The sequence below is a fragment of the Bombina bombina genome, chromosome 4, assembly GCF_027579735.1.
Source record: "Bombina bombina isolate aBomBom1 chromosome 4, aBomBom1.pri, whole genome shotgun sequence".
Classification (NCBI taxonomy): domain Eukaryota; kingdom Metazoa; phylum Chordata; class Amphibia; order Anura; family Bombinatoridae; genus Bombina; species Bombina bombina.
The window spans coordinates 436,897,304-436,969,392 of NC_069502.1; positions in this window are offsets into that span (position 1 = coordinate 436,897,304).

A 72,089-nucleotide genomic window follows, 5' to 3' on the forward strand; every position below is an offset into this window, starting at 1 on the left:
TTAAGGGGGGTTTGGGTGGGTTAGAGTAGGGGTATGTGGGTGGTGGGTTGTAATGTTGGGGGGGTATTGTATTTTATTTTCAGGTAAAAGAGCTGATTACTTTGGGGCAAGGCCCCGCAAAAAGCCCTTTTAAGGGCTGGTAAAAGAGCTGATTACTTTTGTTTTTTAGAATAGGGTAGGGAATTTTTTATTTTGGTGGGCTTTTTTATTTTATTAGGGGCTTAGATTAGGTGTAATTAGTTTAAACTGCTTGTAATTCTTTTTTATTTTTTGTAATTTAGTGTTTTTATTTTTTTGTATTATAGAATAGTTTATTTTATTGTATTTTATTTTAGGTAATTGTAGGTAATTTATTTAATTAATTTAATGATAGTGTAGTGTTAGGTGTATTTGTAACTTAGGTTAGGATTTATTTTACAGGTAATTTTGTATTTATTTTAACTAGGTAGCTATTAAATAGTTATTAACTATTTAATAGCTATTGTACCTAGTTAAAATAAATACAAAGTTGCCTGTAAAATAAATATAAATCCTAAAATAGCTACAATGTAATTATTATTTATATTGTAGCTATATTAGGGTTTATTTTATAGGTAAGTATTTATTTTTAAATAGGATTAATTTATTTAATTTTAGGAATATTATTTCGTTTAATTTAAATTATATTTATGTTAGGGGGGTGTTAGGGTTAGGATTAGAGTTAGGTTTAGGGGTTAATAACTTTATTATAGTAGTGGCGACGGTGCGGGCGGGAGATTAGGGGTTAATAATTGTAGGTAGGTGGCAGCGGCAATGTTAGGGAGGGCAGATTAGGGGTTAATACTATTTATTATAGTGTTTGCGAGGCGGGAGTGCGGCGGTTTAGGGGTTAATACATTTATTATAGTGGCGGCGAGGTCCGGTCGGCAGATTAGGGGTTAATAAGTGTAGTTAGGTAGTGGTGACGTTGGGGGGGCAGATTAGGGGTTAATAAATATAATATAGGGGTTGGCGATGTTAGGGGCAGCAGATTAGGGGTTTATAGGTATAATGTAGGTTGCGGCGGTGTCTGGTCGGCAGATTAGGGGTTAAAATTTTTTATTAGAGTGGCGGCGATGTGGGGGGGGCCTCGGTTTAGGGGTACATAGGTAGTTTATGGGTGTTAGTGTACTTTGGAGCACAGTAGTTAAGAACTTTATATTCCGGCGTTAGCCCATAAAGCTCTTAACTACTGACTTTTTTTGGCGTTAGGAGTCTTGTTGGTAGAGGGTCTACCGCTCACTTCTCCCAAGACTCCAAATACCAGCGTTAGGCAGATCCCATTGAAAAGATAGGATACGCAATTAGCGTAAGGGGATCTGCGGTAGCCTGGAATCGCGGTAGGGAAGTGAGTGGTAGACCCTTTCCTGCCTGACTCTAAATACCAGCGGGCGGCCAAAAGCAGCGTTAGGACCCCTTAACGCTGCTTTTGACGGCTAATGCCAAACTCTAAATCTAGCCGTTTGTGTCTTATGTTTTGGTTTATATTTTTAATTTTCACCATTAGCTCTTATAATAGTTTGCTGTTAATCCAATTGTGATATTAATCTAATTGTTGTGATGTCAATAATACATCAAATTAAATGCATGTTTGGTTCGCCTTTATTTACTTATTTTTATAAATATTTATAATATACGTGGAAGAAGTATTAAACTATACTGGGGGAACCATTTATTAATATTGTGGCATGTATCAATTTATTAAGCTAATTTACATACGGCTAGATTTAGAGTTTGGCGTTAGCCGTGAAAACCAGCGTTAGAGGCTCCTAACGCTGGTTTTAGGCTACCGCCGGTATTTGGAGTCGTGTAGGTAAGGGTCTAACGCTCACTTTTCAGCCGCGACTTTTCCATACCGCAGATCCCCTTACGTCAATTGCGTATCCTATCTTTTCAATGGGATCTTCCTAACTCCGGTATTTAGAGTCGTTTCTGAAGTGAGCGTTAGAGCTCTAACGACAAAACTCCAGCCGCAGAAAAAAAGCAGGAGTTAAGAGCTTTCTGGGCTAACGCCGGTTCATAAAGCTCTTAACTACTGTACCCTAAAGTACACTAACACCCATAAACTACCTATGTACCCCTAAACCGAGGTCCCCCCACATCGCCGCCACTCGATTACAATTTTTTAACCCCTAATCTGCCGACCGCCACCTACGTTATACTTATGTACCCCTAATCTGCTGCCCCTAACCCCGCCGACCCCTGTATTATATTTATTAACCCCTAATCTGCCCCCCACAACGTCGCCGCCAGCTACTTACAATAATTAACCCCTAATCTGCCGACCGCAAAGCGCCGCCACCTACGTTATCCTTATGTACCCCTAATCTGCTGCCCCTAACACCGCCGACCCCTATATTATATTTATTAACCCCTAATCTGCCCCCCTCAACGTCGCCGACACCTGCCTACACTTATTAACCCCTAATCTGCCGAGCGGACCTGAGCGCTACTATAATAAAGTTATTAACCCCTAATCCGCCTCACTAACCCTATCATAAATAGTATTAACCCCTAATCTGCCCTCCCTAACATCGCCGACACCTACCTTCAATTATTAACCCCTAATCTGACGACCGGAGCTCACCGCTACTATAATAAATGGATTAACCCCTAAAGCTAAGTCTAACCCTAACACTAACACCCCCCTAACTTAAATATAATTTAAATCTAACGAAATTAATTAACTCTTATTAAATAAATTATTCCTATTTAAAGCTAAATACTTACCTGTAAAATACATCCTAATATAGCTACAATATAAATTATAATTATATTGTAGCTATTTTAGGATTAATATTTATTTTACAGGCAACTTTGTAATTATTTTAACCAGGTACAATAGCTATTAAATAGTTAAGAACTATTTAATAGTTACCTAGTTAAAATAATAACAAATTTACCTGTAAAATAAATCCTAACCTAAGTTATAATTAAACCTAACACTACCCTATCAATACATTAATTAAATAAACTACCTACAATTACCTACAATTAACCTAACACTACACTATCAATAAATAAATTTAATACAATTGCTACAAATAACTACAATTACATAAACTAACTAAAGTACAAAAAATAAAAAAGAACTAAGTTACAAAAAATAAAAAAATATTTACAAACATAAGAAAAATATTACAACAATTTTAAACTAATTACACCTACTCTAAGCCCCCTAATAAAATAACAAAGACCCCCAAAATAAAAAATTCCCTACCCTATTCTAAATTAATAAATGTAAAAGCTCTTTTACCTTACCAGCCCTGAACAGGGCCCTTTGCGGGGCATGCCCCAAGAAAATCAGCTCTTTTGCCTGTAAAAAAAAACATACAATACCCCCCCCCAACATTACAACCCACCACCCACATACCCCTAATCTAACCCAAACCCCCCTTAAATAAACCTAACACTAAGCCCCTGAAGATCTTCCTACCTTGTCTTCACCATCCAGGTATCACCGATCCGTCCTGGCATCCGGTGCTGAAGAGGTCCAGAAGAGGCTCCAAAGTCTTCCTCCTATCCGGCAAGAAGAGGACATCCGGACCGGCAAACATCTTCTCCAAGCGGCATCTTCGATCTTCTTCCATCCGGTGCGGAGCGGGTCCATCTTGAAGCAGCCGACGCGGATCCATCCTCTTCTTCCGTTGTCTCCCGACGAATGACGGTTCCTTTAAGGGACGTCATCCAAGATGGCGTCCCTCGAATTCCGATTGGCTGATAGGATTCTATCAGCCAATCGGAATTAAGGTAGGAATATTCTGATTGGCTGATGGAATCAGCCAATCAGAATCAAGTTCAATCCTATTGGCTGATCCAATCAGCCAATCAGATTGACCTCGCATTCTATTGGCTGTTCCGATCAGCCAATAGAATGCGAGCTCAATCTGATTGGCTGATTGGATCAGCCAATCGGATTGAACTTGATTCTGATTGGCTGATTCCATCAGCCAATCAGAATATTCCTACCTTAATTCCGATTGGCTGATAGAATCCTATCAGCCAATCGGAATTCGAGGGACGCCATCTTGGATGACGTCCCTTAAAGGAACCGTCATTCGTCGGGAGACAACGGAAGAAGAGGATGGATCCGCATCGGCTGCTTCAAGATGGACCCGCTCCGCACCGGATGGAAGAAGATCGAAGATGCCGCTTGGAGAAGATGTTTGCCGGTCCGGATGTCCTCTTCTTGCCGGATAGGAGGAAGACTTTGGAGCCTCTTCTGGACCTCTTCAGCACCGGATGCCAGGACGGATCGGTGATACCTGGATGGTGAAGACAAGGTAGGAAGATCTTCAGGGGCTTAGTGTTAGGTTTATTTAAGGGGGGTTTGGGTTAGATTAGGGGTATGTGGGTGGTGGGTTGTAATGTTGGGGGGGGGGTATTGTATGTTTTTTTTTACAGGCAAAAGAGCTGATTTTCTTGGGGCATGCCCCGCAAAGGGCCCTGTTCAGGGCTGGTAAGGTAAAAGAGCTTTTACATTTATTAATTTAGAATAGGGTAGGGAATTTTTCATTTTGGGGGTCTTTGTTATTTTATTAGGGGGCTTAGAGTAGGTGTAATTAGTTTAAAATTGTTGTAATATTTTTCTTATGTTTGTAAATATTTTTTTATTTTTTGTAACTTAGTTCTTTTTTATTTTTTGTACTTTAGTTAGTTTATGTAATTGTAGTTATTTGTAGCAATTGTATTTAATTTATTTATTGATAGTGTAGTGTTAGGTTAATTGTAGGTAATTGTAGGTAGTTTATTTAATTAATGTATTGATAGGGTAGTGTTAGGTTTAATTATAACTTAGGTTAGGATTTATTTTACAGGTAAATTTGTTATTATTTTAACTAGGTAACTATTAAATAGTTCTTAACTATTTAATATCTATTGTACCTGGTTAAAATAATTACAAAGTTGCCTGTAAAATAAATCTAAATCCTAAAATAGCTACAATGTAATTATAATTTATATTGTAGCTATATTAGGATTTATTTTACAGGTAAGTATTTAGCTTTAAATAGGAATAAGTTATTTAATAAGAGTTAATTAATTTCGTTAGATTTAAATTATATTTAATTTAGGGGGGTGTTAGTGTTAGTGTTAGACTTAGCTTTAGGGGTTAATACATTTATTAGAATAGCGGTGAGGTCCGGTCGGCAGATTAGGGGTTAATAATTGAAGTTAGGTGTCGGCGATGTTAGGGAGGGCAGATTAGGGGTTAATACTATTTATGATAGGGTTAGTGAGGCGGATTAGGGGTTAATAACTTTATTATAGTAGCGCTCAGGTCCGCTCGGCAGATTAGGGGTTAATAAGTGTAGGCAGGTGTCGGCGACGTTGAGGGGGGCAGATTAGGGGTTAATAAATATAATACAGGGGTCGGCGGTGTTAGGGGCAGCAGATTAGGGGTACATAGGGATAACGTAGGTTGCGGCGGTGTACGGAGCGGCAGATTAGGGGTTAATAATAATATGCAGGGGTCAGCGATAGCGGGGGCGACAGATTAGGGGTTAATAAGTGTAAGGTTAGGGGTGTTTAGACTCGGGGTACATGTTAGGGTGTTAGGTGCAGACGTAGGAAGTGTTTCCCCATAGGAAACAATGGGGCTGCGTTAGGAGCTGAACGCTGCTTTTTTGCAGGTGTTAGGTTTTTTTTCAGCTCAAACAGCCCCATTGTTTCCTATGGGAGAATCGTGCACGAGCACGTTTTTGAGGCTGGCCGCGTCCGTAAGCAACTCTGGTATCGAGAGTTGCATTTGCGGTAAAAATGCTCTACGCTCCTTTTTTGGAGCCTAACGCAGCATTTTTTTGAACTCTCGATACCAGAGTTAATTTTATGGTGCGGCCAGAAAAAAGCTTGCGGAGCGTTAACAGCCCTTCTACCGCCAAAATCGAAATCTAGCCGATAGACTTAATTTTTACTGTTTAAAATATTTTTTTTATAAACATGTGTACTGGTATAAAAAGGGTTACCAACATACTATGGGCTAAATTGCGAGTAGAGCACTATTTAGCGCTCCCGCTCAAGCATTAACTTCGATAAACGGAGGCTTTTTGCGCGTGTCAGGTTGCGCTCATATTACAAGTTGAAAGTAAAAAGTTTGCATGCCAGCGAAACCCAATACGCACTAACAGTTTATTACAACCATGTTAACTTCTTCTCATAGAAGTTAATGGAGAGCTCAAACTGACCAAAAATGTAACACCTATACTTGTGCACTAACCCAACACGAGTTATGAAAATTTCACATTCCAATGTTCTTCACATACATAATATTGTTCTTTTTATTGTAAATACATATTTCTATATTTATATCTATATATACCTGTATATCTATTCCTATAGATACATAGGTATAGATATGTATTTTACATGAACATTATCAGATATCTATAGAAATATATATTTAATAATAAAAAGTGCATTATTTTCTATGGGAAGAACATAGCAATAAAAAATATGCGTAATGCGCAATGGGGTTCGCAGCTTAGGACTAATGAGGTCGAGTTAGCACACGTGAAGAATTGCTATCTTCAATGTGCATTATTAAAAAAGCTATACTATAATTGCGTTTGTAACGCGTCCGTTGGTGTCGCCAGTTGTGCACGCATCCTCAAAGGAATGTTGGGGCAATGGGTAGTTTAGGTTTATTAGTGTTAGTTTTATTTTGGGGGGTTTGGTGGGTGGTAGGTTTTACTGTTATGGGGGACTTTGTTTATTTTTAATGTAAAAGAGCTGTTTAACTTAGGGCAATGACCTACACAAATCCCTTTTAATGGCTATTGGTAGTTTATTCTTAGATTGAATTTTTATTTTGGGGGGGCTTTTTTCATAGGGATTAGGTTTAATTTTTTTATTTTAGATAGTACTGTTTATTATATTTGGTATTTTTATTTTTTTATTTTTTGTAACTGTAGCTTGGGGGGTTGCATTTTTTACTCATAGACTGCCCTCTGGTAAGGCTTATAAACTAGTTAAATATAAAAAAAATTTAAAGTTGAATAAAATATATTCAAAATTATTATACATAATTGAAATATATATATATATATATATATATATATATATATATATATATATACATTATATATACATTTATATATTTTCTATGGATTATTTAAAATATTTTGAAGTGTGTATAATAATTTGTAATAATTTTTATAAATTTTTAAAAATATTTTATATTTATTATTTCAATAATACGCATTGAAGATAGAAATTCTTAATTTGCTCTAACCCGACCGCGTTAATTCCAAGTTAAGAACCCTGATGCACGTAACACATATTTTACATTCCTATGTTCTTCACATAGAAAATAATGTACTTTTTATAATTAAATCAATATTTATATATATATATATATATATATATATGATAATGTTAAATATATAGTTGTATAGTTGTATAGTTACACAATGTCAAAACTTTTGAACATAGGGCTTCAACAGCACTTAATATACATTCTTGACAAAGTTCCCTGCGAAGACTGAAACGTTGACTGAACCATATGATGAATAACTAACAGCAATAAAGTTTATAATTCTATGAAACAATTAAGACCTGTGAGTGCCTCTTCTTTCACCAAAGTTTCTATATATAGGAATAGTTATACAGGTATAGGTATATATAGATATCTATAGAAATATGTTACAATAAAAGCATTTGTATTATCCTGTAAGTGAAGAACATTGGAATGTGAAATATGTTAGTACATGTTCAGTAAAACAAATAAATACTGAAATTCATATGTACACATATATAAATATATATATATAATACATTTATTTTTATTTAGACATATCTATGTGTGTATCTCTATGTTAAAGCCCTTTGAATGCACCCGAGACCTCATATCTTTGAGCCCTTGTAACTTTTTAATGCACTCTTTTCTATAATTTTTATCAGACAGTGTTATTATGAGTGTAACTGTTTTGATGTTTTTTGTGCAACTTTTTTTTCTCCCATAAGAGTTAACCTGGACTAACCAGACGTGCATTAAATTCAATTACACTCAATTGAACATGTTTACATTCACCTCATAGTATGCACGCTATTTCCATTGCACACAAAGAGTTGTGAAATACCCTATATTGCTAGCGCTCCACTAATAATCATGCTCTAATTAATAGCATGGAGAGTGATGTCATCACATCCCTGACAAAATGCTGTACCAGCATGAAATAATTGGTCTAATGGGATAACCATTTATGCCCTGTATGACGTTACAAACAACATAAGGCTTTGTTTTAAACTATTTTAAGGAATTTAAGGAAAATATGTGGAAATGTAAAAAGGTAAAGATCTCTAGGGATAAACAAGACTATGAGACTAATAGTGTATACAAATGGACACATATGGGAAACAGAAAGAAATTTAGGAGAACACAACACAGTAAAACAACAAAGAAAGTTACATTTAGTGACCAAGAAACTGACTATGACTATAACTCCTCAGATATTGACAGTGCAGGGGAGGAAAGAACAGACATACACACTGCTACATCATTTGTTTTACTAGAAGATATTATACCTAACACAAATGAATACAATGCGTCAAAAAATGGGGAGGGTATGGTCAGGAACAAAGTGAAAGACAAAAAAGGAAAACAAGAAGAGGTAGGAGAAAAAGGAAAGAAAAAGACATACATAACACAGGAGAAACATCACAGATATCCCAGAAGACAGAGACAGGGCAGGGAGAGGAAATATGTTTAGTAAGCCTAAATGTTATTAATCTATCTGATTATCAGCTTACTAAGATCCAAGAAAGAGTATTATCATTGGGTTTACATTTTTCACCAACTAGCCATTTTAACCTTTAGAACAATAGTTGATGTCAATAAATTTGTAAGGTCACTTGTTTTGAAAAAACATTTTTTTTCGGATACAAGAGTGGAGAAAAAAAACACTATAGTGGAACAGGATGTAAATACTAGACAGGATCTGGATTTTCAGGATGTGTGTACTGAATTACAGTTAATATCCCTTCAGATGGAAAGTGATTATGTAGTTCAGAATACTGATATTAATACACCTGATTTAGCTAAATTTAGACAAAAGTCTGTTTTTTACCCAGTTCATTCTAGAACCAATGCTGTTGAAGTGTTTCAGAAAACTGTTGAGAATGAGTTGACACGTTTGAACTTAAAAGTCAATAGAGAAAAATATACTAAAAACAATATCAGTAAAAGAGAGTATGAGGCTCTTAAACAGCTTGAATCTGAAAGAACAATTGTGATCCGCAATTCTGATAAGGGCGGAAATGTAGTTCTACTCAAGCGTGATGACTATATCAAAGAGGCGAATAGACAACTAAGTGACAATGAGGTTTACGAATTGCTAACCACAGATCCAACTTTTAAATATAGGAAATTAATTTACTCCATAGTGGATAGTGCACTGAAGAGTGGAGTGATTACAGTCAAGAATGCAGAGTACCTTAGGGTAGATCACCCCGTTGTGGCTATATTCCACTACTAACCTAAGGTTCACAAAGATCTTATAACGCCTCCAGGTCGTCCCATTATTGCGGGCATTGATTCTCTAAATGAACCTTTGAGTGAGATAGTGGATATGTATCTACAACCACTTGTAAAGAATCTGAAAGTTATATATGTGACACCACTGACTTAATTACTCAGGTGGAAAAGGTTGGTTGGAAGGACTCTTACTGTTTTATCACAGTGGATGTGGTGTCATTATACACTTCTATACCTCATCAGCAGGGATAACAGGCCATTGATTTCTTTCTGGAGAGATACTCCGGCTATGGAAATAATGTTAAAGAGCTTATTATGAGATCTGTTGAGTACCTTTTAACTCATAACTTCTTTTTATTTGAAGGAGAGTTCTATCTCCAAAGACGTGGAACAGCCATGGGGGCAAAGTTTGCTCCTACTGTATTTAGGTTGGTGGGAGCTGTTCCACGTCTTTGGAGATAAGAACCCCTTCAGGGACAACATACGTTATTACGGCAGATACATAGATGACCTGCTATTTGTGTGGGAATCCGATGATTTAAGTGAGTTGCAGGAATTTTTGAAATATATTAAATGCAATATGAATTTGGATTTTACTTTGGAATTTTCAAGGTCATCTATTCCATATTTGGATGTTATGCTTAAAACTAACGAATTAAATACTGACATTACAGTTAGTTTATTTAGGAAGCCAACAGCGGGTAATACCCTCCTTAATGCAAGATCCTGTCATCCAGGGCATACCATTAAAGCTATACCTAAAAGTCAATATATGAGGGTGAAAAAAAACTGCACCTCAGCAGATGACTATGATAAATACTCTAATGAAATTACACAGAGATTTCTTAACAGAGGATATAATGCAGCACAACTAGAGAAGGCAAAGAGACAGGTAGATAACATGGACAGGAAATCATTACTGAAATATAATACAAACAAAAATAAAAAGAAAGCTAAAGAAAATGACTAAAAAACCTTTCTTTATTACTACCTACAGCAAAGAATATAGTCAAATCTGTAACATAATTAAGAATGCATTACCCATTTTGAGAACTGATGTGTTATGAGTAAAATTATAGACTCAGGTCTTATATATGCAAGTAGGAAGTCAAGAACATTGGGTAACATGTTGTCACCTTCCATGTTACCCTCAGAAAATAAGAAAAATTGGCTGAGTAGGAAACCAGGATATCATAGATGTGGCAGTGGAAGATGTAAAACATGCTCCTACATTATCCTAGGAGATGAGTTTAAATCGCAGGATGAATCCAGGGTCTATAATATTAAACAATATATCAACTGCAATACGAAATTTGTAGTATATTTATTGACATGCAGGGGCTGTGGTAAAAAGTAAGTAGGTCACATGACTAGATGTCTCAAAGACAGATTTCTGGAGCATTTGCGTGCAATAGATGACCCGGAATCAACTACACCCATAGCACAGCATTTTCATAAATTCCATGCATCTAATAGTTCTTTATTGCAAGTACAGGGCATTGAACATGTATTCAGACATCCCAGAGGAGGCAATAGGATTAAAACACTAAAACAACAAGAGGTCTTTTGTATCTTTACTCTGGGTACTAGAATATCCAAAGGTTAAAATAGTGAGTGGGATGTGAAACTGTTTGTGGATTAAATCTTTAAAATTGTTGGAACTTTAAATCCTTGTGATACAAAAAGAATGAAGCACTGTAATATGGAAACTTTGTAAATTATGTAAATATTTTGTACAGGGGTCATTCTTACTATGAATTTCTTCTTTCTCTGTTTAGATCTGGTAGAAAATTGTTATATTCTAAGCAATTAGCTCTCATTAAAGTTTGTGCATGCGTTTATATATTATTCTAAAGAAACTGTAATTAATGAATTATTAGGACATAATAGCCAAATATTAAAGCTGTGTTATAAATTGGAAATTTTGTATGCATTAGCACATTTAATCCTATATTATAAAAGGCCAAGTGTGTTTGTCTGAAGCTGTCATGCGCAGTAGAGACTGCGCGCGCGGACAAACACACCTGGCCTTTCCGACTGACCTGGCATCTGGCGTCAGAGTCAGTGTGTGGTGGAGTGGGCGTGGCCGGCGGGTGCGTTCTGGGTGTGGCCGACGGGTGCGTCGCGGGCGTGGCCAGCGGGTGCGTCGTGGGCGGGGTCAACTGCCGAAACAGAGCAGAGAATGGGGGAGAGAGAGAGACGGGGGATTAAAAGAGGGGGGGAGAGAGAGACAGCACAAAAGAGAGAGGAGAGACAGAGACAGCACAAAAGAGAGAGGAGAGACAGAGACAGCACAAAAGAGAGAGGAGAGACAGAGACAGCACAAACGAGAGGGGTGAGACAGAGACAGCACAAAAGAGAGAGGAGAGACAGAGACAGCACAAATGAGAGAGGAGAGACAGCACAAAAGAGAGAGGAGAGACAGAGACAGCACAAACGAGAGGGGAGAGACAGAGACAGCACAAAAGAGAGAGGAGAGACAAAGACAGCACAAAAGAGAGAGGAGAGACAGAGACAGCACAAAAGAGAGGAGAGACAGAGACAGCACAAAAGAGAGAGGAGAGGCAGAGACAGCACAAAAGAGAGAGGAGAGACAGAGACAGCACAAAAGAGAGAGGAGAGACAGCACAAAAGAGAAAGGAGAGACAGCACAAAAGAGAGAGGAGAGGCAGCACAAAAGAGAAAGGAGAGACAGAGACAGCACAAAAGAGAGAGGAGAGACAGAGACAGCACAAAAGAGAGAGGAGAGACAGAGACAGCACAAAAGAGAGGGGAGAAAGAGAGCAAAAGAGAGGGGAGATAGAGAGCGTGCAAGGGGTGGGAGAGAGAGCGCAAAAGAGAAGGGGAGAGAGCACAAAAGAGAGGGGGGAGAGAGAGCGCAAAAGAGAGGGGGGAGAGAGCGCGAAAGAGAGGGGAGAGAGAGAGCGCAAAAGAGGGGAGAGAGAGCGCAAAAGAGGGGAGAGAGAGCGCAAAAGAGAGGGGGGAGAGAGAGCGCGAAAGAGAGGGGAGAGAGAGAGCGCGAAAGAGAGGGGAGAGAGAGAGCGTGAAAGAGAGGGGAGAGAGAGAGCGCGAAAGAGAGGGGAGAGAGAGAGCGCGAAAGAGAGGGGAGAGAGAGAGCACAAAAGAGAGGGGGGGAGAGAGCGCAAAAGAGAGGGGGGAGAGAGAGCACAAAAGAGAGGGGGAGAGAGAGCGCAAAAGAGGGGGGGGGGGAGAGAGAGTGCAAAAGAGAGGGGGGAGAGAGAGAGCGCAAAAGAGAGGGGGAGAGAGAGAGAGCGCAAAAGAGAGGAGGAGAGAGAGAGCTCAAAAGAGAGGGGGGAGAGAGAGAGCTTAAAAGAGAGGGGGAGAGAAAGAGCAAAAGAGAGGGGGGAGAGAGAGCAAAAGAGAGGGGGAGGGAGAGAGCAAGGGGTGGGACCGCTGTACTGCAAAAAATGGCCCGTGTGAACGGGCTTTAGGACTAGTCTTTAATATTTAAATAGTAGCCTTCTTAAGTTTAGACATTTCTATATGCACACTAGATAAATTGTGTTTGTTAAGTAAAGGGTTAACCCTATTATAAATTAAAGTGGGCGTGCATAGTGCCCTATATAGGTGTGCATAGAAGTGCCTAACCTTGTGGGTCATTGAGGAAGTTACGTTGCAAAGACGAAACATGTTTGACCTGCATACTTCCACTTTCCTCTGATTGGAATTGTTGCTGTTGTTTTTATGAGCTGAATTTGGAATAAAGACTGTATCTTTGAGTCTTGTGTGTCCTTTTCCTGGAGTGCTGGAGGAACATTGTCAATCGATTTGTTTTAAACTAATTTGAAGAGGAGCACTGAATGTTGTGTAAAAATAATATCTGAAATAACTAAATTAACATTTTAATGTTGACTTTCATAGATGTTACAAGTGAATATTGTAATTATTATCTTTAAATTAAAGAAAAAATGGGAAATAATGAAGTGCATAGAATGATCTGATGGTTACATATTTGAATGTTTTTTAAAGTTTTTAAGCTATATAGCCATCCCTAGTTTGTGTGGAACACAATCTTGTGAACCTAAGAAGAATGAACAAGAAGGGCGGAGCTTGTTCGATGAAAAATATTTATAAACCATGTTACCAGTATTTCCAGTTAAAAATAAAAGATAGTGTTGTCTCCTTTATGAAAACAAATTGGACAATCATGGTCTGCATTTCATCAAGCCCAACCCAACAGTCAGTTTTCTTAGCTCCACTTCATACATTTTCTAAATCATTCCACCTACTTTCCAATTGAGGAAGACTGATAAATCTTCCAGCCCTGTTGCCTCAAGTTAGATGTTAGGTCATCTAGGTCATTGTCCATCTGTAATGTCCATTGATTTCTATAGGTGTCTTTAAGCTCAGTGTCTTGCAGATTCTGGAAGATTTCAGCCCAACAATGGATGCTTTCTTCTCTTGACATTTCTCCTAGAATTAATGGTCAAATGTTAAAAAGTTTTACATATTTTAACATTTAACAGCTAATAATTTTTTTTTTTAAATTTATTTATGTTTTATTGAGGTTCATTGTAAGGCAAATAGACAAAAAAGGCCAATAAGCAGTAACAAGAAAAATAGTTTCATGGAACCAATATAGTATAAATCAAGTAAGATATGTATTACAAGGTTATATATAGCATATCATAATCTTAATTTACTCATAGTTTGCCAATCAAACTTTACACCTACTAAATGACTCATGAGGCCACTTTTGGACCTCTCAGTGACATGAAGAGTATGCAGTTACAGCAGGTAATCTTAATCAGAAGGAGAACACTCTTTGATATTGGATGGAGAAACTCATTTTGCTTATATATATATTATGATGTAAACTATCTGGGCTTAACACATATAAAGCAAGTCAGGGGCGGAACTACCAATGATGTGACCGTCGCGACTGTGACCGGGCCCAGCAGGTCCCTCCCACAGGGGATCCCAACTTCAGACAGGTTGTGTTTTGTTTTTAAAATGTAATCTATTTATTTTTTTCGGGGGGGACAGCAGTGTTGGCTCTGGCTGGAGTGGAGAGATGCTCAGCTCAATGCACATGCTGTGTGATCCCTAGCTGAATGCATTATAGTAGGTATTTAAAATCCTAAAAATGTTGCCTATCAGAGGGTCTAGTTTTATTGCAGGGGGCTGGGGGAATCATTTATTGCTGGTGGGCTGGGGGCATACTTTATTACAGGGGGGCTGGGGGCATCATTTATTGCAGGGGGGCTGGGACATATACTGTGAATATATAAACATTTATTGTGTGTGCAGACCTTTTGTAATGAGGTGCTTAAGTGCTGATACATACTGTGCATATATAAACATGTATTGGACTGGTTAATGATTTAAAAATATATTAGCCTAAAACCTTTAATCTGCTGAACTAGGAAGCAGTGGTCTTATAAATAAATACAAGTCTGTGACTGTGTGACAAGCAGTTTAGAAATGATCTGGCCTTAGGCAAATATATTTTTAAATCATTAACCATTCAATTTCTAAACTGCTATTCACACAGTCACAGACTTGTATTTATTTATAAGACCACTGGGGGCATAATTTTATATCAGGGGGGCTGGGGTCATCATTTATGCCTGGGGCATCATTTTACTGCAGGGAACTGGGGGAATAATTTATTACAGGGTGGCTGGGGGCATCATTTATTTCAGGTTGGATTCTTGATCCCTGGCCCTGTGGTTTCTAGTTATGCCTCTGAAGCAAGTCATATACTATAAGAAAATGAGCCTGAAATCTTTAGCATTAAAGACAGTACAAGCGGGACATCTGAAAAAAAGGAATTACTGCAATATCTCGGTAGATGAGATATATATTTAGATGTAATACATATCGAGTTTCTTATGTGAGTCTCTGGTGTCCATTGTGTGGGACCACAAAGCGTAACATTGATGAAAAGTCCCCCTATGATCAACCTCTAAGTGTAAAGAGCTACTGGTAGGATAAAATTAACAATTGGCTTTTTGTTAAACTGATTAGATAGATTAGCATGGGGGGGATATATATGTCTCATTGGGAGGGTATTAGTTCCCATTCTATTCATGATTTCCTTAGGATATTGTTCCTTATGTAAATCATCCTTAAGGATAAATGTAGTTCTCTTAAGAGGAATGTGGACTTCAGTCATCTGTGGCATGACATCTAGTGTAAGATCAGGTCAGGTCCACCATCATTTTGCCCGCTGACAGTGAGACCCACCTGGTTCTATATTTATATATAAAAAAAACCCATAAGATAAGCTTGAAGTATTGTAAAATATCAAAGCTCCAAAGCTCGAGTGGGAATATATATTGATAAAAGATGATGTCTAGCCACAATAGTGACTCTTATGTGAGCTGCAAGTTAAGGAGAATAGAAATAGGTGTGAATGCAGGCAGCATTAACAGCATATGGGACTAGGGAAGGTTTGGGATCAATAAACAAAGACAAAGGTTGATGTAGTCAATGACTAAGCCCAATAGCTTGAATATATATCTAGAGAACACCTCCTAATTTAAATGTACAGCTATGGTTTTGTAGCCCGGCTAATATAAACTATAAGAGCAGGCTAAGCTAGGAACAGATATACAGTAAATATAATCAAAAGTAAGATAAGAACTAGGTAAACTTATTTGGTAACATAATATTAAGTCCTGAAAAGACAGCTTATGACTGCATATCGCAGGTAAGTTAAACCAGTGTTTTTCAACCAGTGTGCCGTGGCACACTAGTGTGCCGTGAGAGATCCTCAGGTGTGCCACGGCAGACTGACAACAGTGTGACGTATTTTTTAAACTTTGCTTGTTTTTTTACTCCCAGTGCAGGGGTAGTTTGTAGGAGGCATGGCATAACAGCACAATACATACAGTATGTGTGTGTTTGTGTGTATGTGTATATATATATATGCTGTATTAGGCTACAATGTGTGATTTTTTTTAAAAATTGGGATGGTGGTGTGCCACAGGATTTTTTAATGTAAAAAAGTGTGCCACGGCAAAAAAAAGGTTAAAAATCACTGAGTTAAACAGTCTAAAAATTTGAGGGTCAAGTGCTGGTATCAGGTCTTTATTGTGAGTTCAGGTAAACAGACATGCTACCAGAATGCAGCCAAGTCTCTTATTTTGACATACTGGCAATTTACTAGTGACTCATTAGGGTAACAGTAGGTTAACAACTTTGTCACACTGTATAATAGTTTTTCGACTCAAAAACTTTACCCTATTCCGGACCTAATGTTCTCGTTGATGTCAGAGGGGTGCATAGCCATGCGTAACTGCTTCGGTACAGCATCATACCAGGTGACAGGTAAGAGAGTAGCTGCGCCGCTAAATCTGCAGATTTCTAGTTCTCGCAGAGGAAATAAGGTAGCTGGCTTAAATAGGGATTTAGCATTTCCCATGATTTTAATACATGTTCTCTATATCCTCCCCTCCTAGGCATTTTAATCTTTTTAAATCTTTTTTGCAACCTGAAATTTTACTTGATGTTTGTATGCCACAAATGTGAGGAGAGAGGTCAATCTCTGTTCTTGCATAAAATAATGGACTTATGTTTAGCAATTTTATTTTTTTATCACTATGCTTATTATTACTATCAGTTGTTTGTAGAGCGTAAACAGATTCCGCAGTGCTATAAACATAGGAGTGACATTCAAGGTATAGGGATCAAATGGGTAGAGGGCCCTTATGAAGGTGATCTGCAAACAGCTGGGCTCATAGGCTTACATACTAAGGGGTTTCAACGGGATAGCAAAGGAGGAGAGGAACTGGGGTTAGGAAAGTTTAGTGTAGGTTGTAAGCATCCCTGAACAGTAGCGTCATTAGGGAGCCCTTAAAGCTTTCAAAACTAGGGGAGGATCTTGTGGAACGAGGTAGAGAGTATCACAAGATAGGAGCCAGTCTGGAGAAATCCTGTAGATGGGAATGTGAGAAGGTAACAGGAAAGGAGGAGAGTAGGAGGTTATGAGCAGAGCGAAGGGGACGGGAGGTAGAGTATCTGGAGACAAAGTCTGAGATATAGGGGGGAGCAGTGCAGTTGAGGGTCTTGTATGTTAGAATCTAAATTTTGTGTTTAATCTTGGAGGCAAGAGGAAGCCAGTGAAGGGATTGGCAGAGAGGTGCAGCAGAGGCATTCATTATGGATTGTAAAGGAGCTAGAAAGCAGCTAGGGAGACCAGAGAGGATGGAGCTGCAATAGTTGAGGTGGGAAAGGAGGAGAGAGTGCATTAAAATCTTAGTTGTGTCTTGAGTAAGGAAATGTCTTATTTTAGAGATGTTTTTAAGGAGGAAGTGGCAGGATTTGGCCAAGGACTGAATGTGAGGAGTAAAAGAAAGATCCCCAAGATATAGGGCATGTGGGCTAGGGGTAATGATGGAGTTATTGACAGTTATAAAAGAATGGGGGATGGAGATTTTTAAAGAAGTGGATAAAATAAGGAGCTCAGTTTTGGAGAGATTTAGCTTAAGGTAGTGAGAGGACATCCAGGATGACATATGAGAAAGACAGTTAGACAGTTAGTGACATGGGTTAGCAAGGAAGATGATAGGTCTGGTTCAGAGAGGTAGATAGGTGTAACCATTGCATGTTTTACAGATGAGGAAAATATACTGTTGCTGAGGGAGAGATTAAAATGTGTGTGAGTATAAGGGTAAGGGTAGAAAAGAGGGAGGGGAGAAGCTGTGAGGGGAGGGAATCGAGGGGACGGGTAGTAAGGTGAGAGGACAGTATAAGGGCATAAGCTTCTTCCTCAATAACAGGGGCAAAAGAGCTAAATTTATGGCTACGTCGGTTATGATGATTGCAATATCCAAACAGGTGATAAATATCACAGAGTAACTTACAATGTTTGATAAGCAAAAATACTATCTGTCTGGTTATAGACAATGTAACAAATTGTGATACAGTGTCTCAACAAACAAATATACCAAAGTCCCATATGATCAGATAGGGTATTAAATAAAAAATCCTCAGGAACAGTTAGTGATGGCTGGTCCAGGCAGCTATCTGTGGATAGATCAAGGTCTTGATCCAAATTCAGCAATCTGTGAATAACACAGAAAAACAGAAGCACCACATGGCCTAGTATTGCATAACTAGATGAAAAAACATATGTGATGTATAGCACTCACATTTAGTGGAGCACCCCTTTGGTGCTAGAAAAGCAGGCTGGGATCAAACAGTCACCCAGCAGACTGGCCTCCGGTGTTGGAACAGCAATTTCTAGGTGAAATGGAAGCACAAAAACGCCAATATGGCCTAGTACTGTATGACTTAACAAACAGTGATAATAGATAAGGTTGCACTCACATGTAGTAAAGCACCCCTCTTGGTGCAGATGTTGCAGGCTGGGATTAAAACAGTCATGGCAGCAAGTGGTAAGTACTCCTGTTCCGTTGTCTCCTACTTGTTTGTTCCCACCCATGCCTCCCTCTCCTCCCATCCCTCCTGGTCCCGAGTCACCAGGTACTGCTGAGCCGATGCAGTTGGGATTCATGCGTCTCTCCGCAGTGGAGAGGGCCTTTAGGAGGAGGGAGGGGCTCTGCCTCTATTGTGGGTTACAGGGCCCCCTTTTGAAGTCTTGTCCTACACGGCCGGGAAACGCTCACACCTAAGGTCCTGTCGGGGGCAGACCTTGGGTGGTTTATCCACGTCCCCGGAACTGATTAAGGAGAAACCTTTGGTCACGGTTGTCCTTTCCTGGGTGGACTCCTCCATAGTCACCCAGGCTCTTGTTGACTCCGGTGCTGCGGGCTATTTCATTGACAGTGCTTTTGTATCAAAGCACTCCATTCCTATTTTGCCTTGGTCTGTTCCGCTTGCTATTGAGGCCATTGATGGCAGGCCCCTTCAGCCCGCACTCGTTACTCATGAATCTGCTCCATTGTCCATGGCTGTTGGGGCTCTCCATTTTGAAACCCTCCAGTTCCAGGTGATAAAGACTCCGCATTTTCCGGTTGTTCTTGGTTATCCCTGGCTCCAAAAGCACAATCCCAGTCTCGACAAGCGCAGGTCCGAAATTTTGTCGTGGTCCCCGCAATGTATTTACACTTGTCTTCGGAAACCAGTTAAAGTCTTGTGCACTTCTTCGGTATCTCAATTGCCAGAGGAGTACCAAGAGTTCCTAGATGTTTTTGACAAGGTGCGTGCCGGTACGTTGCCTCCTTACTGGTCTTACGATTGTGCCATAGACCTGCCGGGTTTACCCTCTGTCTGTTGCAGAGAATTGTGCTATGGAGGAGTATGTTGCCGATGCTCTGTCGTGGGGGATCATCCGCAAAGCCTGCCCTCCTGCAGGGGCTGGCTTCTTCTTTGTGAAGAAAAAGGGTGGCGAGTTAAGACCATGCATCGATTATAGGGGTCTTAATCGTCTTACCATTAGGAATGCTTACCCTATTCCGCTCATTACGGAACTCTTTGACCACCTCAAGGGAGCTACGGTCTTTACTAAACTTGATTTGAGAGGAGCGTACAATCTCGTTAGGATCAAGGAGGGCCACGAATGGAAAACAGCATTTAACACCAGGAGCGGGCATTATGAGTATCTTGTAATGTCCTTTGGCCTATGTAATGCTCCTGCTGTTTTCCAGGAATTTATTAATGATGTCCTATGAGATATGTTGCAACAGTGTGTTGTGGTGTACTTAGACAACATCCTCATACACTCACCCACACTTGAAGCTCATCGTTCTGATGTTACACGGGTTCTTCAGTGACTACGTGAGAATGGCCTGTTTTGTAAACTCGAGAAATGTGAGTTCCATCAGACTCAAGTAACCTTCCTAGGTTATGTTATCTCCGTTGCAGGGTTCTCCATGGATCCTGACAAGTTATCTGCAGATCTAAAGTGGCCTCACCCAGTTGGTCTTCGGTCTATTCAACGTTTTTTGGGGTTCGCCAATTTCTATAGAAAGTTTATTAAAAACTTTTCTTCCTTGGTCAAACCTATCACAGACATGACCCGTAAAGAGAATGATCCACTCCATTGGTCACCTACTGCCATTAAGGCCTTTGATAGTCTTAAGACTGCCTTTGCTGCTGCTCCAGTTCTGGCTCATCCTAACCCTGTCCTGCCTTTCATTCTTGAGGTCGATGTGTCTGAGACTGGAGTAGGTGACCTCTTGTCTCAATGTCCTACGCCTGATAGTTCCTTGCACCCGTGTGGTTTCTTCTCTAAGAAATTGTCTCCAGCAGAGTGCAATTATGAAATTGGTGACAGGGAATTACTGGCCATAATTTTGGCACTCAAGGAATGGAGGCATCTTCTCGAGGGTACTAGCTTTGCCAGTGCTCATTCTTACTGACCACAAGAATTTAACTTATCTATCTGAAGCAAAACGTTTGTCGCCCCAACAGGCCAGATGGGTTCTATTTTTGTCTTGGTTTAATTATGTGATCTCCTATCTGCCTAGTAGTAAGAATGTTAGGGCTTATGCCCTCTCTCGACAATTTTCGCCTCTGTCCAAGGAAGAGTCTGTACCTACTCCTGTTATACCTCCTGACCATATTTTAGCTACCATACATACTAATTTGACTTCTCCCTTGGGGAGGAGATCCTGGCTGCACAAACCAATGCACCTCCTGAGAAACCTAGTGGTAAGTGTTTTGTTCCTGAGAATCTTCGAACTAAACTTTTGCACACTTACCACTATCCTAAAGCCGCAGGTTACCCAGGCAAGAACCAAATGATTTGGTCTGTCACTCGACAATTCTGGTGGCCAGGTCTTTGTTCTGATGTTGCTGCATATGTTGCCTCCTGCTCAGTTTGTGCACAGAATAAGACTCCTTGACGTCTTCCTGTGGGTCTTCTTCAACCTATTGCTAATGGTGAGTGTCCTTGGACACATCTTTCCATGGACTTCATTGTTGAGCTCCCTGTTTCCAATGGCAATACTGTTATCCTTATGGTGGTTGACCATTTCTCTAAAATGTCACATTGCATTCCCTTGATGAAGTTTGCCTACCGCTCAGGAGCTTGCTTCAATTTTTGCCCGGGAGGTCTTCCATTTACATGGGTTACCCAAGGAGATAGTGTCGGACCGGGGTAGCCAATTTGTCTCCAGATTTTGGCGTTCCTTTTGTGCTCAAATGGGGATCCATTGGAGCTTTCCTTCTCCTCTGCATATCACCCTCAATCCAATGGGGCTGCGGAACAGTCTAATCAAGCTCTGGAACAGTTCCTCCGTTGCTATGTCTCAGATCACCACAATAATTGGTCTGAACTGTTACATTGGGCAGAGTTTGCTCGTAATAGTGCTATTAATGCTTCCTCCAAGTTATCCCCGTTTATGGCAAATTATGGGTTTCAACCATCCTTGTTGCCCTATTCATTCATGTCTCAGGGTATTCTGGCTTTGGAGGAGCATCTCCGGCAACTCCGTTCCATGTGGGTGCAGATTCAGGATTGCCTTCATCGTTCTATGCAGCGCCAAAAGTTCCAGGCTGATCGTAGGCATCTGCCCGCACCTTCCTACCAGGTTGGTGAGAGAGTTTGGCTGTCCTCCTGCAACTTGAACATTCGTGTGCCTTCCAATAAACTGGCTCCCCGTTATGTTGGTCCTTTTCGAATACTCCGATGGGTCAATCCTGTGGCCTACGCTCTTGACCTTCCTCCTGCTATGCGCATCTCCAATATTTTTCATGTCTCCCTCTTGAAACCATTGGTTTGTAATCGGTTTACCACTGTGTTGCCTCGTCCCCATCCTATCTTTGTTGACAATCATGAGGAGTATGAGGTCAGCAGCATTATTGACTCTCCTATGTCCAGGGGCCGTGTACAGTATTTGGTTCACTGGAGGGGCTACGGTCTGGAGGAGCGTTCTTGGGTTCCCTCCTCTGATGTTCATGCTCCCACCCTCCTCCGTGCCTTCCATGCCCGTTTCCCCAATAAGCCTTTTGTCCTCCGCGGGGGAGGGGTCGTTGAGGGGAGGGTACTGTCAGGGTTTTTTCCCTGTTTTGTTTGCCATGTGCTGCTGGCAGCCATTTTACTCACCTCTCTTGCTGACTATGGTGCATTGTGGGGGATGCTGCTCATTTCCTGCACTTCCTTTTATGGCCAGACTGGTGTGCATCATCTGTGTGAGACAGGATGCAGTCTCAGAATTGTGATGTCATCACTTATTATTTAAAGGGCCTCTGTTCAGTATGCTTTGCCTTTGCATTGTCTCAGACCTGTTTGTGAGAGTTCCTGTGTATTACCTGGCTGTCTGACGTCCTTCCTGGTTCCTGATCCCTGGCTTGTTCCTGACTCTGCTGTTTTCCTTGTTCCTGATTCCGGCTCGTCTGACTATTCGCTTTGGCTCCTGACTTGGCTCGTCTAACTACCAGCTCTGGTTTTGACTCCTGGCTTGTTATTTGACTTGTGGACTTTTTATTATTTTTTTTGCTATTAATAAAGGTGTGATTATTTTTGCACTTCTCGTCTCAGTCTGATTCCTGGCACCCTGACAGTATGACAACGAATGTCACAAGCATCATCTATAGTGTACGCCCATCTGAGTGACGTATTATGTATCACCCTGGGATTGGAGGGTGTGAAGTGACTCCAACCAATCAGAATTAATCCAAAGGTGTACATACATATATCATATGGGGAACTGTAAACTCAAATGGGAGTGTAAATCTGTTATGTAGTGGCGATGGTATAGTGTGAAAACAAATAGTGGCTAATATGTAATATAACGATTATGCCCAAAATAGATCCATAGTGAAAATAATCATAATGGGAATAATCTTAAATCGCATAATAAAAATAATAAGGTGAATGTGTGAATAAATATGTTATTGTGTGCATAATACATGTCAAATCGACAAGTGCGTGCTCCAAAGATTAAACGCACTGTCTTGAGATAGTAATAATAGTAATAACGCATATAGGTGTGGATATAAATCTCTGAGTGGAGAGAAGTGTGCTTATTTACTATTGAGCGGTGTAGTGATGAAATATACTAGTGATAGTGTCATCGATTGGTCAGACCCTGTAACCAATACATTTTGCCACACATGAAGTGTGTACTCTGGTTACCATGACACGTATAATTGGTGAACACCCACACCAGGTGTTGCTCATTATTTGTGATACTTAGTATGGTATATATAGCAAGTGTTTGCTATAATTTTTATATTAAGCCTGATGAAACAACCATTCTTTGGTTGAGAAACGTGTTGCATGTTTTTATATTTTTATCAAAGTAAGTTTTTACTTACCACTTGCTGCCATACTCTTATTTAATTGACATCTAAATCGATGTACCAGATTTTGGGATTTACCATCTGAACCTTTGAAAGTATCCTGAAGCTTCCTGATACACCGAAGGTCAGTCCGCTGGGTGACTGTTTTAATCCCAGCCTGCTACATCTGGGGTGCTTTACTACATATGAGTGCAACCTTATCTATTATCACTTTTTGTTAAATCATACAGTACTAGACCATATTGGCATTTTTGTGCTTCCATTTCACCTAGAAATTGCTGTTCCAACACCAGAGGCCAGAGGCCAGACTGCTGGGTGACTGTTTGATCCCAGCCTGCTTCTCTAGCACCAAAGGAGTGCTCCACTAAATGTGAGTGCTATACATCACATATGTTTTTTCATCTAGTTATGCAATACTAGGCCAAGTTGTATTAGGAGGTGGGGGTGGGCGGAAAAGAATATTGAAAGTGGAGAACAGACGTTTTGGGTTTAAAAAAAGAATAGAGTAGTAATTTTGCTTATAAAGGTTAAGGGCAGAATAGTAGGAGTTCAAGATGAACTTGTAGTGAAGAAAGTCAGCTGAACTGCTAGATTTTCTCCAGTGTTGCTCAGCAGTACGGCATAGGTACCGTGTCAGAGGAGTATGCCAGGGCAGAGAATGAGTGTGTGATTTCCGAGTTATGGTAGGAGGGGCCAAATTGTCAAGGACCAATGTGAGGGTGGAATTATAGCAGCAGATTGGTCAGGGCAGGAAAAGGAGGATATGGAAAAGAGGAGAGGTTCGGGAGAGCTGATCTAAAGTCAATGCATCTGTGAAGTTTGGTGTGAGGGGTAGAAGGAGGGAGAGTTGTAGGGAGGGATGTGATTTTGCAAGTGAGGAGATGATGGTCAGAAAAAGGAAAAGGGGAGTTGGTGAAGATTGAGATCAAGGGAGTGATCATCTTTGTGGGAGAGTCAGTCTATTGTGAAAGACCAAAAGAAAAAGTTAGTTGCAGAAGTTGTTTAGCAGAGGAGGCAGTGGGATTGTTAACAGGGAGGTTGAAGTCAGTATTTGAGTAAGGTTACCAGAGTTTTTGTCTTTTAAGTCTATGGAAAGGCACATATGGATGTGCAAGGCTAGGCAAATTGTGGGGAAGCAGGATTAGGGGAGATGTCACCAGCAGTTTGTATGAGCAAGAGGGAGAGTGACATGAGATGCAGATTTGCAGTAATGAGACTGTTTTTGGAATGAAGTGCAGGGGGGATGGATAAATTTCTTAGGAATGTGTGAAGTTCATGAGTACAAAAGTTAGGGGAGAGTAAGAGTGATGGGCTAATGAATAGTGAAGGTGGTGAGTGGGAAGGAGTGATTAAATAGAGTAGTTTGTTATAGAGACAAAAGGAAGCAAAAAGGAACAGTAAGATATTGAGCATTTTTTACAAACGAAGGAACCAGTGAAACACATTACAGCAGCACTTGCCTTGTTGCCTAATTCTTAATACAAGCGAAAGACCAGGCAGGACTGCAAGGCATTGCATGAAATCAGGTGCATGCTTTATTGGAAACAGCTTAAAAAACATCCATAACAGAGCCTGACAGCTCCAAGACAAAGTGTCTTACGCGTTTCGGCTTAGATTAGCCTTACTCATAGACATATCTATGACCCGGAACTACCGGCTTAAATAGCTGGTGCTCAGGGTGATAGATTGATTGCAGCTGTCAGTGTAAATTTAATTCAACATCTCAAGACTGGTAATGGGCATAGATTGAATGATTGTTGCTACAAACTTTATGGGGACAATAGAGGTAATATATTATGCAATAAGAACTAGTACAATCATGAATGAATACAAAAATGAGCCGTATTTCACATAACTACTAACCTATACTGGAACTCTTGGCACTAACTCTGTTAACTGAAATATTGTGGATCTGTCCATGTATTTAAATTTGATTCAATTTTCTGACTCATATGTTAAGCTGAAAATAAAAATATATATATGGCATGTCAGTGTCATGAAAACGGACAACTTATACACAATTTGGAAAAATAATAAAAAGAAGAATAAACAGTTAGTGGGTTTGCAAGCTTCAGGCTAGAAAATTATGTCAATTAATCAAAAATTGAAAAAACAGAAGAATACACTCCTAAAAAAAACCACTTTATAACTAGCTCAAAAGACATATAAATGAGAAACTGGTATTGAAACCAAAATAAGCATGGGTATTCTATAACCTAGAATTCTATAAGCATGGGTATTCTATAACCTAGAATTCTATTTCTTAGCTCGAAAATAGCTCTTGTATTCTATTGGGAACCCCTAAATTCACTACTTTATCTTGAATATATATCCAGGGCTATTTAACCTGTATAAGTATTCAGTTGTAAGCCTAAATAAAATTAGTGAAAGAATATAGGTGATTGTTAGTCTATTGTCTTTTGTTTATTTTTCTCTCTTCCAGAAGTTAATAACATCTCCCTCTATGTTAAACCCCTGGGGTTTTCTAGTTTTTAACTGGAAAATCCAGAAAGCTTCTTTATACAGTAATTTACTTGTGATATCCCCACCTCTCTCTGGGGATCTTATATGCTCAATTACCTGCCAAACAAAGCTCTTGACATCTTTCTCATGCACATTGATGAAGTGTCTGGCCAGATCAGAAACCTCAGCTCCATTGTCAATGTTGTTGAGGTGCTCCCTAATACGTGAGCGTACCTCTCTAGTGGAGCACCCAACATATTGCTTGTTACATAGTGTACACTCCACTAGATAGACAGCATTAGAGGAGCGACAATTCGTGCAGCTGAACAAATCAAACACTCTCTGTGTTACCTTTGATTGAAAGGTTTTGGTTCCTCTAGTGTGGCCACATGCAATGCACTTAGAGAAATGGCATTTATAGTGTCCTTTGACACTGAGCCAACTACTAGGTACTGATGTCTGCTTTTTTAACAAGCTTGGGGAAAGCATGTTAGACAAAGTACAGCCCCTTCTTGCAGAAAAATTGCAACCATTATTCACATAATCTTTTAGACTATCCTCTGCTGTTAAGATTGGGAGGTGTCTATTTATTATGTCGCAAATTTGGTTAAATTGGGAACTGTATGTAGTGACAAATAAAGGTTTGGACTGGCCATAGGCCCTTGTTTGTGTCCTAATTGTGCTATTTGTCAGCATACTACTTCTCTCCATTCTGGTTACTTCTAAAAAAGCCCTGTTGACAGTTTTGATTGCATATCCTCTTTCTAACAAGTGAGATTTAAGGGTCTCACTCTCTCTCTGAAAATCAGCTTCGTTAGTACAGTTGCGTTTAATTCGCATGAACTGTCCTTTGGCTAAGCCAAAGCCTGTATGCTTCGGATGGTTGCTACGTGCATGTAGCAAAGCATTTGACATAATGGGCTTTCTATATAGGCTAGTAATTACTTTACCTAATATAGGATCACCCTGCAAGGTAAGGTCTAAATAGGGAACTTGTGTAGAGTCATGTTGAAAAGTGAATTTCAAATTCAGATCATTTAAATTAATGTATTGAATAAAATCTTTTAGTTGTTGTTCATTGCCTGTCCAAATTATTAGCAGGTCGTCAATATATCGTTTGTATATTTTAATGTAGCTTTTGAAGGGGTTACCCTCTGCATAGACGTGGGACCTTTCCCACCATGCCATAAAGATGTTAGCATATGACGGGGCAAATTTTGCCCCCATGGCGGTCCCACGCCTCTGCAGAAAGTACTCTCCCTCAAATTTAAAATAGTTATGGCTCAAAAGGAAATCCAGGACCCTCGTGATGTAATCTATTAGTGAGGGGTCATAGTGGCTGTGTTGTCTTAAAAAGAAATCAACCGCTTTCAAACCTGCTTGATGAGGTATTGCCGAATAAAGGCCCACCACGTCTATGGTGAGCCAAGAGCAGTCAGCTTCCCAATTCACATGGTTTAGGAAGCTTAGAAGGTGCCTAGTGTCCTCGAGATAGGACGGGATCTGTAGAACAAGGGGCTGGAGGAGGGATTCCACCCAACTGGATAAGTGTTCAAAAAGCGAGCCTATGCCTGAGACTATTGGTCTTCCTTTCACCGCCACTATAGATTTATGAACTTTTGGCAGGTGATGGAAGACCGATATCACTGGACGGGAGACATAAAGGTATTCAACCGTGTCGGTATCTAGAATTCCCTCCTCCAGACCGTCATCTAACAGATCCCAGAGCTGTATTTTATAAGCTTCAGTAGGATCTCTACTCAGTTTTTGATAGACATTAACATTCTTAATGCCTCACTTATATCTCACTTAAGATATGTGAACATATGATGTTCCAATACAGCTATCTAAACCAGCACTGCTACACCCCAGCAATGCTATCCCATAGAAGTGTTAGATTAATAGGACAGCACATTCAGCTGAATCTACTAAATTAGTTAATGACATGATCAAAGATAGTCAGTTGGGAAAGTTTGATTCAGGGTGAGAAAAGTTAAAATAAACAATAGAATTTGGAGGAGTATGAGGTTATACCATTAGTGAATTTATAAATGTAGGATTTATCACAAGTATTGGTTTGAACATCACATAGTTAAAAGACAAAGATATCATCGCAGTAAATATATAACTTATTTCACAGACTACAGACACATACCAAAAGAGAGAGTTAGACAGAGTGCAATTGCCACAGAAAGCAGTGGATTTGGCAGGAGATGATGCAGGACACAATTAAGTACCTGAAAGCAGAAGAGAGAGAGAGTAGTGTTAAATTGCTGTAGTGAGCATTCCTTAGCAGATGTAAATAGGCAGTTTGTTAGCTTAATAAACAGCAGTGTGGTAAGTATTGAGTTTAATTCTTGTATCATTATTTTGCCTAACTCTTAATGCCTCACTTATAAATGCTCATTTAAGATATGTGAACATATGATGTTACAATACTGCTATCTAAACCAGCTTGTTTCTCTATGTAAATTAACCCACAAACGTGCTAATAAATATATCATAATGTCAACCCAGTCTAGAATAGAATTTTTATTGTTTTAAAAGATAGATAATCCATTTATTAACCATTCCACAGTTTTGCATACCCTACACAGTTATATTAATATAATTTTTACCTTTGTGATTACCTTGTATCTAATCATCTTCTCAGAGCCCCCTGATCACATGACTTTGTATTTATTATCTATTGACTTGCAGTACTGTGTTGTGCTAAATCTTAAATATCTTCTCGGGCATGAACACAATCACCTAGATTACGAGTTTTGAACGCTATAGAGAAATTAACGAACGCAATAAAAGTTACGTTATTTAATTTCCTATAGCGCTGCCATTACAAGTTTTCAAACATATGCCTTTTGCATGCGATATGGTTGCACTGAGCGCCATACCGCACACGATCAGAGCGCTGCTGAGAAGTGCTCGTGCACGATTTCCCCATAGACATCAATGGGGAGAGCCTGCAAAAAAAAAAACACCTGCAATCGCTGAAACAAAAGTTCCATAACCCAGCCCCATTGATGTCTATGGGGAAATAAAAATACAGTTTAAACCTAACACCCTAACATAAACCCTACGTCTAAACACCCCTAATCTGCTGCCCCCAACATCGCTGACGCCTACCTACAGTTATTAACCCCTAATCTGCCGCTCCCAATATCGCTGCCACTATACTACATTTATTAACGCCTAAACCGCCAGCTCCAAAAATCGCAAGAAGCTAAATTAAACTATATTAAACCCTAAACCTAACCCTAACGTAACCCTAACCCTAACATAACCCTAATCCTAACGTAACCCTAACCCTAACACCCCCTAACTTTAACATAATAAAAATATAGCTAAATTAAATTTACAATTATTAACTAAATAAACCTATTAACCCCTAAACCGCCAGCCCCCCCCCACATCGCAACAAGGTAAATTAAACTATATTAACCCCTAAACCTAACCCTAAACCTTACCCTAAACCTAACCCTAACTCCCCTAACTTTAACATAATTAAATTAGATCTAAATTAAATTTACAATTATTAACTAAATAATACCTATTTAAAACTAAATACATACCTGTGAAATAAAACCTACGCTAGCTACAATATAACTAATTGTTATATTGTAGCTAGCTTAGGTTTCACTTTTATTTCACAGGTACGTTTGTATTTATTTAAACTAGGTAGACTAGTTAGTAAATAGTTATTAACCCTTTGGCTGCTAAGCCATTTCCCACCTGGTTGCTAATATTTTTTTTTATTATTATTATTTTTGAAATTTTTGATTTTTTTTTTAACTTTTATATTTTTTTTACAGACCCACAAGACTTATACTGTTGGAAAGGTTAGGCAATTACCTTTCCAACAATGGGTCTTGGGGGTCTGTAGCTGCTTAGATGCCTGAGATACAGGCTTCTAAGCAGCATGCCCCCTCCTCCTATACTTAACATTGTTAAGTATAAATAAAGTTGCACGGTGACGTCATCACGTAATTGCGCGTGATGTCACCATGCATCACGTGAAGACCCGGCGATGCCTGTCACTCTACAGGCACAATCGCCGGGGTAGGAGCAGTAAGGAGCCCCCAGATCTCCCTCAAGGTGGGAGAGTTCTCATGACGGCTCTGAGCCGTCATTAGCACCAGAGTGAGAAACTCTTTGACGGCTCAGAGCCGTCATTAGCACTCAAAGGGTTAAAGGGACACTGAACCCAAATTTTTTTCTTTCGTGATTTAGATAGAGCATGCAATTTTAAGCAACTTTCTAATTTACTTCTATTATCAAATTTCCTTCATTCTCTTGGAATGTTTATTTGAAAAGCAAGAATGTAAGTTTAGATGCCGGCCCATTTTTGGTGAACAACCTGGGTTGTCCTTGCTGATTGGACAGCACTAATAAACAAGTGCTGTCCATGGTGCTGAACCATAAATTTGCTGGCCCCTTAGCTTAGATGCCTTCTTTTTCAAATAAAGATAGCAAGAAAATGAAGAATAATTGATAATAGAAGTAAATTAGAAAGTTGCTAATAATTGCATGCTCTATCTGAATTGTGAAAGAAAAAATTTGGGTTCAGTATCCCTTTAACGGCCTTTTGTAAAATCAGCCAATAGGAATTAGGGCTGCTAAAATCCTATTGGCTGTTCAAATCAGCCAATAGGATTTAAGCAGCTCGCATTCTATTGGCTAATTAGAATTAGCCAATAGAATGAGAGCTGCTTAAATCCTATTGGCTGATTTGAACAGCCAATAGGATTTTAGAAGCCCTAATTCCTATTGGCTGATTCAAATTTTTTAGCCAATAGGAATGCAAGGGACGCCATCTTGAATCGCATCCCTTGCATTGAAGATTCAGTGTACAGCGGCGACCGTATGAAGAGGATGCTCCGTGCCGGATGTCTTCAGGATGGATCCGCTCTGCGCCGGCTGGATGAAGATCGAAGAGGCCGCCTGGATGAAGACTTCTTGCCGCCTGGATGAGGACTTCGCCGGCTGGATGAAGATAGAAGAGGCTGCCTGGATGAAGACTTCTTGCTGCATGGATGATGACTTCGCTGGCTGGATGAAGATCCTTCAAGAGGGACTTCAACAACTGTAAGTGTATTGTCAGGGGTTAGTGTTAGGTTTTTTTAAGGGTTTTTTGGGTGAGTTTTATTTTTAGATTAGGGTTTGGGCAATGTAAAAAGAGCTAAATGCCCTTTTAAGGGCAATGCCTATACAAATGCCCTTTTCAGGGCAATGGTTAGCTTAGGTTATTTTAGGTAGTTTTTTTATTTGGGGGGGTTGGTTGGGTGGTGGGTTTTACTGTTGGGGGGTGTTTGTATTTTTTTGCAGGTAAAAGAGCTGATATCTTTAAGGCAATGCCCCACAAAAGGCCCTTTTAAGGGCCATTAGTAGTTTATTGTAGGCTAGTTTTTTTATTTTGGGGGGGGGCTTTTTTATTTTGATAGGGCTATTAGATTAGGTGTAATTCTTTTTTATTTTTGATAATTTGTTATTTTTCGTAATTTAGTGTTTGTTTGTTTTTGTAATTTAGTTAGTTTTTATTTTTTGTAATTAGATACTTTTTGTAATTTTTAGAGTAGTGTTAGGATTTTTTATTGGTAGTTTAGTTTTATTTAATTGGTAGTTAGTTTAATTTTAGTTTAATAATTATAATAGTTTAATTGTTAGTTTAAAATTAATTTTTTCAATTTGACACGTAAGTTTTAATTTAATTTAAGATAGGGAAATTGTAATTTTAATATAAAGTTAGGGGGTCGTTAGGTTTAGGGGTTACTAGTTTAAATGAGTTTATTTTGTTGTGGGGGCTTTCGGTTTAGGGGTTAATAGTTTATTTTAGTATATTTTGTTGTGGGGGGCTTGTGGTTTAGGGGTTAATAGGTTTATTATAGCGGTGGTGTGGGTGGGCGGCAGATTAGGGGTTAATAATATTTAAATAGTGTTTGCGATAAGGGAGGGTGGCGGTTTAGGGGTTAAAAAAGTTTATACAATGTCGGGGAGCGGCGGAATAGGGGTTAATACATTTTTTTTAGTGGTGGCGATGTCGGGAGCGGCAGATTAGGGGTTAATAAATTTAATATAGGATTTACGATGCGGGAGGGCCTCGGTTTAGGGGTTAATAGGTAGTTAATGGGTGTTAGTGTACTTTGTAACACTTAAGTTATGAGTTTTATGCAGCTTTGTAGCGTAAAACTCATAACTACTGACTTTATATGGCTTTATAGATCTTGTCGTTTCAGAGTGTAACGCTCACTTTTTAGCTGTACCGCAAAACTCATAATAACGGCGCTATGGGAATCCCATGAAAAAACTTAATTTTTATGTGTGCGGGACTGACGATGCGTTACAGGCTAAAAGGTATGCAGTACAGCTATACCAACAAGGCTTGTAATAGCTGCGGTGCTGTTTTAACGCTGAAAATGCCATATTTTCAGCGTTACAAGCCTCAACGCAAAACTTGTAATCTAGGTGATAGTTATCTATATGGCCCACATGAACTAGCAGTCTCCTGTTGTGAAAAGCAAATACAAAAGCATGTGATTAAGAGGCTATCAATAGAGCCTTTGAAACAGGCAGACATTTAGAGGTTTAAATGTTAAAAAGTAACAATGTTGGTTGTGCAAAGCTGGTGAATGGGTAGTAAAGGCATTATCTATCTTTTTAAACAATAACAATTGTAATGTATACTCTCCCTTTAAGTATTCTTTAGTCTTAAACCTCTTTAAATTGTTGGATGATAAAAAAAATTCTCCTTCATTAATTCAGAATATTTGTTCTCTCCTTGATAAACTGGCATGTATATTTAGTCATGAAATGTTGTAAACACTTTTTTTTTTTTTTTTTTTTTTTTTTAGGGGCATTTTATAACTTTATTCATTAGCAAACCATGTTCATATTCGTAATACACCAAAAAAACAAACAAACAGTAATACTTTAAGCATCCAATCTGGGTGCTAGTCCCAGAACGGGCAAGCAAGCAAGGACACAAAAAAGTGACTCAAAAAATATTTCTACATAAAATTATGGTTAGTAGTGTAGACTGACTTAATATGGTGTTAATATTCAATAATTAATTAACTGAGAATATTTATTAATTGGGTTATAAAAAGCATGCACAGTGTCTTTGTTTCAGCAGTATTAGCTATCTATGGATTATACATGTTTTTTGTCCAAAATAATAATTTCAAACTGGGTTGATACAATTTAGTTACAAGAAAAGGAAACTAAAAAGTGCTTCTTATAGAAGAGCAAACTTGCCTTATAATAAACCTCTAACTAAAGGTAACAATTAGAATCTAAAAGAAAACAAAATCTAAGGTTGCGCAAAGAAAATATGCTATGCTAAAGTTCCAAAATATTTGCTACACAAAAAAATCAAAACTATATATAGGTGCACACCTTACAATCACACAAAAAACATACAATAAAGTAATATAATATGTAATATAATTAAAATCAATCAGAAATAAAAATCACGTCCACAGTCCGGAAAGGTGGCCCCTAAGAACATGGTAAATCCAATTCAAGTAAATTTAAAGTGGGAAAAAAATTATCATCATACATACAAATAAAACTCTAGAAAAAAAAGACAGTGTATATCATCTAACAAAACTACCATGGTGTTTACATATTCAGAGCTGCTTACTAGAAATCTGATCAAATCAACGCGTTTCGGATTTGTGAGTATTAACGATTATGTCACTTCAAGTTTTTGTCACTGCAAACACAATCACAGTGCATTTCCATAGACTGTTTTAAAACATCTATATGAGTGGTAGAAGTCTGTTACATTTTGATCTGCTGAAAGGACATCATAGGAAATACAGTCATTAGGTAGAAGGATAGTTAATGTTTAAATTATATTATAGTGGTACCTAACTTCTGGTTTGTATGGACAGATTAAAAACATGGAAGGTAGAAGTACATTACATCTTACTCTGCTTAGTGCTTAGAGGACATCATTGGAAATTAAGTCCTTATTACATAGAATGGCAATATTGGAATCCTACTATTGGACTGCAAATAAAATACTTTTTTAGATAGTATTATTCTTACTTTTTTTATTTATTTTTTATTTTTATTGAGGATAGAAATAAGGCATACAAACTTTTTGAGATCAATAGAAGCAGCAGTTACAATGCAATATCAAAATAAGAAATACAATAAATACTGTATAACATGCCATACAACCTCTGAGCCTTACAGTGAATATAAGGGGCCACTTTTGGGCCTCATATGGAACATAGAAAAGGCAGAAGGCTCTTTGGAATTTTGGAGACCACTCATGGATCTCACCAAATACGCCTTAATTTTTGTAGCGAGAGAAGTAAACAAATAAAGTAAATACGTTAAGTCAAAAGGTATAGTAATAATCACATATAGATAATCTATTAAATTCTGGAAAGTAACTGACATTTGCCTTGTAAACTTTTGGAGACTTTTGGGACTATAAGCAAGATGTTGACTCCCTATTGAGCATATACTACATATAGGTGGATTAAATAAAAAAACCTGAAACTGCTGACCAGATGAAGGGAATAAATGTATCTGTGTTGGGCAATGCTCAATCTACAAAACAACTTTACATCTCTTTTTTGTGGTGAAGTATCAATGACCTCTTTGCTGGAAGGAGAAACCCCTCCCAGTAATGCAACATGTCATGTTGTAAAGAAATGATGGGATTGCTTACGTTAGATTAAGGAGTTAAAAAACATGGTCAGAGCTGCAGCCACTCTAGATCTCTAAGTCTTTAACTATTATCTGCTAGAAGCATACTGTTCTATGTCAGCTTATGACGGTTTATGCACGCTATGGATCAACATCTGGTGGGGACATATAAAGAGCATAACTACATAGATTACGGTAATCTTATATATAAAGTAGGCTTATCTCTCTTCTTGGGTAAGATAACTAGAGCAACAGAGCTGTGTAATGGGATGCGGGTTTCGCACTGAATATCATTAAAATGGCTAAGGCGGCTATACCAATGCGGATTATCTAATATTTTATATCCTGGTTTAAATTGTTAATGGGGACAGATAATTGTGCCAAGCTCATGCTGTTTAGTAGGGTGCATAGTGTTAAATGGAATTGGAGGTATCAATCCATCTTTTGGGTATAGTCTGAATGTTTATAGATTCTTATAATGCAGAAAATGTCATATGCATAAGACAGTAAAATAGTTATCTTCAGAACATGAAAATATTGCAATTACAATACCATAAGTAGAGAAATAGAGAGAGACATATGCAGTACGTTATGCAGTAGTTCAGGTGTTATATTTGAGGTTTTTTAACGTTATAAATGTTACTCCTGGATTATTACTAACAGGGTTTTCCAACAAGCTACTTTAACTCGGAGCCTCTGAACAAGGCTTTTGTACTAAATGTGGCAAAGTACACCTCTAATTCACTCTCTTTAAGGTTTAGTCTAAGATCGCTATTGTAGTACATATTAGAGACAAAGCCTTTTACAGCATAATACCCAATTAATAATGGTGTCAGTATCTATCGTAGTGTTTACATGCACATATGTTGCACCCGGCAAATTAACTCAAAACTTTTAGATATACATATAAGTTCCCAGTAGGCCATTCAACCAAAGGGTAAAGTATAAAGTATTTGGCACAGCACAAATGTAATAAGGGTGTTTAACTAATTACCCACTCAGTACATTGAGTTGTTGCAGAAAGTCTCAAGTCTCTTGATCAACAAAGAAAGCCAACTGACGAGCAGACCACAGATCTACCTCTCAGGGTCTGTTCAATAACGGCAACTAACCTGGTAGCAAACACCATGTGAGGACAAAATGGAACCTGTTCCCATTTCCTGCAATAAAATCCAGCAAAGATTAACTGTGTTTTTAATAGTATGTCCTATGAATGCAGATTCCCAGCTACCCTCCACCACAATAGGCATACCGCGTGGATGAAGTAAAAACCATTAACGGCCCTTGCTCTGCTCCTGGAACGCAGAGAACTGGCGGACCTCCAGGATCCCAACTGTGGTATGGTGAGATTGTGCGAAGGCACATTTGTAGTCCCCGCAATATTGGGAAGGGATGGTCTAGGTCACAATGGATCATATGCGGCCCCTGGGAAGTTAAAGATGGGTACATGATATACTTCAGGAGGTCTTTATAGCCACACTCCAGAGCTGGAGATAAGAACGCTTGTGGGTTAAACATAAGGTTTACACTGCCCTATTGCTCATCTGTGGGGAGCTCTGTGCCCATAAAAGTATAGTCCCGGGATAGATATGCAGGACTCTTGGGAGCAGTCTCTGATCGATCTGCCAGCGTACTCACTTGCTGTATTGTCAGTTCTATGATCTTGTGCTCCAGGTCTCTTCCAAGCTTTTCAGAGGTAGAGTGTGGACGCCGGGGCCCCAGAGCACCACTACCTCCTCCTTCTAGCGGGTTGGGCTCAATGTGAGTGGGTTGTGGAGCCAAATAGATGCCGATATGATCAGGTGTGGGATAGAGCTTGTCTTCTAAGTCAGCATGATGGCTCATGAGCAAGTTGGTAGTTCTGCAAAGAAGGATGATGTAATCTCCATGCTGCCTGTTTGATAGTGAACGTTAGACATGGACGCGGCGATCAATGTTATGTCAGCTACTTACAGTATCTTACTGATGCGAAGTGAAAACTTGCAGTGTCTTGCGGGATGTCACTGCTTTCTAACGACAGAGGCAAGTGATTGCCCTGTCAGGGGGTTAAGATGTTAGGTTGCAACCTTTAATTCTTCCCGGAGTGCTGTATAGTGCATCAAATCCAAAAGTAATGGGAATGTACAAGGCAGGGTACTTAACAGTATTAGGGTGTCCCAAAAGATACTTGCGATGTAGTATTAGAGAGAAGATTTTAAATAGATATGTGCTGAAGGTTGAAGAAGCTGGAAGTCATGCAACCTATCATGGCTGCCACCCGGAAGTTCCCCCCATACATAAAATACCTTTTAAGATATCTACAATACTTTAAACAATATGCATTGTACAAGACTAGGCATATTATTTAAACATTGACCCCTATTATGCTAAAACTAACTGTAGAAGCTAAGGACCTACACATAAATGTTCAATATTTAAATGTTGCATTGTTATGTAGAATGCCTAGGGTTAGATTACAAGTGGAGTGCTAAATTATTGAGCTCCTGCAAACTGGCAAATTTGCTCCTTTGCAGACGTGCGATAATTAACCAGCCATTACAAGTAGCTGGTTATTGCTACCGCTACCGCGAGGTTATGCTTTTCTATTGGATGATTACAATTTTAATTTTAAATACTCCTTGCTATTGGTTGATTCAAATCAGCCAATATTGATTGGCTGATTTGAAATCATCCTACCGGAAATAAAGTGGTATCCCTATATATTGGGGTTCTGTGCTTCCTGGGATTTCAGTGTGCTGCCACGACCACATGAATAGGAGGGTTTTCCCAAAGAGAGACAAAGATCCAAAGATTGCGGAGGCGGTAGAAGTCCCCATCAGCTGCCGCAAAGATGGGCCCCCTGCATCTGGAGCCTGGATGAAGAGGGCCCAACATCGGATCAAGAGGAGCCGGAGCCCCATCAACTGTGAGTAACACTTTTTGGGTTAGATAGAGTTTTATTGGGGTGTTTTTAATAATAGGGTTTGTTATTTTTAATTTTATTTTGTAGGCTAAGTTTTTCTCAGTTAGAATTTGTTATTATGGGGGGTTACTATAATGTAGGTGGGGGTTTTTGTAACTTTTTTTTAGCAAAAGAGCTAAGATCACTTTAGGGCAATGCCCTACAAAAGGACATTTTAAGGGTTATTGTAATATATTTTAGTGTTAGGGTTTAGTTTTTTTTTATTTTGTAGTTTTTTTTATTTTATTGGGCATGTAGCTTAGCGTTAGGTAGAATGATTTTTTTTTATTTTGGATAATAGAGTATATTTTATTTTTTTGTAACTTGGCTTTTTTATTTTTTGTACTTAGCTTTTTTTTTTTGTAACTTAGTGGGGTTAGTTTAGAGCAGTGACGTGCAGTGACGTCAGAGGCTGGTGAGGCAGTGGCTAGGATACGCCTTCATTCTTTAGATATCCTTTGTTGAAGAAATAGCAATGCACATGGGTGAGCCAATCACATGAGGTATCTATGTGCAGCCACCTATCAGCAGCTACTGAGCATATTTAGATATGATTTTCAACAAAGGATATCAAAAGAATGAAGACAATTAGATATTAGATGTAAATTGGAAAGTTATTTAAATTTGCATATGGGTTTCATATGGGTTTCATGTCCCTTTAAATGGTGTCTTGGAAAACTGGTCAACTTAGTAAACATCTGATTTTAGTCTAAAAGGATTGTAACAGAAACTCTTGCCAGATAACACAATGCTTGCTCTGATTATGAGATCTAGAAATCCATGCCCATTAAAATATGTTTAAAACATACTTTTTACTTTAATGCTGCAAATTATGCTTATAGATTCTTTCATTATTCAGTAAATATAAAAATGTCTTGATCCAGTGGCGGCTGGTGAAATTTAAAGATGGTGGGGCGCTTGACCCCACCCCTTTAAATAAAGCCACACCATCAGATGGCACCACCAATTCATTAATTAAATAAATAAAAGGTAGACAGAAACACAGAAAAGCACTCGGGGGGAAAGGGAGAGACGGGGGGAGAGACACAGAGGGTTAGAGAGAAAGAGAGAGACACAATCACACAAAGAGGGTTAGAGAGAGAGAAAGAGAGATAGAGACACAATCAAACACAGAGGGTTAGAGAGAGAGAAAGAGAGAGAGAGAGAGACACAATCACACACAGAGGGTTAGAGAAAGAGAGAGAGACACAATCACACACAGAGGGTTAGAGAGAGAGAAATAAAGAGAGAGAGAGAGACACAATCACACACAGAGGGTTAGAGAGAGAGAAATAAAGAGAGAGAGAGAGAGACACACAATCACACACAGAGGGTTAGAGAGAGAGAGAAAGAGAGACACAATCACATACAGAGGGTTAGAGAAAGAGAGACACAATCACACACAGAGGGTTAGAGAGAGAGAAAGAGAGACACAATCATACACAGAGGGTTAGAGAGAGAAAGAGAGAGAGACACAATCACACACAGAGGGTTAGAGAGAGAGAGAGAGAGACACAATCATACACAGAGGGTTAGAGAGAGAGACACACAATCACACACAGAGGGTTAGAGAGAGAGAGAGAGAGAGAGACAATCACACACAGAGGGTTAGAGAGAGAGAGAGAGAGAGAGAGACACAATCACACACAGAGGGTTAGAGAGAGAGAGAGAGAGAGACAATCACACACAGAGGGTTAGAGAGAGAGAGAAAGAGAGACACAATCATACACAGAGGGTTAGAGAGAGAGAGAGAGAGACACAATCACACACAGGGTTAGAGAGAGAGAGAGAGAGATAGAGAGAGAGAAAAGGAGACACAATCACACACAGAGGGTTAGAGAGAGAGAGAAAGAGAGACACAATCACACACAGGGCTAGAGAGAGAGAGACAATCACACACAGAGGGTTAGAGAGAGAGAGAAAGAGAGAGACAATCACACACAGAGGGTTAGAGAAAGAGAGACACAATCATACACAGAGGGTTAGAGAGAGAGAAAGAGAGACACAATCAGACACAGAGGGTTAGAGAGAAATAGAGAGAGACACAATCACACACAGAGGGTTAGAGAGAGAGAGAAAGAGAGAGAGACACAATCACACACAGAGGGTTAGAGAGAGAGAAAGAGAGAGAGACACAATCATACACAGAGGGTTAGAGAGAGAGACACAATCACACACAGAGGGTGAGAGAGAGAGAGACACAATCACACACAGAGGGTTAGAGAGAGAAAGAGAGAGAGAGAGAGACACAATCACACACAGAGGGTTAGAGAGAGAGAAAGACACACAATCACACACAGAGGGTTAGAGAGAGAAAGACACACAATCACACACAGAGGGTTAGAGAGAGAAAGACACACAATCACACACAGAGGGTTAGAGAGAAAGAGACACAATCACACACAGAGGGTTAGAGAGAGAGACACAATCACACACAGAGGGTTAGAGAGAGAGAGAGAGACACAATCATACACAGAGGGTTAGAGAGAGAGAGAGAGAGAGAGAGAGAGAGAAAGAAAGAGAGAGACACAATCACACACAGAGGGTTAGAGAGAAAGAGAGACACAATCATACACAGAGGGTTAGAGAGAGAGAGAGAAAGAGAGAGAGAAAGAGAGAGACACAATCACATACAGAGGGTTAGAGAGAGAGAGACACAATCACACACAGAGGGTTAGAGAGAGAGAGAGAGACACACAATCGCTTACAGAGGGTTAGAGAGAGAAACACAATCACACACAGAGGGTTAGAGAGACACATAAGGGATGAGAGAGTCAGAGGGGGAGGAAGAGAGACAGAGAGAGAAAGAGACCATGGGGGAGAACAAAACATAAGGAGAGAGATGGATAGATAGAGAGACACACACACACACACACACACAAGGGGGGGGAGAGGGACCACTGCATTTTTAAGTAATTAAACAGCAGAGGTACAGAGACTAAGTGAGACTATAACTAAGTGAGACTAAAATTTAGTGTAAAGTACAGAGGCAAGCTGCTAAGTTAGTGGGTGTAAATTTTCAGTAAACAAAATACAAAAACGATCCTTTGCTGTAAAAGAGTAAAAAAAACCTAAACCACATTCATTAAATTATAATTTTCACTAACAGAATCCCTTTCAGTAAAATCTTACTTTAATAAGATGTGGCTGAAACAGTGCTCTCTGTGCCTCTCTCTTCCTGCTCTGTATAAGGATTCAGGAAGTGACAGTGGCACATTCCACTGCACTTAGAGGGGAAGAACAGAACTCTCTTTTTCACTTTAGCAAAGCTAGCAGGTTCACAGGACAGCAACAAAATATATGAAAGTTGTTTTTTTCCGTTTTTGTTTAGTTTTATATGATTTAACATCCAGCCCCAACCCTAAGTTCCACTGACTAATGCCTCTCACTGGATTGGTTCAGCCCAAATAGGACTGCCTCAAATAAGCAATTAATGGGCCATGCAATGATCTTAACCACTTTCATCCAGTAGGTATACACAATAATTAGTACAGCAACTAAGGAGTGCAGTGCAAGTGAAGACAGGGTCCTGCCAAGTCCCCCCAATTCCAGCAATAGATATACATATGTCCACAGCACTGTGTCTTTCAAATCTCTTTATTCTCTGTACATAACAGGTATAAAAACAGCGACGTTTCGAGTGTTGCCACTCTTACTCATGCTAGTTACAAACTATCAAACACTGCAATTTAAAACCCTCAGTTTGGCGCCAACCACTCATTTGGGTGGATCTGCTGCCCTCTACTGGTCATTTGTAATAATACATTAAAAACATTTTTAATTACATGATAATATGTAACTAATATTTAAATACAAAGTTTGCTTACACATTGAACATTTCTCTCATATCTTTTGTTAACTCTTCACAATTGTAGTGGATCATTTTTATATTAAAGACATTTTTCTCAAAACATTTTTTCTCAAATTTCTAACAGAATTTTTAAGTATTAATTTCCCAAGGCTATGCTTTACACAATTGAATACTATAATGGACAGGAAAAATGGTACTATACAGTATAACGAATTGTAATATAGACAATATAGACAATAGTGACCTTGATATTCTCATTAGTAAAAAATGCGTTATTTATAAGAATATAGACCAATCAAAGTCTCTATTAAGCCCATATGGCTCCATACTCCCCATTTCAAAGATCCAAAACATTTCCTTTTGTTTTAGTATCTTTTCTCTATCACCTCCACTTCTCTGTGGACCCACACTGTCTATCACTTGCCACCTTAATTGGCTTATCTGGTGGCCACACTTTAGGAAGTGGTGGGACACGGGGGCTTCAGTATTCTTGCACCTTATGTTTGAGCGATGCTGGCATATCCTGTCTCTGATCATACGGGTAGTCTCCCCTATGTAGATCAGAGAACAGGAACACTTTATGAGATAGATTACATATTTGGATTCACATGTATAGTAATCTCTTATCTCATATCTTTTCCCATTTCTTGGGTGATAGAAATATTTACCCTTTATAATAGAGTGACAGCTCATACAGCCTAGGCATGGGAAGGAACCTCTACTTTTATTCCCAATAAAAGCCTGTCTTCCGCTCTTCTTTGAGCCAACATCTGTGTGTGTTAATTGATCTTTCAAATTTCTTACTCTCTTATAAGCCATTAATGGAGGGTTTTTAAATATTTCTATATTTTTATTGCATTCGCTCAAAATGTGCCAATGTCTATTTATAATTTGTTTTACTTCTTCACTTACTGGACTATACTGAGTGACCAAGACTAATTTATCCTCTGTTTTTCTTTTAACCAGACTTTGCTCTTTAGATTTAACTTTATCTATGTGTTTATCAACAATTTTCTTAGGATATCCTCTATCAAGGAATTTTTGCTGCATCTCTCTAAGCCTAATCTCTTTTATTACTGGATCTGTGACTATCCTGTCCACTCTTAATAATTGACTCTTTGGTAATGAGTCCAGTAACCCTTTAGGGTGGAAACTTCTATAGTCTAATAATGTATTCCTATCTGTCTCTTTATTATAGATATCAAAAGTTAACTTTCTTCCTTCTTTGATTACTCTAGTATCCAAAAAGGTTACTGTCTCTTCACTCCACTCTGCTGTGAACTCTAGTCCAGGGACTGCCCCATTAATTTCTGTCACAAATTCCAATAGGGACTCAACGCTGCCCCACCATATGCCAAACACATCATCTATGAATCGCCACCAGGTGGCGCCATATTTTCTAAATTTATCATTTTCATAGATTATTCTCTCCTCTATTTCATTCATGAATAAGTTGGCATATGATGGGGCAACGTTGGTCCCCATTGCAGTACCTTTAATTTGAATATACCAGTCGTCCTGGAACATAAAGTGATTCCAATAGAGAATAAGTCTAAGTAATTCTTCTATAAATTCAACCTGTAATGCTGTACATTTTTTATTTATTTTACATACTTTTTTGATAATTCCTATCCCTGTTTCGTGCTTAATGGCCGTATACAGGCTCTTAACATCCATTGTATATAATAGGAATTTTTCAGATTCAAAGTATAAGTCTTTAGCTTTTTTTAAAAAATCTCCTGTGTCTTTTAGGTATGAAGATATTTGTTTTACCTCAGGTTGCAAAATCTTATCTAGAAATGTTGAAATATTAGTTAAAGCCGAGTTGACGCTTGAGACTATGGGCCTCCCTGGTGGTCTAGCTAGGTCTTTATGTACCTTAGGTACCGTGTACCTTAGGTAACTGAGAAGGGGAGCCGAGTAACAGATGAAGGGACTGAGCCTAGAGATGGGGTAAGATCTGTCCTTAATATATCTGGGAAAGAACTAACAGAGACTGAACTGATACTTTTGGAAAAAGGACTCTCGTTCTGCCCTTACTCTAATACAAATTTTTTTGAATTGAATAAAGACTTACAAAGGTTTTTCAGGAACATAAGGTTAAAAACATGGTTCCATGATAATGTTTATACTGAGCCTGACACACGAAATGTTGAAGTAGAATGGAAATTTAAAGAATTGGCATTAAAAAATAAAAGTATGTTTAACCCTGCATCCACTAATCATAGTGTGAACACCTTTATAAATCTAGTATGTAATGATATAGGGAAATTGAAACTAAATAGTGAGAAGAGAAAATCTAAGGCACCCTATAAGATGAAAAATGCAGAGGTAAATTTAACTAAGGATGAGTTTGATGCTATAAAAACTTTGAAAAGTAAATCTAATGAAGTGACAATTAAAAAAGCTGATAAGGGCGGGGCAACAGTGGTGCTAGATAAAGGGTACTATATTGATGAAATAGTAAGTCAGCTTAAAGATGTGGATACTTATGCTAAGATTAATTATAATCCAGTGAGTAAAATACAGAAAGAGGTGGAATTAATTGTAAATAAAGCATTTGAAAATAAATTAATCGATAAAAAGTTGAAAGACTATTTATTTAATAAAGACCCTAAAAATCCCATCTTCTACACGGTACCTAAGGTACATAAAGACCTAGCTAGACCACCAGGGAGGCCCATAGTCTCAAGCGTCAACTCGGCTTTAACTAATATTTCAACATTTCTAGATAAGATTTTGCAACCTGAGGTAAAACAAATATCTTCATACCTAAAAGACACAGGAGATTTTTTTAAAAAAGCTAAAGACTTATACTTTGAATCTGAAAAATTCCTATTATATACAATGGATGTTAAGAGCCTGTATACGGCCATTAAGCACGAAACAGGGATAGGAATTATCAAAAAAGTGTGTAAAATAAATAAAAAATGTACAGCATTACAGGTTGAATTTATAGAAGAATTACTTAGACTTATTCTCTATTGGAATCACTTTATGTTCCAGGACGACTGGTATATTCAAATTAAAGGTACTGCAATGGGGACCAACGTTGCCCCATCATATGCCAACTTATTCATGAATGAAATAGAGGAGAGAATAATCTATGAAAATGATAAATTTAGAAAATATGGCGCCACCTGGTGGCGATTCATAGATGATGTGTTTGGCATATGGTGGGGCAGCGTTGAGTCCCTATTGGAATTTGTGACAGAAATTAATGGGGCAGTCCCTGGACTAGAGTTCACAGCAGAGTGGAGTGAAGAGACAGTAACCTTTTTGGATACTAGAGTAATCAAAGAAGGAAGAAAGTTAACTTTTGATATCTATAATAAAGAGACAGATAGGAATACATTATTAGACTATAGAAGTTTCCACCCTAAAGGGTTACTGGACTCATTACCAAAGAGTCAATTATTAAGAGTGGACAGGATAGTCACAGATCCAGTAATAAAAGAGATTAGGCTTAGAGAGATGCAGCAAAAATTCCTTGATAGAGGATATCCTAAGAAAATTGTTGATAAACACATAGATAAAGTTAAATCTAAAGAGCAAAGTCTGGTTAAAAGAAAAACAGAGGATAAATTAGTCTTGGTCACTCAGTATAGTCCAGTAAGTGAAGAAGTAAAACGAATTATAAATAGACATTGGCACATTTTGAGCGAATGCAATAAAAATATAGAAATATTTAAAAACTCTCCATTAATGGCTTATAAAAGAGTAAGAAATTTGAAAGATCAATTAACACACACAGATGTTGGCTCAAAGAAGAGCGGAAGACAGGCTTTTATTGGGAATAAAAGTAGAGGTTCCTTCCCATGCCTAGGCTGTATGAGCTGTCACTCTATTATAAAGGGTAAATATTTCTATCACCCAAGAAATGGGAAAAGATATGAGATAAGAGATTACTATACATGTGAATCCAAATATGTAATCTATCTCATAAAGTGTTCCTGTTCTCTGATCTACATAGGGGAGACTACCCGTATGATCAGAGACAGGATATGCCAGCATCGCTCAAACATAAGGTGCAAGAATACTGAAGCCCCCGTGTCCCACCACTTCCTAAAGTGTGGCCACCAGATAAGCCAATTAAGGTGGCAAGTGATAGACAGTGTGGGTCCACAGAGAAGTGGAGGTGATAGAGAAAAGATACTAAAACAAAAGGAAATGTTTTGGATCTTTGAAATGGGGAGTATGGAGCCATATGGGCTTAATAGAGACTTTGATTGGTCTATATTCTTATAAATAACGCATTTTTTACTAATGAGAATATCAAGGTCACTATTGTCTATATTGTCTATATTACAATTCGTTATACTGTATAGTACCATTTTTCCTGTCCATTATAGTATTCAATTGTGTAAAGCATAGCCTTGGGAAATTAATACTTAAAAATTCTGTTAGAAATTTGAGAAAAAATGTTTTGAGAAAAATGTCTTTAATATAAAAATGATCCACTACAATTGTGAAGAGTTAACAAAAGATATGAGAGAAATGTTCAATGTGTAAGCAAACTTTGTATTTAAATATTAGTTACATATTATCATGTAATTAAAAATGTTTTTAATGTATTATTACAAATGACCAGTAGAGGGCAGTAGATCCACCCAAATGAGTGGTTGGCGCCAAACTGAGGGTTTTAAATTGCAGTGTTCATCCAGTAGGTGGCGCAGCATGTTGTGTAATGGTGGGCAGACCTGATTGTGCCTCTCCATTGCACAACATATAGCTCTGGGGGAAATTTTTTTTTTTTTTTTTTTTTAAAGCCAATAAAAAATATATATATATTTTTGCCCATATGAGAGGTGAAGCACTGCCTCACCTGCCTCTAGTGACTGCACATCACTGGTTTAGAAGGGGGTTTAGGTAGAGTAGGGTTAGATAGCATTTGGGTTTTTGCAATTTTTTATTTTTTTTTACTTTAAATTTTTTACTTAGTTTTTCTAAAAATATTTATAACTTAGGGGGTTTAGTTTAGAGAGGGGGTTAGGTGTTAGGTTAGTTTGCATTTGGGGTTCATGGCGGCATAGGGGTTTATAGTTAACGACACAGGGGTTATTGCTTAGATTCTTGCGGTGGGTATGTGACGGCATAGGAGTTAATAGATAGATACTTGTGGTGGGTATGTGGCAGCATAGAGGTTAATAGATAGATACTTCAGGTGGGTATGTGGCATCATAGGGGTTTATATTTAGCGACATATGGGTTAATAGTTAAATTCTTGCTGTGAGTATGTGGCGGCATAGGGGTTAATGGTTAGATTCTTGCATTGTGTATGTGGTGGCATAGGAGTTAATAGATAGATACTTGTGGTGGGTATGTGGTGGAATAGGGGTTTATAGTTATCTATATAGGGGTTAATAGTTAGATTCTTATTCTTGCGGTGGGTGTGTGGCAGCATCAGGGTTAAAAAATAGATACGTGCGGTGGGTAAAAGGCAGCATAGAGGTTAATAGATAGATACTTGCTGTGGATATGTTGCGTCATAGGGGTCTATAGTTAGTGACATAGGGGTTAATAGATTCTTGCACCAGGTCTGTGGCGGCAATGGGGTTAATAGATTCTTGCAGTGTGCATGTGGCGGCATAGTAGTTAATAGGATAGTACTGGCAGTGGGTATGTGGCCTGATATTCAAAACCTTGCCGGCATGGAGAGAAATCATGCAAAATCTTTGGGATTTCTTTTAGACCTTATATTGTAATGTAGATGTCTCTCTTTCACATACAAAACTCTGCATAGTGAGATAAATATTTTTCAAATTAAATTTTTTTTTAGTGACTATCTTTTTTAGTGAATATCTTTCTACAGACGAGATGTCGACTTGCGGTGGGTATGTGGCGGTTTAGATCTTTATTAGTGCAGTGTTTGTTTGAGATCGTGGGGTACTTTTTTTAGGGGTATTAAGATTAGTGGTTAGTCAGACGGCAGTTCTATTTTAGGGATCCGTTACTAAACATCTCTAATATGGTTGGCAATGCTGGAAGGTGTCTAACCCAGCATCGCCAACCAATGGTGTCTATAGTAACCGTCTCTTTGTAATGCGGCTATGTATGTCGGGAGCTTGGATTATTCCCACAAGCTCACACAACATATCGGCAGATCCCTTCAAATATTTAATCTCCTCGTAGCACTTTCGATCATTGGGTCCTGAGAAACATGTTGCTTTTGTTTTTAATAAAACCTTTTTAATTTTTATTTAGATTAATTTTAACATAGTACTTTATTAAATTAGTAGGCTCAATCTTTTTTTTTTAATAAAGAGAGACTAGAGAAAAAACAAAATCTATTTTGTTAGTTAAAGGGACATACCAGTCAAAATTGAAATACACATATATTTATTACATCTTTGAACTGAAACATATTTGCAATATACATATAGTGGCAAAAATGCTTCTAGTAAAAGTTATCACTGTTTAAGTGTTAACATTTTTCTGTGCACGTGCATGTGAAGCATAGCTAGATATTGCCACTGCACCCACATTTTAAATAATGCAGTGGGGTTTGTATCATGTTAGCAATTAACAAATTGAGTCATTACCAGATGGTACAAGCACATTAGGTTCTCCGAGCTAGTGTTGTGTTTAAAATGCTGGTGTACAGTGCATTCTTAAATATACTTTTGAAACAGCTATATTGCTTCTGTTCAATACTGAAATGCACCCATGTGGTTTCCAATTTTGGCTGGAATATCCCTTTAAAGTAAATAAAACGTAATCTTATAGGGCAGCACAATTAAATAATTTTATTTCTATTATAAAATTGTATCTGCACACCAATGAACTACTAGTATTGGTTAGACTGTGTGCATTAATAATATTAAATACATAAATGAAGCTTAGTGTAGACTAGAAAGAATAATAGTAATTTTCTTTTTTTGTACTCTCTGTGTGTGGAACACACAATTGCCCCTATGATTGAAAGATCCATGAGGTGGCGACATGGTGAGATTTTAAAAAGGAATCCGTCCACATGTCAAGAAAGCCGGCAAAGTATTGCAGTGGGTGGCGATGCTGGCTATATATTCCAAGCAGCATCACCACCTACATTGTTGATGTAAAGTAAAGGATCCATTTTAAATATATCACCAAACCTAATAAAGATAAATATTAACCCCTAAACTGACATATTCCCCCACCACAATAAACTCCCTTCCCAGCTTAACCCCTTAACAGCCAATACCCCACCGCAAACTACCCCTACACTACTTAATTCCCTAACCACTTTTACTCCACCGCAAACTACCTCTGCACTGCTTAACCCCTAACTGCAATCTACCCCTAATTTATTAACCCCCCCATCCACCAGCACCTGCATAGCAAACTACCCATTACATATTAACCCCTTACATATTAACCACCAATACCCCACCACAAACTACCCTTAACCTATTAACCCCCTAACCGCAAATAACCCCATCACAAACTACCCCTACACTACTAAAGCCCCTATCAGCTAGCCCCCAAGACCCCTAACCTAAGACCCACTAAGTTACACAAAATAAAAAACACTACCATTACCAAAAAAAAGCATTACTAAAAATAAAAATAAACAGTAACTATCCTAAGTCCTGTTTTTTTTTTGTTTTTTGTTTTTAAATCCCACTGCTAAAAACAATATACTAACACTAAAACCTACTCTTATAAAATGCCCTGAAAAGGGCATTTGTTGGGCAGTGCCCTAGTTGAAGCGTTTAGCTCTATTGCATCCAAAATACCCTATACTAAAACCAAAGTAACCTCTCAACCCCCCCAAAAAACCCTGAAAAGGGCATCAGTGATTTAGCTCTTTTACTAACCCTAAACTAAAAAATTAAACAATCCCTAACACTAAACCCCAAAAGTTAGTACTCACCAACTTGAATCCAGCTTCCTAGGTGGGCAACTCCGGCTGCACTACTCTACTCTTTTTTTTCCATGGCGTCACTCCTCTGGGGCTGTTCTCTTCCATCCATCTTCTGATTTTCTATTTGATGCTTCTTTATTCTTCTGATCTTACGTCCAACATTCTCTTCATGTTGTCTCCACAGCACACTGAAGATTGAATTAGAGGTTCCCCTTTATTGAGGGGTAGCCTTGCATTTCTATTGGCTGATTTTTTAATTATTTTGGCTGATTGGACTTAGAATTTAAAAATCAGCCAATAGAAATGCAAGAAGTGGATGTTGGATGGACAATCAGAAAAAAAGAAGAAGCACCAGATTGAAGATCAAAAGATGTATGGAAGAGGACACCTTGGAGGAGCGCTGCTATTGAAGAAGACAGAAGAAGAGCGCTGCCAGATCTGCCCACCTAAGGTATCAACATTGCGCCAATAATTTTAATAGGAAGTGTTTTGTTTCTTTCTTTATTAGTAAGGTAGGTTCATAGACATGACATAGAGATAGCTGTTGGTGGGAGCTTGTTGGGCGTTCCAGGGGAGTAACCTGCATTTTATTGGAGAAATATCTCCAGTATTGCAATATATTCCAAGGATTGCACTGCAGGTTAGGTACAGGTCTTCACTCATATTAATCTTGCCACCTTTTCAGTGGCAAGATTTTCCAGTGTGAGGCAGATAGTCTAGGTACAATAGATGTTAGGTATGCATTATTTGAAGTGTTCCTACACAGAAACCTCTTTTTGTTTCAGTGAACACACTGTACGGGCTGTGTAGGAACACTTTAAATAGCGCCAACGAGTGATGTCGGCGGACTTTTGCTGAAGCTGTGATCCCTATTATTTCATATGGGAGACCAGGGCTCTGGAAAAATTTCAGACAACCCCTTTATCCCGCAATGTCTGCATAATGCACACACTATATACATATATATATATATATATATATAAATATATATACATATGTGTATATATATATATATATATGTATATATATATATATATATATATATATATATATATATATATATATATATATATATATATATATGTATATAGTGTTGAAAGTGTGGTTACCTGCAATTTGAAGCATACATTAGCTGCAGCAATAAAAACAGAGCTGCAGTGTTTACATAGAATATGCCTTATAAACCTTTTCAGGTTAAATCAAGAGCAATGTGAGATATATTGGGGCACTGGAACAAAAAATATCACTTTTGTTTTCCTGCTGCAACAGTACTTACTACAAAGTATTGCCGCGTGGTTGTTCTTCTGTTCTTCTTATCTTCTGCTAAATAATTTACTCCTGTCTGCCTCTGCCTGCACAGGGAAATAGTTCCTCCCTGATAACTTGACTTTGAGTTTCTAAGGACTAACGTGACCTCCGGTCTCCTACTGCACTGAAGGACCAGTAATAAAAGTAAAAGTATATACCGTATATCATTTTCACTGTTTACACAGCATGTACAGATTTACAGATTAAACACTGCACATATTATGCTGGAATGTATGCTGCTTTAATTTGACAGATCAGCTAGAACAAACTGCAGTGGCCCACCGGAAAAAGTTCCGGCATCCCAGTGGCCCAATCCGACACTGTGGCAGACATATTGCCACTCATTGGCACTTTGTGGTTGAGCCACATTTTTTGGAATTTATCGACAGAACAATGAACTGCATGCCTGATGAAACCAAGCAGTCAGTTTCTCGTCAGTCTGTCAATGTTTTGAATATAGAGGGCCAATATCTGAATTTCAATAAAAAGATTAAAATTTAATTTATATAAAGTACAAGTACTATAATAAGAGAGAGAACTCTGACTAAGTAAAGCTTAATTATTTTAGAAAAGTGTAGGGAAGGCTAGTACTTTTGTGTTTTATGTGTGTGTGTGACTGGTAGTATAACATCCCAACTTCCCCTATACTTTCTCATTGTTAACCCTTTCCTACCCTAATCCATAACTCCTAACTCTTCTAAAAAGGATAAACTTAATTATTATTTTTTCTCAATAAAGTTCAAAAAGTAAATAACCAAGTAGTTCACTTCATTACATACTGTGACATATATCTCACAGAAACCATTTATTTTTAGTTTTCCACACAAAATGCACAGAAGAAGCCTGCCAACAATGGGCCTGCCCCCTCAAAGTTCTTCCACAAATACCACAGAAGCCACAGCCACAAAAACATCTGTGGCAGCCCCCACTACAGTGACAGCCACAGTAATGGACTGACCCTCTTCCATTGCCAGAAGTTTTAGAGGATGTGTTATCCCACTGGCTAGGACCAGCAGGGGTTATGGTGGTATCACACCACCACCCAAAAAGCAGACTTTTTTTGCAGTCGCAGCCACCAGCACAGAGCAGTGAACAACTGGGCATCAGTTGCAATTATTTGGGTCATAGTCTGAGCCCAATGTTTCACATAAATTATTTGTGAATGACCCACTTAAACATTGCAGAGCAAGTACCAGTAGTAGTTGCTACTGTGACTAAAATACTGAATGTGTGCATAGCCTCCATTTCCTCCACCTCTTTCTCCAGTGCCACAGTCAGCAGCACTCCCCTCTTGTTCCAAAGTACTCCCCGTAGACAAGAGGTAATTAGGGCAGTTGTGAGCCTTTAGGCCAAAATTATTACTAGCAGTAGCAACAGTAGGCCTGATGAAGAGGAGACTAGTCTGAAGTTGATACCACTTTCTAAGCTAGTGGTAGATGCCAGTGCTGTTCCCACCTCTGCACAGATATGTAAGGACCTTGCCTTTGCCATACATGAGGAGGACCTAGATTTTGAGCCAGAGGAGGAGCTAGAGGAGGGTGCAGATGACTCTTGAAACACTGCCGTTCCTCAGCCATTATAAACACCACCTTCTCCTCCTGCCATTTTGCTAAGTCCAGAACACCATGTTGGAAGCAATGAAAGTTTTCCTTCCCCGGCAAGTGCTATGCCTAGTGCTCCTGCTACCAAAACTACAAGTGCCTCCAACACCATTACTACTAGCAGCAGCGGTGTGTCATCTTGAAGCACCTTTAATAGGAACATGCTACCTTTACTTTTCTGTTTCTGCATGACACTGCTAAAAGAAGAGCTGTCAAAGGCTGCTGGGCAGTGTGTGCTCTTGTCTTTAGACTTATGGAGTGCACCCAGCGTACAGTACACCTTCCAATCTTTGATTGTGCACTGGTGGCAACTCAACTCTTCTTGGAAGGGAACCGGTGTTGTGGGTGGCAGTTCTTCAGAGATGAGGGATGTCAGTGGAGCTGGAAGGCAACAGGAACTGGGCTCTTGTGCCTTCCTTCTCCATGCTGAGCTTATGGATCACTAGCATACCTCAGCATTTATATTGTCATTCCTCCATAAAATGCTGGTACAATGGGTTGGAGAGCAAGCTGGTACCAATGTTAACATGGGCTTTGTAGTTACAGATGGAGCAGCACACATCCTACATCTTGTCGTGAGAGCCTCTCACCCAACCATAGTTCATGGTAGTGTGAAGACTAGCTAGACGCTGAGGAAATAGCAAGAGAGGGCAGGTCTTTCCCAGCACCGCCTTTGCCGAGATGTGGCAACACTGTGGAATTCCACTTTGGAAATGCTGTAAAGGATCCTGTAACAGCAGAGGTCTTCAGAACATTGGGTTAATGTGCCCTATGGGTAAAGAGGAATAGACAACAATCAGCCAGTTAGTTTACAGTCCTCAAGCCATTCAGAGACATCACTGAAAACCTAAGTCAATCTACTTACTCACCTGATCAGCAAACTTGACAGCTTTATTGATTCCCTATGCTGAGGTAGTCTCTTTCATGAAGAAGCTGAAGGAGGAGTTAAAAACTTGCTTGCATGATTTGCTTGAAAATAGCCCACAGTAAATTCTGGCTACCCTGTGTGATTCAAGGGTGAAGGGTACGTTAGCAAACCAAACAAAAAGTCTTCAATTTTGGAGGGAGATGCTTGTGCAAAGGGTGCAAGAGCTTCAAAGAAAAATATGTATGTTAAGAGAGAAAGAAAAGCAGGAGTATGAGGAAGCTTCTTGCAGCAGTGGCTTCATCTGTTTCTCATCACGGTGGGAACCAAAACACCAGAACAGTAGAACTTTGGGTTTATAAGTGAGAGTAGCACTTCTAAGATGGCAAAACCCTACCTTGCTGAACCTCCATTGCCTCCTGCTTCTGATCTTTTGCATGTTTTGCAGATTGAAATTCAATCTGCCCAAGGTGGGATAACCTGCATTACATTTCCAGGCAGATTTGGGACTGGCACCGGTAGAGTCACTACTGCATTATAATACAAATGTCACAAAGGTTTTATACTGCTTGTGTCCAGTCAACTATTGTTAATCTTTTCACCTGTGTTGACATAGGTGATAGATAGAGTTGTGCTCTGTGTTTGGTAGTGATGTCTCACACCAGATGCTGGGGTATCGTGTTACCGGCCAGGAAAATGGAACATCACACACCACAGATTCCGTCTCTGTTTCCTTTGTATTGGTGTTCAGACTTCAAAAAGTAGTAATTAGTAATTTAATGCAATCTAAACACATAACAAAACAAATAAAACAAATGAAAATGTTCAGAAGCTTTTGTGGCCCTTTTGAAAGAGATCCATTTATTATATTGAAAACTCACACAGTAGCAAATGGCTGTGGATGGGTGCAGTTCCATAAAACAAAGGAACTGCCTCTTTTGTTATCTGATTGTGCAATGTGCATGGCTGCAACCAACCATCCAATTGAATTGTGTCAAATTGAATAATTCTACATAAAAATTCAATTGTACACCAATTATCTGGTCTGAAGCTGTGTCTTGGCTTTGTACCATTGTTAGGCTTGTTTTATTCATCACTTTTCATCTGTTTGTCCCCTGTCATGTTAGTATTATGGGACACAATGACAAGACAGCTCTTCTCGCAATATATATATATATATATATATATATATATTATTATTTTTTTATTATAATTTTCACCTCTCACTTTGGGTCTTAGGCCTTGTATGTTTTATCAGCACACTTAACAACACAACCCATGCTTCTCCTCTGTTGATGCTACCTCTAGAGAACAGCTCAAATTCTCTGTTCACGGAAACAGGGCACAGCCCTTGATGTTTTACTGGGTGACAAAATCTTCCAATTTGAACTGGTGCTGTTGCTGCTTACTCAATCTCCTGCCTCCAGCAAGGCAGACATAATTACAGGGTTGGCTCATTTTTGTCTGGTGCCTGATGCTGGGGTATCCCGTTACCAGACAGGAAAATGCTGATACATCACCACACCAAACCCCTTATGTGTCATTGTGTAGATATAAATTGTTTTCTCATCTCACATTCACGCAAGCTGCAAAATGCAACCAAGTGAAATGTTTTTTTTTTTTAAGTCTGCAAAAAAAACAAACATGCCTCATCCTGGTCTTGTTGAAAAACACTTAGGCACCTATCCAGTTACGGGTGGCTGGCCAGGGTCATGCCTAATGTGAACTCACCCAGCAGGCTTCCCACCATACAAACACACACGTAGTCAATACTACTATGTTACTTTGCCTGTGAGCACTGCTAGGTCTTAAAGCTGGCAACAGTCATTTACTGTTCTTGACAATAAGTTTTGCCACCGCACTAAACAACACAACCAATTCTGCTGCTTCTGCTGCTCCTCTTCTGTTGATGCTTCCTCCCTAGAGAACAGCTCAAATAATGTGTTCACAGGAACAGGGCACCACCCTTGGTGTCTTACTGGGTGACAAAATCATCTGACTTTTTAAGTCAATGCTGCCTAATCTCCTGCCTCCAGCAAGGGAGACACATTTATGGGTTGGCTCAGTTTTGTCTGGTGCCTGACAATGGGGTATCCAGTTACCAGCCACGTCCCTGAACCCCATTATTCCTTTCAGCTGTAAGATTGCACATCCATTCCAACTAGGAAACTGAGAAGATTAGATGTGAAATCATTTATAAATGTTAATAATAAAATAATGTGCTAGCTGAAACGGAAAAAACAAAACACATTCATTCAGCTTGCATGGTTTATAATATTTGTGATTTTCCTGAACATAAAAACTACTTTTTGAGATCTTTGTACTAATTTTCTAATCTATATTAACCTCTGTTGTCTCCCTTTAAATTAATTCTACGTATCCCCACTTGACTATAACTTCCTTGATACTCTTTTCCTTCTGATTATACTACCTTTCGTTGTACTCCCACCTCCTCTACCATACCCAATATATTTTTTTCTAGTTGTTAAAGTAAGTATGTCACTTGTGTGAGAATGGAGAGTGTGAAACTGTGAAAGGAGTGTGACTGGAGTGGAGAGGAGATGTGATGAAAGGGTTAAGAATGGAGATGTGAAAGGCATGTGAATATAAGGAAAGGGGTATGAATGGACAGTAACATGGTTGAAGCCTTAGCATAGCGTTACTGCTCACGTGAGATGGAAGATGATATTAGTAACTTAGTAGTAGCAGTAGTGGACCAGTTATCTTATTGTTTTTGTTATGTTTTGTATTTATATATTGAACTAACATTCATAGATACACAATCTATAGTCATATACTACATACATACATATACTAATAGTAAAAAAAAATCACATAGTAATATATTATACTAGAACAACATTAATAGTACAGCAAATGTGGGGGTATTACAACACAGAGCAACATACACACTATAATACTATTTGTGTGACTCACTGAACTGCCTGTCTCTAGTTTACTACTGTCTGGCATTGACCTGACCTCACAACAGTTGACTTCTAGTATGATTTCAATCACATGCTAATTTATACATTTTGTAAGATTGCTATTGATTAATTCAGTTAATTGTGTGTGTGTGTGTGTGTGTGTGTATGTGTGTGTGTATGTGTATGTGTGTGTGTGTGTATATATGTGTGTCTATGTGTGTGTGTGAGTATGTGTGTGTGTGTGTGTATGTGTGTGTGTGTGTGTGTGTGTGAGTGTGTATGTGTGTGTGTGTGTGTGTATATGTGTGTGTATATATATGTGTGTATGTGTATGTGTATGTGTGTATGTGAGTGTGTATGTGTGTGTGTATATGTGTGTGTATATATGTGTGTCTATGTGTGTGTGTGTGTGTGTGTGTGTGTATGTGTGTATGTGTGTGTGTGTGAATGTGTGTGAATGTGTGTGAATGTGTGTGTGTGTGTGTGTGTGTGTGTGTGTGTGTGTGTGTGTGTGAAACAGACTGCCTGGTGTGTGACTGTACGTAATTGTACACTGTACAAGTGAGTGAGTCTACAGTTGTATTCATTTGGAATAAAATAAAGGTTAAATAGAAAATTTAAAACGCTATAGCTTCAGATAAAGGAAAAATAAAAAAAATAAAAGTGTAAAATTAACAAAAAACAAACCACTTTTTTTAACACATTTTAGACAAAACAAATTACACTTATAATGCATTTGGAAAAAAACAAAAATGTCTAAAAATCCAAAACAAATTATTTGTCCAAAACACATTTATCCATGCACATATCTAGTTTCCAAATGTTGCTGTTTTAATAATTGTTTTTATGCAATAATTAATATACGCATAGCATACCCCACTAGTGGTCGAACCTAAACCTGCAATATCAAATTCTAAAAAAAATTAAAAGTACAGCTACCCTTCAACAAGCATGACACCTAAATATGTCCATACTGATTTTACTAAAATTTAATTTGCATGCATTTAACAAAATACTTAATTGGCTTGCGATCAACAAATTATTTTGAGTCATATCACACACTGAAATGCTAAACAATATTTAGGTTGCACAAAGTTTTCTAATTTATAAATGTAATTTAAGCAATTCTCGCTTCTTTTATTAAAGAAATTTAACACTGAAAATAAAATACGTAAACAGCCAAATTGTTTAAGACTCGAATAAGAAAAGTCCAAAAATCATTTAACAAGTATTTTCTAATGGATTGGAATATTGTGTTGAATTCCTTCCATTTACAGAATCATATATGACATAGTTTAGCATATTGCAAAGGTATCAACTACCGAGAAGCTATAAAAACATATATCAATAGAACAGGAAAAAGTGTCATTAGTTAAATAATAAGGGGTCAATCACAATCCAGAATAGAAACAACAGAAAATCACCATTAACTTCTATGGAGATTTTTGTAGATAAATCATTTGATAAGTTTTTCTAAAGGATTGTTATCGACCCATTAATAAGTGATTATGTTGAAGCTAAGTGCTAAAGCATAATAAATAGCAGTGCGTGTTTACAGATATGCTATTTGCTAATATATATTCCCAGTTTATTAAGCAAATACCTTAGAAAACTGTGCAGAAGTTGATTTCTTTCAACCTCTGTTATCCCTTAACCTTTATATAGAATAAGTGCAGTCAATCCTTTTAGTAACATACGTCACTGACTATATCCCTCCCTTTCTCAGCTTGTCTGCACAAGAACTGAAACTTTCATTTCTTTTGTAGATAAAAGCATCTGTTAGTTTTTATATTTCAACCATGATGATAAATCATCCATTATGTTTAACAATCTTTATTAGTACCATTACTTAAATTCCTGTGTTATTCTAATCAGCCAGTAAAAATGAAAATACGAGAACACTAATGAAAGACAGCATGGAGATATTAGGACATAGATGTCTTAGTGAATCTAGAGGAATATATATATATATATATATATTTGTCTGTGTGTTTTTGTTTGTGTGTATATATATATATATATATATATATATATATACAGTATATATGTGCGTGTGTATTTGTGTGTATATGTCTATAGATGGATGTTTTGTCATAGAGTTAAAAATATAATTAATCTAGATTCACTAACACAGCTATATATACATATATATAATTGTAGAAAAAAGACCCACACTCACTGGACTTCAAATACAGTGAAAAAATGATTTAATGTGTGACGTTTCAGGGACTTGTGCCCCTTCCTCAGACAGTCTGAGTCTGAGGAAGGGGCACAAGTCCCCGAAACGTCACACATTAAAGAATTGTTTCACTGTATTTGAAGTCCAGTGAGTGCGGGTTTTTTTTCTAAAAGTATTTATCTTCATTAGACCAAACCCTGGCTGTTGTCTTGTGAAGTGTGAGTGTGGACCCTTTTGGACTTTTATAAACAGTATACATATATATATATATATTATTATCGGTTATTTGTAGAGCACCAAAAGATTCCGCAGTGCTATAAACATAGGTGGAATTCAAGGAAACATTTATAGGGATCAGACGTGTAGAGGGCCTGCCAAGAGTTGCACTGTTGTAGTCAGCTTTAAAGAAGGTGATCTACAAACAGCATGGCTCTTAGGCTTACATGCTAAGGGGGTTCAAGGGGATAGCAATGGAGGAGAGGAAACAGTATAAAGAAAGGTTAGTGTAGGTTGTAATCATCCCTGAACTGTAGAGTCTTTAGGGAGCGCTTGAAGTTTTCAAAACTAAGGGAGAGTCTTGTGGAGCGAGGCAGAGAGTTCCACAAGATGGGAGCCAGTCTGGAGAAGTCCTGTAAGTGGGAGGTAACAAGAGAGGAGGAGAGTAGGAGGTCATGAGCAGAGCAAAGGGACTGGAGGGAGAGTATCTGGAGACGAGGTCTGAGATATAGGGGGGAGCAGTGCAGTTGTGGGTTTTGTATGTCAGAGTAAGAATGTTGTGTTTAATCCTGGAGGCAAGAGGAAGCCAGTGAAGGGATTGGCAGAGAGGTGCAGCAGATGAAGAGCGACGTGTAAGGAAGATGAGCCTGGCAGAGGCATTCATTATGGATTGTAAAGGTGCTAGGAGGCAGCTGGGGAGACCAGAGAGGACATAGTTGCAGTAATGGAGGCGGGAAATGATGAGAGAGTGTATTAAAATCTTAGTTGTGTCTTGTGTAAGGACATGTCTAATTTCAGAGATGTTTTTAAGGTAGAAGCGGCAGGATTTAGCCAAGGACTGAATGTGAGGTGTGAAAGAAAGATCTGAGTCAAGTGTGACCCCAAGACATCGGGCATGCTGGGTAGGGGTAATGATGGTGTTATCGACAGTTATAGAGAGATTGGGGGTGGAGATTTTGGAAAAAGGAGGGAAAATAAGGAGCTCAGTTTTGGAGAGCTTTATCTTGAGTTAGTGAGAGGACAGCCAGGAAAAGATTTGAGAAAGACAGTTACTGACACAGGTTAGCAAGGAAGGAGATAGGTTTGGTGCAGAGAAGAAGATTTGGATGTTGTCGGTATACAAATGATATTGGAACCCGTAGGACTTTATAAGGGAACCTAATGATGACGTGTAGATTGAGAAGAGAATGGGATTGAGGACAGAGCCTTGCGGTACCCCAACAGAAAGTGGTGATGGGGCAGAGGAGGCCCCAGAGAAGGCTACACTAAAGGTATGGTTTGACAGGTAGGAAGAGAACCACAAGAGGGCTGTGTCACAAATGCCGATGGATTGGAGGGTTTGGAGCAATTTGAGGGGGTGAGAGAATGGAAGTATGTTGAGAGCTGATTTTGTTTCTGATGAGTCAATATATATATATTTATATATACAGTATATAAAAGATAGATATAAGGATAGATATACACATTGTCTTTAATTATCTTATTAGCTTTGTTGAGTCAATTAGGGATATAAAGAAAAAGTGGTCAGAAAAGCTGAAGTATGAATAACTGGATATAATTTCAGTTTCACTGCTTAGCTAAATAGCTTAGTGCTATGTATTTGAGGTGAAAACTTGATGATGTACACATTGGAACATAAGTTTAGTGTGAACTAATAGATTTATAATGCGTTTATATGAAATCTGTCAGTAACTGCTTTTGTTAAAAGAATCTTACTGAATATTTGTGACTGTGTCCCTCATCCTTAAACATGTTTTATATAATTAAAACAAGCACTTACAAATAAATCAGTTGCTTTATATTTGAGGTAGTGACATATTGGGGTACTATTGACGCATAGGCCTCATGCCATCTTGTTGAAAGTATAAAGTTTTCAGAGTATACCCTGTTCTGCCTCTATCCACCCTTCAAGCTACTGTCTCTTTACTTATATCAACAATAGCAATTGTTTGGTAACAGGCAAAAAAGGGAATTCTCCAAACAAGAATTCTGGGAAGCACAAATAATAGAACAAATATACACAAAAAAAAGTATTCCAGGGTTGTCCCTTTTATGTCTGTATTATGAATGTGAAGAACTGATTTATTGACAAGTACATGTTGTTCTCATGATCCCACAGTGATATATAAAGGAACCAGTGGAGTCAGTACCAAACCAACATATTAAAAGGCACATATGTGTTAAAAAGAGAAGTCAGCAAGATTTGTAACACTTTTTTGCAGACACTGAAATAATAACTGTTAGTGAAAGTAAGTGTATAGATCGCTTCAGACTTTCCCACACTTCTGGGTTCGGTCTGTTTATTGCATAATTTTTGCAGCTGTCTCTTTTTTGAAGCATTAGTCGCATCTTTTCTGTGTGTGTTTTGGCAGAAAGCAATGGCTATTTATAATACAACTAGTATTAGGAAAAAATATACCTATCCCTCTATACCAATCCCTCTATCTATTTATCATTAGCCCTCTATCCATCTATCCATATATCCCTCTCCTCTTATTCCTCTATCCTTATCTATCTATCCCTAATCCCTATACCTCCTATCCCTATCCATCTATCCCTCTATCCCTCTCCCACTATCCCTCTCCCTCTATCCTTATCCCTCTATCCCTATCCCTCTATCCCTATCCCTCTATTCCTATCCCTGTCCTTCTATCCTTATCCCTCCATCTTTATTTTTCTGCAGTGTAGGATCTCCCTAACCCTCCAACCTACCTGATCCCCCCTCAAACAGCTCTCTAACCCTCCCACCTCTAACAATTGCCGCCATCTTAGGTACTGGCAACTGTCTGCCAGTACCTATAACCTCCTCTTTTTTTTTCTTTTCTTTTTTTTTCTGTAATGTAGTGGTCCCACCACCTCCCCCCTCCCGCGATGGCCATATAGTAGCCCCCACACCTCCAAAGCCTATTTCTGCAGTGAAGCTGCCCCATCCCTCCCTGTCCCTTTTTTTCTTGTAGCAAACCTTTTTCTGTAGTGTAGATGCCCCATACATCCCTGTCCCTTTTATTTTTTTCTGTAACAAACCTTTTTCTGAAGTGTAGCTGCCCCATCACACCCTGTCCCTTTTTTTGTTTTCTGTAGCTACCCCTTTTCTGTAGTGTAGCTGCCCCAACCATCCCTGTCTCTTTTTTTTCTGTAGAAACCCATTTTCTGTAGTGTAGCTGCCCCATCCCCCCTGTCCCTTTTTTTCTGTAGCAACCCCTTTTCTGTATTGTAGCTGCCCCTTCCCTCCCTATCCCTATTTTTTTCTGTAGAAACCCCTTTTTTGTAGTGTAGCTGCCCCATCCCCCTGTCCCTTTTTTTTCTGTTTTCTGTAGTGTAGCTGCCCCATCCCCCGTCCCTTTTTTTTCTGCAGCAACCCCTTTTCTGTATTGCAGCTGCCCCTTTCCTCCCTATCCCTATTTTTTCTGTAGCAACCCCTTTTCTGTAGTGTAGCTGCCCCATTCCTCCCTGTCCTTTTTTTGTGTAGCAACCCCTTTTCTGTAGTGTAGCTGCCCCATCCCTCCTTGTCTCTTTTTTTTCTGTAGAAACCCCTTTTCTGTAGTGTAGCTGCCCCATCCCCCCTGTTCCTTTTTTTCTGTAGCAACCCCTTTCCTGTAGTGTAGCTGCCCCATCCCTCCCTGTCCCTTTTTTTGTGTAGCAACCCCTTTTCTGTAGTGTAGCTGCCCCATCCCTCCCTGTCCCTTTTTTTGTGTAGCAACCCCTTTTCTGTAGTGTAGCTGCCCCATCCCTTCCTGTCCCTTTTTTGTATAGCAACCCCTTTTCTGTAGTGTAGCTGCCCCATCCCTACCTGTCCCTTTTTTGTTCTGTAGCAACCCCTTTTCTAAAGTGTAGCTGCCCCATCCATCCCTTTCTTTTTTTTGTGTAGCAACTCCTTTTCTGTAGTGTAGCTTCCCCATCCCTCCCTGCCCCTTTTTTTGTTCTGTAGCTAAACCTTTTATGTAGTGTAGCTGTCCAATCCCTCCCTGTCCATTTTTTTGTGAAGCATCCCCTTTTCTGTAGTGTAGCTGCCCCATCCCTCCCTGTCTCTTTTTTTTTCCTGCAGAAACCCCTTTTCTGTAGTGTAGCTGCCCCATCCCCCCGTCCCTTTTTTTTCTGCAGCAACCCCTTTTCTGTATTGCAGCTGCCCCTTCCCTCCCTATCCCTATTTTTTCTGTAGAAACCCCTTTTCTGTAGTGTAGCTGCCCCCTTCCCCTGTCCCTTTTTTGTTCTGTAGCAACCCCTTTCCTGTAGTGTAGCTGCCCCATCCCTCCCTGTCCCTTTTTTTGTGTAGCAACCCCTTTTCTGTAGTGTAGCTGCCCCATCCCTCCCTTTCCCTTTTTTGTGTGGCAACCCCTTTTTGTAGTGTAGCTGCCCCATCCACGACCGATGTTACTGGCAATTACTATAATACTGGTGGGCTATGACTAATCTGCTGGAAGGCAATTACTGGAATTCGGGTGGAATGGCTTTGTGCACGAGAAAATTATTATAATGAAAAATAATTAATAATTTAATTAAAGAAAAAGGAGATGGAGGGGAGGAAGACACACAGTGATGTAAGTCCATCTGAAGGAATTAGGAAAACTACTACAAAGAGACAGGTAAAGGGAAGAAAATAAATTAAATATGGGAAAAAAATTAAGATTTTCTTTTTTATATATACTTTAATTCCACTATTTTAAGCCAAGACTATACCAACCTCTGCTGGCTTTGGAATGGAAGCATCTTCCTCTGAGCAGCGTGCCAGGTGGGAGGAGTTCAAAATAAATCTAGCTATGCAAGTTGTGCAGTACTACGCAATGTGCATAGGGAGATTTTAATTGTAACTCCTCCTCTGTCGGTTTTCACTGATGTCCAGCCAGGGGGTGACACCATCAGAGGAGATTAATTCCTGCTTGATGGTGTCAAGGACCACAAACATCTTCTCGTGGACCACCAGTGGTCCATGGACCACTGGTTGGCGACCGCTGTCCTAGAACACCTGTTATTATGCCCCAAGAAAAGATCATAAAAACACTGTGGCCAATTAGTTGACAACATATTTATAAACATTATTTTTCACAAAAAATAAGCTACAATTATGTACTGTGCAATAACCCAATAGCGTTCATGCCACATTACACTATCTTGTTGTCCCCCAAGAAGATATTCTGGAACGCCTGTTATTATGCCCCAAGAAAGGATGAAGAGAGCAAATGGATATGGGGAATGAAGGTTTGAGTCAAGCGTGACTCCGAGAAAGCTTTTTATTAATGCACAATTACTTGCATATAATGATAGTGATCTACTCTAAAGTCAAATCTAGAGCAGCAGTGCACTACTTGGGAGCTAGGGGGTGATTGGTGGCTACTCACATATGCCTTTTGTTATTGGCTCACTAGATGTGTTTGGCTCATTAGTGCATTGCTGGTCTAGAGCTGACCTTTACAGGGGTTAAACATATAGGGGCCAATTATAAACCTTTAAAAAAATGATCTATTAATTTTTCTATAAAATTCACCATTAAAGCCTGGAAGATTTTATAGATAAATCATTTGCTAAGCTTTCCTAAAGCAATGTGATTGATACGTTAGTTATATGCAACAGTGTCATAAAAAAATGTGCTAAAATACTTTAGTGCATTTTCGTGTTGCAGTTTAAGGTCGCTTTAAATGCTTCTGATTGTGTTTCAGTAGTTGTCTTTGTGAGCAACAAAACTGCTGTAGTTTCCTCAGGCATCTGATATGCTTTGTCATCACTCCCTTAGAACAGTACAAAGTTTCACACATTAATGATCAAATTGTAAATAGAAGTGAAGGGAAAAGAAAGAAATGAAACAAGAGACAGAGTCTGAAAGCAACTTAAAAGTATGAGAAATCATTATATAACTGTGATATCGCAGACGTTTCTACAGAACTATTTGTTAATTATAAAGTTTTATATCAAACATTCCACAGAACAATGTGCTGTCTGCTCTTAAAGTGATGGTAAATTTGCCTTTATAACGTTGCATATTCTGAAAGCTCTTGTCATTACTAGCATATTGATGTGCTTATTTTTTTCAAAACTCAATTAAACTTCTAAAAATCAACATTTTTTTCAGGCTCAGTTACCTGATTCAATGCAGTCCCTGTCAGAAATTTTCTGAATGTGGTATTTGATTGGCATCTCTTTCAGCCAATAGGAGCCTCACCATGCGCCCCATGGATTTTACTCACAGCACGCTCCCGTGCTTGTAACTCTGCCTGGAAGTTTAACTGCGCATGCGCAACTCAATACGCTATTTGCGCAACTAAAACAGTGAGGCTGCTAACAGGTACAGGTATTTAGTTGCGCAAATAGCGTATTGAGTTGCGCATGCGCAGTTTTACTTCCAGGCAAGGTTACAAGCACGGGAGCGTGCTGTGAGTAAAATCCATGGGGCGCATGGTGAGGCTCTTATTGGCTGAAAGAGATGCCAATCAAATACCACATTCAGAAAATTTCTGACAGGGGCTGCATTGAATCAGGTAATGGAGCCTGAAAAAAACGTTGATTTTTAGAAGTTTAATTGAGTTTTGAAAAAAATAAGCACATCAATATAGTAATGACAAGAGCTTTCAGAATATGTAAAGTTATGAAGGCAAATTTACCATCACTTTAACAAAGACATTTACAATTTTAAACTTCACAGTTATTCTGATTTGTGATCAAAATTCTTTCACCTGATCTAGACTGCATGTCAGCAACAAATTGTATTTTAAACGGACAAGAAAGCTCTCGTTTTTATGATTTTTAAGTATATTTTTATGTACAGGTGGCCCTCGGTTTACGCCGGTTCAATTTGCGACGTTTCAGAATAACAACCTTTTTTTTCAGTATTGTGACTGCTATTGAAAAGCTTTGGAAAGCAAAGTGCACTAATTAAAATAGCCAGTAGGTGGAGCTGTCTGCAATTGCAATTTAACAGCCTGATATTGATCTGTGTACACAGAGCAGACATTTGCTATCGAGCAACAAGTTTTAGCAGCCACTTCCCTATTATCTTCCTGTCTAGCAGTTTGAGGTGAGGGTGCCTAACTGCTTATTAATCACTGCAGATTGAAATGCATAGAATATGTGCAGACCCAATATTATCTAGCATGCTAACAATGCAGAGAACTGATTGCAGAAAAATGCAAGCAAAAAAACGTTTTTGTTTATTAAACTTAGTTTGATGATGATGCAGTCTGTTGTGTAATTATTTAATTAGGTGCTGTTAGCAAATGTTTTTGTTCATTAAACTTAGCTTGATGATGATACAATCTATATTATTAGGTTTATAATGATGTTTAGCATTTAAAGTCTTCATTTCAAAAGCTTTAAAAATAATGTATTAGGTGTTACTTATGACAATTTTGAGAGGGGCCTGGAACCTAACCCCCTCACTTCCCATTGACTTACATTATAAACTGGGTTTCAATTTACAACGGTTTCGATTTACAACCATTCCTCCTGGAACCTAACCCCGGCGTAAACTGAGGGCTACCTGTATATTTAAAAATGAAGCATACACTTTATTAAATTATACAACTAATAAATAAATAATAAATTATGATTTAAATTTAAATATTTTATTTTTCATCTTATTTTCAAGACACAGGGGCCGATTTATCAATGCTTTAACTGATAACTGTAATTCTGCATCAAATAAGACGAAAAATTGATCTGCCGTAGTTAAAAAAGCATCAAGATCGTCAAATGTTGAAATGTGTGACGTAATATACGCTCCCACGATATCATTCCGATGCTTGTGTTATTGGAGCGGAACACTGATCATCCACCGTCACATTCAACTCTACTTGACCCTCTTGCCAATTTATCAAACATTCAACAGGTACGCTTGCGTCTATTCTGACTCAGCATACCTATCGTTAAAACCACCACCCTTAAGGCCGCGAATGTCATAGAAATCAATGGGAGTCTGAAAACACAGAAAGGTTATGTTCGATGCTGCAAGACAATGAAGCATATTAGATATTAAAAGTAAATTAGAAACTTTATTAAAATTTTATACTCTTTCTATCAAGCTCCAAATATTAAAATTCTCATATTTTTCGCCAAAAGAAACGTTACAATTGATATCTCCATATTTATCAAAGTTGATGCACCAGAAAAGTCGCAACTTCTCATATATGCGAACAAAATGACATGTTCATTCACAAGTTTTCAATATATGCAAATAAGTTGTCTGGAAATGCCTAATTCTTGTATTAAACATATACATATTTCATAGATGCCCTTTTTTATTTGCAATTATCATATATTTATCAAAAGTGTCGCATGTCATATTCACTGATTCTAAATTCACCAATTTGTAGGTTGCGAGTTAGTGGAAGAGCGCGAGTAGTTGATTTTTTTTGTTCTCAGTTGAAATAGAAAATTTCCTTTTCCTTGTTGTGTTAGCTGTGTCTCGTAAAAAAGAAATCACCCACAACAGGTCACAGAGCAAGATCTAGTTGTGGAACAAGTAAAAAGAAGGGTTTCAAGAAATTTTAAGTTAAGAATTGGTTGGGAAGCTCTATCCGACTATGAAGTAAAACGAAGATTCCGACTGAATAGGCAGTCCTTAATTAATTTATACAATTTGGTTAAAGCTGATATTGACCCAAAGACAGGAAGGACTCATGCTTTTCCTGGCATGATAAAGTTATTGGCTGTCATACATTTCCTGGCTACTGGGTCTTTTCAATCGTCAGCAGTATCGTTGTGGGCATTAGTCAGCCTTCTTTTTCAAGGCATCTCACACATGTACTCAAAGCTATTTTGAAGCATTTAAAATTATTTATTATTTTTCCCAATAATTCTGAAGGTTAGCAAAGCTTGAAAAATATTTTTTTTAAAGTTGCTGGTGTGCCCAATGTCTTAGGGGCTATTGATTGCACCCACATCCAATTAAGACCTCTGCAACATAAAAAGGAACAGTTTAGGAATCACAAATATAACCATTCATTAAATGTTCAAATGGTTTGTGATGCCAAGCTTACAATTATGAGTGTCAGATCAAATTTTCCTGGGTCATGCCATGACTATTATATACTTCAGCAGCCTGTGCTTTATCAGATGTTTGAATTAGCATAAATGCCTGATGGATGGCTGTACGGTAATTATGTTTCTTATTCCTTTCTTTGATAGTCAATTTTACATTTAATGTTCATGTTTTTTTTCCTTTTATTGGACACGTTTTCCAATGTATTTATAGTTTATTTATTTTTTAGGAGACAGTGGATATCCTTGTCGTCACTAGCTCATGACCCCATTTACCAATCCAAGAAATGATGGCGAGAAAAACTATAATGATGTTCATCGGAGCACTCATTTATTAAAAGGACATTCGGGTTATTAAAAACTAGATTTCGGTGTCTAGATAGATCAGGTGGAGTTCTACAATATGCTCTGTGTAAGGTCTCCGATATAATTTTGGTGTGCTATATTTTGCACAACATTGCTCTGCAAGATGGAGATGGAGATGTCACTGTCCACAGTGAGAATGATGATAATGAAGATCTTGAGGCTTCAAGAGATTCCACTGCTGGTGGTGTTGAAGTTCGGAATAACCTGGTTGCTCTATATTTCTCATGTTAGTATATTTTATATTTCTCAAAAACAATACATTTTATAATTATTCTGTGCATTTCCATTTTAAATATATTAATATTTTTTTAAGGAATCTAAAGTGGTGTCAACTGAAGAAATAAGAAGGAATCCAGTTTAAAGAATATTGATTTCATTGTTTTTTTTAATAGTTGGTTGAATATATAGTTCTTTATTCATTATTTATATATTTTTTTAAAAAAGCATCATGGTTACATTTGTAAAGGACAGTATACTTGTAAGCTAATTGGTGTTCCACTTTAATCTAGAAAATATTTGAAATGATTAATAGTGTTACATAACCAAAATATTTAAATTAAAGGGATAGTCTAGTCAAAAATAACCTTTCAATAATCAGATTGAGCATGTCATTTTAAGTAACTTTCTAATTTACTCTTATTATCAATTTGATGGCACATTTATTGTTAAGAACTTGGCTAGCTCTTGATGATTGGTGTCAACAATAAGCCATTCAATCAGCAATTGCTACACATGTCCGAAAAATTGACTTGTCCCTCCAATAATTATTAAATAAACATACTAAAATAATTTTAAAAAAAATTATAATAGTATTGAAATTGGAAAATTAATTACAATTGATTGCTCTATCGAAATCATGAGATATTTTTAACTACTCTATCCCTTTATTTTTTTTTATTTATTAACGCTGTGATTATCTCAGTGCTTTTGACAGACAAGCAATTTATCCAATCAGTGCAGACTCTTACATAACTACACCATAGTGAGCACATTTTTAGCTATACGATATACATGAACTAGCAATGTGTAACAAGAAAAAAATTAAACATGCTCTAAGCTATGAGACTGTTTTCATCAAAATAGAAATCATTTTTAGCCCACCTATGTTTTGCTTTTAAAAAATAACGCACAGGGAACCAAGCAAATTTGATGGTAAAAAGTTAATTGCATAGATTAAAATTTGATTCGCTATATGGATCATGAAAGTTTAATTTTTAAAAGACTGTCCCTTTAAACGCACATTTTTTCATTCATCATTTCGATATAAAATATTATTTTATACAAGAATGCTAGTTACTTTTATTATCTAATTTGCATCATTCTCTTGATAAACTTTTTGTAGCGGTATATTGGTGGCTTCAAATCATTACACTATAAAATCAACTAAGCTATCCCTTTAAGAATTGTAAAAAAATAAGAATTTCATATTTGCATATACAGTGGAGGAGAAGAGCATCCTTTTCTCTTTAGTACTGTGTCTTACACAAAAACATTTTGGGTTTTTAAACATATTTAATTGAAAACAAATCCCTCTAAGAAAAAATATTATAACAAGCCTAAAGTATCATTAATATTAACAGCAATGATGCCAAAATATATTCAAAGTATCCACACATTTTTAAAAGTACGTTAAATGTCTAAATTCTTGAGGGGAAAAAAATGAAAAAAATGAATGTGCCAAAAAAAGCGCATGTATTCCTATTTTTGGAGTAGAAAATGCCTTTAACAAGGAAGCCAAGATTCACTTTGGGAGAGTTAATTCTAATTACTGTATTCATGAAGAAATATTTCCCCCAAAAAATTGGTGGTGTCTAAGGAGTCATGCAAGACCAAAGAAATGTGATCTTGTCAGAAATGACTTGTAGGGTCAGAAGTGTGTCCAGATTAAAAAGGACCCAGCGTGACTACCTGAAAAGATTTTCAGATTTAAGCAGAAGGCAAAGGATCTAAAAAACTCTATAATAAAATTTCTTCTGGCATGTGAGTATCTTATTACTATTACTTATTTTCTGTGCCCCTAAAAAAACAAGATATATGATGCAAGGCACATGTCCCGTTCAAAGTTACACAATACACTTTTTATTTAGCCCCAAGAAGGCTTTTATTTTGCCCCAACAAGTTGTTTATAATTTATCCCAGGAAAACCTGTTATTATGCCCTAAGAAAGGATCTGAGTAACACTGTGGCCACTTAGTTGACAAAATATTTATAAACATTATTTTTCACGAACTATAAGCTATAATTATGTACTGCGCAATAACGCAATTGCGTTCATGCCACTTTTATCTTGTTGTGCCCCAAGAAGGTATCCTAGAACGCCTGTTATTATTCCTCAGGAAAAGATCAGAAAAACACTGTGGCCCCTTAGTTATAAAATATTTATAAACATTATTTTTCACAACAAATAAGCTACAATTATGTACTGTGCAATAACACAATAGCCTTCATGCCACATGACACTATCTTGTTGTCCCCCAAGAAGGTATTCTGGAACGCCTGCTATTATGCCCCAAGAAAGGATCCGAAAAACACTGTGGCCACTTAGTTATAAAATATTTATAAACATTATTTTTCACGAAAATAAGCTACAATTATGTACTGCGCAATAACGCAATAGCGTTAATGCCACATGACACTTTTATCTTGTTGTACCCCACAAAGGTATCCTGGAACGCCTGTTATTATGCCCAAGAAAGGATATTTTAAAAACAACTACTATTTTTCTTATTTTTCTTATTTATTTATTTTCATTGCTCAGACAGGAGAGACAAATTAGAAAATAGATATGCAAAATATCTAAAGGATATGGAGGTGCAAAGTGACCAAACTTTGAGATCACCACCTATGCCAATATTAAAAGTTTAGAAATAAGAAACTGGTTGAGAGTGAAAATACTTTAGAAGAAAACAAATAAGGTATAGTTAATTGTTATTATCCAAATACTTAAAGGGATATGAATTAGATAAATGAAATGTAGATTTTAGAAAATAGAAATAGAATAATTTGAGTAAATAGATTAGATAAAACGTTTGGCACATGCTGATAGGTAGTGATGTCGCGAACAGTTCTGCCGCGAATAGTTCGCAGCGAACATAGCATGTTTGCGTTCGCAGCGGACGGCGAACATATGCGATGTTTGATCCGCCCCCTATTCGTCATCATTGAGTAAACTTTGACCTTGTAGCTCACAGTCACAAGACACATTCCAGCCAATCAGCAGCAGACACTCCCTCCCAGACCCTCCCACCTCCTGGACAGCATCCGTTTTAGATACATTCGGAAGCTGCATTCTTAGTGAGAGGAGGGACAGTGTAGCTGCTGCTGATTTAATAGGGTAATCGATAGCTAGGCTAGTGTATTCAGTGTCCACTACAGTCCTGTAGGACTCATCTGATCTCTGCTGTAAGGACAGCACTCCAAAAAGCCCTTTTTAGGGCTAGAACATCAGTCTGCTTTTTTTTTCCCTGTGTAATCTAATTGCAGCCTACCTGCCAGCTCAGGCTCACAGTGTATACTGTGCCCACTTGCCCAGTGCCACCATTCATATCTGGTGTAACAGTAGTGTACATTTAAAAAAAACAAAAAAACTTTTTTAATAGCAGTCATTTTCCTTCACACGTGTGCGTTTGAGGTCCTGCCAGGGCACAGTGTGACACCAGTGAAAGTCATATCTGCTAAAACAGTAGTGTACAAACTGTACATTTAAAAAAAAAAACAACCTTTTGTTAATTTGAAATAATAGCAGTCAGTTTCCTTCACACGTGTGGGTTTCAGGTCCTGCCAGGGTACAGTGTGACACCAGTGCAAGTCATATCTGCTAAAACAGTAGTGTACATTTAAAAAAAAAACAAAAACCTTTTTTTACTGTGAAATAATAGCAGTCAGTTTCCCTCACACGTGTGCATTCCAGGTCCTGCCAGGGCACAGTGTCACACCAGTGCAAGTCATATCTGCTAAAACAGTAGTGTACATACATTTAAAAAAACAACCCTTTTTTATTGTGAAATAATAGCAGTCAGTTTCCCTCACACGTGTGCGCTCCAGGTCCTGCCAGGGCACAGTGTCACACCAGTTCAAGTCATATCTACTAAAACAGTAGTGTACATACATTTAAAAAAAAAAACAACCTTTTTTTACTGTGAAATAATAGCAGTCAGTTTCCCTCCCACGTGTGCGTTCCAGGTCCTGCCAGGGCACAGTGTCACACCAGTGCAAGTCATATGTGCTAAAACAGTAGTGTACATTTAAAAAAAAAAAAACCTTACACTACCTGAAC